At 43.4% G+C, this 71,894-nt stretch overlaps 3 protein-coding genes across 14 annotated transcripts; all 3 read left to right on the top strand.

The window, feature by feature from the left end:
- The first annotated feature begins 12,837 nt into the window (after positions 1 to 12,837).
- Positions 12,838 to 19,727, top strand: LOC133920298 (tryptophan--tRNA ligase, chloroplastic/mitochondrial-like). Its single transcript, XM_062364918.1, has 15 exons — positions 12,838 to 12,998; positions 13,101 to 13,232; positions 14,048 to 14,135; positions 14,412 to 14,453; positions 14,879 to 14,968; positions 15,065 to 15,187; positions 16,167 to 16,238; positions 16,365 to 16,477; positions 16,575 to 16,596; positions 16,685 to 16,750; positions 16,887 to 16,943; positions 18,739 to 18,785; positions 18,872 to 18,953; positions 19,083 to 19,172; positions 19,348 to 19,727. The coding sequence occupies exons 1-15, from the start codon at positions 12,949 to 12,951 to the stop codon at positions 19,480 to 19,482; spliced, it is 1,209 nt and encodes a 402-aa protein (XP_062220902.1). The 5' UTR covers positions 12,838 to 12,948; the 3' UTR covers positions 19,483 to 19,727.
- A 3,693-nt stretch (positions 19,728 to 23,420) lies between these two features.
- On the top strand, positions 23,421 to 27,311 carry LOC133920272 (probable pectinesterase 53). 2 transcript variants are annotated; one of them, XM_062364917.1, is made up of 5 exons: positions 23,421 to 23,882; positions 23,993 to 24,185; positions 24,309 to 24,515; positions 26,152 to 26,387; positions 27,023 to 27,311. In XM_062364917.1, the coding sequence occupies exons 1-5, from the start codon at positions 23,497 to 23,499 to the stop codon at positions 27,168 to 27,170; spliced, it is 1,170 nt and encodes a 389-aa protein (XP_062220901.1). In that variant the 5' UTR covers positions 23,421 to 23,496; the 3' UTR covers positions 27,171 to 27,311. The 2 variants fall into 2 exon arrangements, with proteins under 2 accessions (XP_062220901.1, XP_062220900.1); XM_062364916.1 differs by lacking the exon at positions 27,023 to 27,311 and having other exon boundaries at positions 26,152 to 26,978.
- An 18,759-nt stretch (positions 27,312 to 46,070) lies between these two features.
- Positions 46,071 to 59,642, top strand: LOC133920180 (uncharacterized). 11 transcript variants are annotated; one of them, XM_062364907.1, is made up of 21 exons: positions 46,071 to 47,172; positions 47,505 to 47,579; positions 49,182 to 49,258; positions 49,453 to 49,527; positions 50,658 to 50,709; positions 50,825 to 50,878; positions 50,960 to 51,067; positions 51,168 to 51,239; positions 56,301 to 56,444; positions 56,617 to 56,890; positions 56,978 to 57,080; positions 57,185 to 57,315; positions 57,395 to 57,476; positions 57,591 to 57,723; positions 57,873 to 58,024; positions 58,112 to 58,598; positions 58,716 to 58,771; positions 58,861 to 58,933; positions 59,045 to 59,127; positions 59,224 to 59,332; positions 59,420 to 59,642. In XM_062364907.1, the coding sequence occupies exons 9-20, from the start codon at positions 56,301 to 56,303 to the stop codon at positions 59,297 to 59,299; spliced, it is 1,794 nt and encodes a 597-aa protein (XP_062220891.1). In that variant the 5' UTR covers positions 46,071 to 47,172; positions 47,505 to 47,579; positions 49,182 to 49,258; positions 49,453 to 49,527; positions 50,658 to 50,709; positions 50,825 to 50,878; positions 50,960 to 51,067; positions 51,168 to 51,239; the 3' UTR covers positions 59,300 to 59,332; positions 59,420 to 59,642. The 11 variants fall into 11 exon arrangements, 9 of the variants coding, with proteins under 9 accessions (XP_062220891.1, XP_062220897.1, XP_062220896.1 ...); XM_062364915.1 differs by lacking the exons at positions 50,658 to 50,709; positions 50,825 to 50,878; positions 50,960 to 51,067; positions 51,168 to 51,239 and having other exon boundaries at positions 46,074 to 47,172; positions 58,112 to 58,337; XM_062364898.1 differs by lacking the exons at positions 50,658 to 50,709; positions 50,825 to 50,878; positions 50,960 to 51,067; positions 51,168 to 51,239 and having other exon boundaries at positions 46,074 to 47,172; positions 59,224 to 59,301.
- The last annotated feature ends 12,252 nt before the right edge of the window (positions 59,643 to 71,894 follow it).

The raw sequence follows: 71,894 nt of genomic DNA, 5'->3' as shown, positions 1-71,894 counted from the left end.
CGAAGCCAGTGGTCGTTGGCTCATCTGTCGTCGACCAGTCCCATCACCTCTTCTCCTCAAAGACCACAAAGTGGGAGACGTGAATGCCTCGCGGATCAAACAGCTTGTACGCCTTGGTCTCCAGCTCATACTCGAGGAACACCATTGGAACGCTGTGATCATCAAGCTTCTGCACGTTCGGCTTCGTCATCTTGACATGCACCATGTAGCCAAACATGCACAGGAACGAGACATCCGGCTTCCTCCCATGTCAAGCCTCAAATAGGGTCATGCTGCTCAGACTCTTGGTCGACGACTAGTTGATGAGGAAAATTGTTGTGGTCATTGTCTCTCCCCAAAACGTCGCTAGCATCTATTTCGCCTTGAGCAGACAGCATACCATTCCAACGATGGTCTGATTGCACTGTTCCACAACACCATTATATTGTGGGGAGTATGATGTTGTAAGGTGGCGCTCGACTCCCTGCTTGGTGCAGTATTGCCCGAACTCAACCGAGGTGAATTCACCACCCCGATCAGTCCACAACACATGCAGCTGCCGCTCGGTCTTCGTCTCGATATGCATTTGGAACTCCTTGATCGTCGTGGCCTCCTCATCCTTGTTGGTCGCAGCCACATGTAGCGGCTGTGATCATCCACCAGCAATAGGAAGTAGTGTCGCCCGCCATTTGTCAACAGAGTGATGGGTCTGAACAGATCACCGTGCATGAGGTCCAAGAGACCCTCAATGTGGTAGTTGGCCTCCAGCGGAAGCGCATCACGTTGTTGCTTTTCGGTGAGACAGCTGTCACAGACCTCGCCAACATGGTCGATTTCTGGCAGACCGCGCACCATCTCATGGTGTGCCAACTTCTTCAATGCGTCGAAGTGCAAATGACCGAAATGGGCATGCCAGACAACACCTTGTCATCTTGCTATGCGGCCAGGCACACCGGTTGCGTGATATTTAATTTCATTGTATACAGCCAGTTCTTGGAGTGCGTTATACTATGGAGTTAGGCAACACTCCCCCTAATCAGCACTTGGCAACCTCGCTCGTCCAACTGGCCAACACTGATGATCTTGCTCTTCAACTTGGGGATGAAGTATACGTCCGTGACGACATGGTATTAATCATTCTTGCACTTGAACAACACCATTCCGCGGCCTCGGATGTCGACAATAGAGCTATCACCAAACTTGACCGAGCCGATGATGCCGGTGTCGAGCTTCGCGAACGTGTCGCCATTGCTGATCATGTGATTGCTGGCGCCAGTGTCCAGATACCACACATCGCTCCGGCCCTTTCCTTCACAGCCAAGGTTCACATGCGCGTAGGTCTCGTCGAGCTCAACGCATCCTGGGTGTGTTAGCTCATCTGAGTCGGTGAGGGCGCACACCTACACCATCAGCAGGCCTGACTCATCGCCGTCACCCTGCGCGAGGTGAGCTCACTCGTTGCGTTTTGGCTGAAAGCGGTCCTTGGCCCAATGACCAAGTTTGCCACAGTTTCGGTACTTGTCATTGCTGACATCGCGCCTGAACTCTTGCTTGCCATCCCGACCATTGGAATCACCCTTCTTGCGACTCGGCTTTCTGCGGCGGCTTCCGCGTCCACCACCCTTGCCTGAGTTGGAGGAGCCCTCCCCCGGCTGCTGGTCCTTTAACCGCGCCATCCACTTTGACTCGGTAAACATGAGTTGCCTACTCACATTTTTCGAAGCGGCTTGCATGCAACAATCCTCGACAGCCTTCAGGCGACTGGTCACCTCCTCAATGGACAGAGTGGACACATCAATTAGGTTCTCAATAGACAGGGCGATCTATGCAAACCTGGGAGTCGCCACGTGCAGGTACTTTTCAACAATAGTTGTGTCATCGATGACCTCACTGACGATCGCCATCTGGTTCACCAGATGCTCAGCTGTAGTGCGAAATCCTCCACCGTCTCGCCATCACGGAACTCGATCACTTCATACTCCTTGTGGAGCTATTGAGCTTTCGCTTTCTGCATGCGATCGGTACCAACACGCATGGCGTTGAGGCTATCCCAAGCCTCCTTAGAGGTGGGCTTGCTCGCCAGCGTGGAGATCATCTCCGGCAGAACCGCCTGGAGAATGGACTCTAGCGCCATCTGATGCTCTTGTTCTTTGGTGGCGCCAATGTTGATTGTGTCCCAGAGTCTGCGAGCTTGGAGCATCACCTTCATCATCAGTGACCAATTGACATAGTTCGTCTGAGTGAGTGTTAGATATGTCGTCGAGCCTCCTACCTCTCATATCGTCCGCTACACCATGAGAGCACGACCACCATCATCACGGTTCCATCCTCAGCGTGGAGGGGAAGAGGGAGACCCACGACGTCCTCATCATAGCGGAGTCACAGAAAGCTTCGAGCCTCCTAGAGCCCATGATTCAAACATGGTGCAGGAGCGAAGAACCAGACTCTGATACCACTTGTTGGCCTAAGATCCTTTCTGGTCACTCACGAGCGCACGGAAGAACACAAATGACCACTCCTCGACCACTCGCAAGTACTTACGACCACTCAGTGAGCATTCACATGATCTGGTCACGGGAACACATAAGCACACCGAGGCGAGAGAGATATTTGTGCCGCTTAGCCACCGTGACTTTTTAGATTTTCTTCTTCTCTTATTTATATATTCGAACTCCTGCACCTGGACTCTTACATGCACCCATGCTCCACAACTTGCGTTGCATGCACATCACATCCAACGTGGGGCACGAAAGTCGTACTAACACGACACACGTCTTGTCCCACGTCTTAGTCCTAAACCTATTGCGTACGTCCCATACATGCATGGGAAAATGCGATTTGATTCAAACACAAAACGAAAAGATAAGAAATTGGCAACGACAAGTTACTTTCCGATAGCCCCTGCGGTAGGCGGGAGCTAGAAAGTCTCTACCGTGCCGTGCTAGGCCGTGCTGGATCTGCAGCTGTCGTGCGGCCTAGCTCGCCTCTCCTGACTGAGTTAATTATTTTTTACCACTCTAGCAGATAGCATGTTCCCAAAAATACTCACTCGAGATGTTATGTCAAAAATGCTACTAGGCCCCACAAAAATTTGCTCGTTTGCCACTTTGAAACTTTTTTCTGGTCTCGTGGCATTTTTAATTTTTTTTTGTCCTTGAAGACGTGGAATGTCACATGAAATGACCCTTTTTACCCTCAGGCTGAGCTCCAAGGCCACGAGCAACTTCATGAGCTTCTTGGCCCACCGCATGTGCTACTCAAAGTCCTCCACCCACCGCATGGTGCGCTCCAGCACGTCCACACGCTCCACCAATGCACCAATCATCGCACACTATTGCATGCTCCGTTTGCATAGTGTTGCCACCATCTCCATCACCTTCCTCGTGTCTAGGGTGTTGGTGGCACCGGCCTCTACCGTCCTCCAAATCTCCTCCCCTGCCGGTTCTTAGGATTGTGGCGCTGCTTCGGAGGATGCCAGCGGCCTAGGTTCCTCCACCACCATCGCCCACTCGCCCTCTGTGTCTGCATCCACCAGCTTGTCGACCCCAAGATTCACGCCGTCCTACATAGGGGTGGCAATGGATCGGGTCAAGTTGGGGCTCCGCAGGTTTCAGACCCGACGGGGCGAGTTCAAGTGTAAAAACCACCCCACGAGGCTATCAGGTCAGGTTCGGGTTTGGGTTCAGTTTTTCACCTGTGGGTGCCCCCATGAGCCCCGAAATCCTAAGGCCCATCCCACACGTACGACCCATCGCGGGCCCAACGCAAGCCTTATCTCTAGCTCTGACCAAGAACTTATGTTATCCTCCAGAGTCATCTCCTCGGCTCATCCCGCTTGCGCACGAGGCTAACGCTGTAGTGGCTTGGGCGGCGCCCCCACACCTACACTCGCAGCGGTGGAAACACCCCCGCACCCATGCCCATAGATCTGGTTTCCCCTGTGCTCGGCGACGCGTGCGTGTATGCTCTGCAGCAGGAGGGCGTCAGCGCAGGCGCTCGACAGTGCGTGTGGCGGCACGGTGAGGGAGGGCACCGATGAAAGTGTGCGCGTCGCTGCGTGGGTGGGCACCAGAGCAGGAGCTGCGCTATCATTGCGTGGAAGACAACCACCGTTAGGGGAAGATAATGCATCTCCTCCTGATTCTCGGGTCCCTCATCGGGTCTCGAGTCCCTACAGGTAAGGATTTTTTGGTCGGGTCAGGTTTGCTTTACCTCCATCTGCCTCCATCTTGTCCCGCAGTCTCGGCCTCTATTTTCAGTTCCGTCTCACCGCCATGCTCTGCGACATTTGGAAGTGAAAGTGCATCTAGCCCTTAAGTGTGGTTTTGGTAACTAATGACAATACCTATGGACTAACAATATTATTAAGAATTATTAGTAAGTTTTTCCATAGGTGATGCATGGAGATATATGCATGAAGATGAATGAGCTATAATTGATAATTAGGTAAGTGGTGATAATACCTATGGACTAACAATTATGTTAAGAATTATTATTAGGATTATTCTATAGGAGATGCATAAGAAATGAAACATGGATTCGTTGAAGAATACCATGAGATCAAAAGAAATACATCATTGTCATTAAGCTCTTAGTGATGTTAATGAGATGAATGAGAAGCTCGAGAAGATTGACAATAAGCAAAAGGATTAAGTTACTTGTGAAGATCAAGTAACTAAATGTATGCCATTGTCAATTAGGTTTTATGGACTAACCCATGTGTTTTGTGCTTGAGGGTGCATTTTGGGTTATGAACTAACCCATGTACTATTCATCAGACTGTCCGATATCCTCAAAGCCTTAGGTTCTTAGTTGCGATTGTTGCTAATCGAAAGTTCCGATGTGTGCTAGGAAAAGGCTATAACGGTTAGTTTCCGACCGTTAGGATTCTTGGGATCGGAAGTTTCGACCAGTACAGAATTTGCCCAATAGATAGTTTTTCAGAGTGGGGTAAATACCCCTTAGCCTCATTTCATGGGGCTAGTTGCTAACAGGGCTTTGTGATGTTCATTGCGTGAGGTGTTTTGAACTTGGTGTTCCATCTTGAGTGCTCCCCTTCCCTCTCTAACAATATTTGGTGAAAATCAAACCTTGGTGGCTTAGTGAGTAAAGAGAGGTGTGTAAAGGGTGTGGTGCTTTGGTATCCCACGGATTGCCGCATAGGTTGCGTGTGTTTGAGCATTCGGTGTTGATCGTGCGCGAGTTCGAGAGTTTGTTACTCTTGGAGACCACTGTCTCCTAGATGGCTCGATGGTGGATTGCTGGCGATCTCCTCAAGTGAAGATTGTGAGGAGGCCCAGAAGTGGTTGCGGAACTCACCATCTCCGGAGTGGAGGAAGAGTTGGCCATAGTGGAGGTGAGGAGTGCATGTGTGCAACCTCGTGAGGAAAAGAGTTGAAAAAGACCTGGCTCAAGTGTGACCGAGCTTTCTCAACGGAGATGTAGGATATCGGTGGATATCCGAACTTCAGTAACAAATCATTTGCTTCCGTATTTCCTTACTCTTGTGCATTACTTTGATATCCATGCTTGTATGCTCGTTTGTATGTGCATAGAGTTAATTTCGTGATTCTAAAATCTACTGTTTTGAACTGATCGGAACTTCTGATTTGAAAATTTGGAACTTCTGATGAACAATAAAATCAAAATATCCAATGAATCGTACCGGAACTTCCGATGAACAATAATTTTAGAATTTTAGATAAGAATTGTCTTGCTTGATTTGAATAATCTTTGTCTCACCCTAGGATTGTAAGCTTCATATTGGTTTATGATGTTTGTGCACTAATTGAGTCTAGCATGTTTAAGTTTTTCACTTGTGAAAGATTCATTAGTTTATTTTCGCTGTAAGTTTAGACCAAATAGTAAAAGGGATAAATTTTTGTTTAAACACCTATTCACCCCCTCTAGACGACATCTTTGTCCTTTCAGGAAGCTCTAGCGCCATCTCACTCTCCTCCGCCATCTCGACGGCTAGCAAGATGTCTGTAGATGGCTTCTTCCTGTGGCCCTAGAGCGGCCAAGCTCGCTCAACCGTGGCTTTCTTCTCAGCAATGAGCACCTTCTCAGGATCCACCTCACACACCTCAATGTAGGTGGTGTCACGCTCAGAAAACCTTGCACAGCGGTAGACCATGAATAATGTGGCCATCTCGATCCCCAAGATAGTACACACAGCCTCCTCTGTGGTGTCCCGCTGCATCATGGTGGCGTTCAGCAGGTAGTCTAGCGCCTTCTACGGGACGAACCAGTCCTGCACGGTAGCGATCTGGTCAGGGTGGTAATCGACATCAGAGTTGAATCCGGGCATGTCTACCTAGAGGAACCTGGAGTTGTAAGGGTGAGGGCAGAAGGTGTCGGGATTCCGGCATGGGTAGAGTAGTGTGAGCGTGCTCTGATGGGCGACCTCATCTACGGTCTCCACGGTAGTGGCAGCAAAGTTGTTGTGGATGCTACTATTGCATATACTCCAGCGCCTCACCGTTATTTTCCGTTGTCACCGCTCCTTTGTTTCTGTTAGTTTCTGTTAGAGGTTGAGCTCGGCTCAGTTAGTCAGTTGTGGCCGTGCGCGTGTGTAGGAGCACTCAGTGCATGCCCGTTCATGCAGGAGAGCTTGAAGTCATGCATGACAAGGAAGCAGTCATGGGATGGCAGTGCATGCAGGGTTGTTTAGCTCAAGATTTCCCTTCAAATAGATGAGTAATATACAAGGAAAAGGTGCCAGTTCTTGCAGCACCAATCACTGGGTTCATTGTGATCTTGAGTGCGTATTTCGGAGCTCACCAGCGGTGAGAAATTGCCGTTGATCCACGACATTTGGTACCATAGCCTCTAACGCTTGTGGGGCCTTAATGTCTACTCAGTCAGATCCAACCGGTAGCGGCAATCGATCGCCATCTCCTCCTCACCGACGTCGGGTATCGCATTCGCTAGCGCTGCGTCGTGGGGCCCAGCGCGGCGACGAAGTCATCATCGAGCGCGTCAAGGAGACAGGCGGCTCAGTGCAGTATCCGACACTCACGCGCACCAATTACCAAGAATGGTCATTGTTGATGCGCGTGAATCTGCAAGCCCAAGGATTGTGGCACGCAGTCGAGCCGGAGGAGGGCGAGGTCGTCGAGTACAGAGAGGACCACCTCGTGCTAGCGGCGATTTTACGTGTCGTGCCGCCTGAGATGCTCGGGTCGTTGGCACGTAAGCGCACGGCGCGTTCCACTTGGGAGGCGGTGAAGACTGTGCGCGTCGACGTGCAGCGCGTCCGGGAGGCCAACACGCAACAGCTGCTCAAGCAGTTTGGTGAAATTTCGTTCAGGGAGGGGGAATCTGTTGATGACTTCTCGCTCCGAATCGTTGGCCTTGCCAACAACATTCGCATCCTCGGGCGTGACATCACGGATGCGAAGATCGTGAAGAAGTTGCTCCAAGTCGTCCCCGATCACCTAGAGCAGATCGCGATTTCCATTGAAACACTCCTCGATGTGAATGAACTTTCGGTCGAAGAGGTCACTAGGCATCTGCGTGCCATCGAGCAGAGGAAGAAGAAGCCGGGGCAGTCACCACCCACCGCCGACAAGCAGGGTCGTCTTCTTCTCACTGAAGAGGAGTGGATCGAGCGGCTAAAGCTACGCGACGGTGGCGAGGGGATCGGGTCCGGCAGTGGCAAGACGCGGCGAGGTCGTGGCGACTCTAGAGGCGGCGCGCGCCACACAAGGACCGGGATGTCATCAGGGCCGACCCAGGAGCGAACGGGGGATAAGTGCTGGAACTGTGGCAAGACTGGCCACTGGGCTCGGGACTGCCACAGTAGGTCCATGAAGACCGAGCAGGCCCATGTCTCCCATGATGAAGAGGATGAGCCCACACTGCTGGTGGCATCCGCATCACTTGGCTCCTCTTCCCTTCCAACAGCGGCACCTGCCCAGGTCCCCTTCTCTGCTCCATCGCGCTCTACTGTCCAGATCCACGAGGAGCGCGTCTACGTGCAACTCGGACCACGCGAGGACCGCAACCACCGTCGATGGGTGCTGGACATAGGCACCACAAACCATATGACTGGCGCATGGTCCGCCATATCCGAGCTTGATGGGGGGGGGGGGTCTGCAGCTCGGTCCGATTCGGTGATGGATCTGTGGTGGAGATCGAGGGGCGCGACACTATCATCCTCACATGCAAGAATGGCGAGCACCGTGCATTGATAGGAGTCTACTTCATTCCCCGACTGACGGCAAACATCATAAGCCTCGGTCAACTGGACGAGGTGGGCAGCTGGGTGGAGATCGACGCCGGCATCCTCTGCAACTTCGACCACAAGCACAGGCTCCTCACGCGCATACGTCACTCCCTGTCTCGGCTCTATATCTCCGAGTTGGACGTTGGGCGGCCGGTGTGCTTGTCTGCGCGCAGCACAGAGGAGGCCTGGCGCTGGCATGGAAGATACGGTCACATGAGCTTCAAGTCACTGCGCGCGCTCGCCTAGCAGGGGATGGTGCATGGGCTGCCACCGCTTGGTCAGGTGGATCAAGTGTGTGATAGCTGCCTCACCGGCAAGCATAGGTCGGCGACGTTTCCAAACAAGGCACTGCGGCGAGCTGAAAACATCCTTGATCTCGTCCATGGCGACTTATGCGAACCGATCGTGCCCACAACACCCAACGGTAACAAATACTTCTTATTACTGGTTGATGATTTGAGTCGGTATATGTGGTTGTGCCTGCTGTCAAGCAAGGATCAAGCACCAGCGGCAATCCAAAACTTCCAAGCGGTGCTGGAGGTAGAATATGGGAAGAAATTGAAGGTTCTCTGCACCGATCGTGGGAGGGAGTTCACCTCGGTGGAATTCGGCGAGTATTACGCCAAGCACAACGTCCAGCAGCAGCTCACCGCCCCCTACTCACCGTAGCAGAACAGGGTGGTGGAGTGCCGCAACCAGAGCATCGTTGCCATGGCATGGTGCATGCTCAAGGCCAAGAAGCTTCCTGGCTACTTCTGGGGCGAAGCGGTGAACACTGCTGTGCACATTCTAAACTAATCCCCGACACGAGCGCTCGACGGCAAGACTCCCTTCGAGGCTTGGCACGGCGAGCGCCCCGCCGTTCACTACTTTTGGACATTCGGGTGTGTGGCATATGTGAAGAACATGTGGCCGGTCCTCAAGAAACTTGACGATCCCAGCTCGTCGACTATCCTTGTCGGCTATGAGCATGGCTCCAAAGCGTACTGTTGTTACGACCCCTCAAGCAGGCGCAACATCGTGTCACGCGACGTCGTGTTCAACAAGGTGGTGATATGGAACTGGGGAGATGAGAACATCGATGATCCGGTCGGCGGGGAGCCCTTTATCATCGAGTACACCTCAGAGAGCTTCCCTGGCACACCGCGGATCGATGCGGTGACACCAGAGCACACGACTTCTGCCCCTGGGCCTGCGCCGTCATCGGGACTCATGTCGCCAGCATCCTTGGCCGCGACGTTGCCAACACCGGAGCCGATCGGCTTTGTCTCTCCACCTGTCGAGCATGAGGAGGACTTGGACGCGGACCACGATGATGCCCCACTTCGGTTCCGCGCCATCGACACCATCATCGAGCCAACTTCTCCTCCTGGACTCATGCCTCGAGTCCTCAACGAGGAGCTCCAGTTCACCATGGCGGATGAGCCTACTTCCTTTAGCGAGGCAGAGCGGGAGGTGAGCTGGCGACAAGCGATGCACGAAGAAATGAAGTTCATTGAGAATAATGGCACCTGGGAATTCACCGCGCTCCCCATTGGGCACCGAGCAATCGGACTGAAATGGATTTTCAAGGTGAAGCGTGACGAAAGCGGCAAGATTGTTTGACACAAGGCACATCTGGTGGCTAAAGGCTACGTCCAATGCGCGGGGATTGACTTCGATGAAGTTTTTGCTCCGGTGGCGCGGATGGAGTCAGTGCGCACGCTACTCGCTCTGGCGGCGCACGATCACTGGGAAGTCCACCATATGGACATAAAAAGCGCGTTCCTCAACGACGAGCTCAAGGAGGAGGTGCACGTATCGCAACCACTAGGCTTCGTCATCGACGAAAGCGAGCACAAGGTACTATGGTTGCGCAAAGCGTTGTACCGCCTATGTCAAGCACCAAGGGCCTGGAATGCCAAGCTTGATGCCTCCATGGCATTGCTCGGTTTCCAGAGGAGCAGCTCCGAGCACGACATCTACATGTGCAGCAGAGGGATGTCACGGTTGGTTGTCGGCATTTATGTCGATGACCTAGTCATCACCGGCATCAGCGGCGCTAAGATTGTTGTCTTCAAGTCGGAGATGAAGAAGGAGTTCTTGATGAGCGACCTCGGAGTGCTAACATATTATCTCGGAATCGAGGTGAGCCAAGGGTCGGGGGCATCACACTCTGGCAATCTGCATATGCAGGCAAACTGTTGGAGCAGAGCAGTATGACCTCCTGCAATCCCAACCTGGCACCGATGGAGTCAAGGCTCAAGCTGAGTAGAGAAAGCACCGCGCCACTGATGAATGCCATAGAGTACAGGCAAGTCATCAGTGGACTGCACTACCTAGTGCATACATGGCCAGACCTTGCCTATGCGGTGGGCTATCTGAGCCGGTTTATGGAGAAACCTCACGAAGATCATCTTAACGCTGTGAAGCGCATGCTAAGGTACGTGGCTAGGACGCATGACTATGGCCTTCACTTCACCAGGAAGGAGGAAGGGCGGGCTCAGCTTGTCAGATACAGCGACGCCGACATGGCAGGCGACATCGACACACAGAAGAGCACGAGCGGCATCATCTTCTTCCTCAGCGGCAATCCCATCACGTGACAATCCTCCAAGCAGAAGGTGGTAGCTTTGTCCTCGTGTGAGGTAGAGTATATTGCAGCAGCTACGGCTGCCTGCCAAGGTGTCTGGCTAGCTCGGCTCATGACTGATATGGTCGGCATCGGGTCTGGAGCGCCGGAGCTCATGGTGGATAATTAGTCTGCCATCGCCCTCAGTAAAAACCCCGTCTTCCACGACCGAAGCAAACACATCGATACTCGATTCCACTACATTCGGGAGTGCATCGACGGGAACAAGATCGTCCTCAAGCACACTTCAACAGAAAATCAATTGGCAGACGTACTGACGAAGGCACTTGGGCGTGTTCATTTCCAGGAGCTGCGCAAGTAATCGGTGTCCAGAAAATTGCTGAGTGCAGCAAGGACTAGGGGGGAGAAATGTTGCATATACTCCAGCGCCTCACCGTTATTTTCCGTTGTCACCGCTCCTTTGTTTCTGTTAGAGGTTGAGCTCGGCTCAGTTAGTCAGCTGTGGTTGTGCGCGTGTGTAGGAGCACTCGGTGCATGCCCGTTCATGTAGGAGAGCTTGGAGTCATGCACAGCAAGGAAGCAGTCGTGGGATGGCACGATCAAACATGCGAACATGCCGTGCATGCAGGGTTGTTTAGCACAAGATTTCCCTTAAAATAGATGAGTAATATACAAGGAAAATGTGACAGTTCTTGCAGCACCAATCACTGGGTTCATTGTGATCTTGAGTGCGTATTTCGGAGCTCACCGGCGGTGAGAAATTACCGTTGATCCACAACAGCTACCGCCCTGTGCGGCCTTCTCAGCAAAATGGTCCTCGAATGGGACAAGCTCGTGGGGCTCAAACCAGCTATAGCTTGAGTCATCGAAGAAGGTGACGAGGATGAGCCCGTCGCGGTGGCCGCAATGAATCTCCTCTTCGTCGATGAGGGCGATAGAGCGAGCAAGCCCAAGGGCAGAGTGGTCGTTTCTTCTGACATTTCACGTCGATAAGGACCAACAAAAAAGAAAACCTAAAGACTAAATTCCGAGCGTGCATGCTCTTGTCGTGCGGCATGCACACTCGTATCAGCCGTTCATTGAGCACCAGATGTTATTAGCTCATGTCCTGTTGCATATATGGAGAAGAGAAAGATGACAAAATTGGTGACATCATTCACATGCAACTCCATTTCAAAACTTTAAAAAACCATATTTTCCAAACCGAGCATTTAAATTAAAATCCGATTGCATCATTGTGTTTCGTGCGATAAGAGCTTCAAAACTAGACCCCAGTTCAGTATATTTTGATGATATTTTTTTTAACATCAACTTTATATAAAAAAAGTGCTTCTGTGTGTATTATAATTTGCTTACAATTTTTTGAAAACTTGCTCATGACTTTAAAAAATTGCTTATTCGTCGAAATGTGTTTCTCAAATCTGTACCCAATTATGCTAATTTTGCTTTTCAAATTCACATAATATGCTTTTCTAGGTTCATATGAATTGCTTGTAATTTAGAATCAATATGTTTTTTATGAGTTTACACAGATTTGAGTTTTGCAAATTGAAACAATTTGCTTTTTGGATTTTTTGGACTATTTGGGTGCGCCTCTCTTCCTTGCTGCATTGTCATGCTAGTCTTTGTTAGGATTAGGAAAAGATGGTTAGATGAAATGCTTTTTCACAGCATATAAAATGCTTTTTCATAGTATATAAAATGTTTTTTTCAATGCATAGAATTTTTGCCTATGGATATAGAAATTCTCTTGTTTCGAGGTGTTATCGCAGGCACGCTCTACGTGCGGATGCCAATTTACCTGATTAGAAAAAATAATTAATTAAATATTTTTCTAATTAAGGGTGTGCATGCTATCCGCTTATAGCATGCACGACCAGTATTTAGTCATGTCCAAAAGAAAAATGCTAAGTGGCAAGAAAAAAGGTCTTAAAATGGTAAACAATCAAGTTTTTATAGGATACAGATAGCATTTTAGCAAAGCATTTTGAGGGAATGTCTTTTAGAAATGTATCCGCTGGAGTGATTTTTTTTTTTAATTAATCTCTCCTCACCCCGCTTCGCAATCGCCATCCCAAAACACGTTCACGCACGCCGTCCGCTTGCGGCTTCTCCACCCAAAGCCGCTCAGCCAAATCCGGAGGGGAGCAGGGCACGCGACGACGCCATGAGCCGCGCGCTGCTCGCCCACGTCCTTCACCACCCGCCGCTCCTCGCGTACGCGCGTGCTACGCTCTCTCCAAACCCCAACCGCTTCGCTTCTCATCGCTGACGCTGAAACATTTTTTTCCTGCTGTTTTTGCCGCTTGGCTTCCGCAGCGCGAGGAGTGGCGCTGGCGCTCGAGTAGGAGCGCTCGCTTCCCGCATCCGCCCTCTCCTTCGTCTTAGCTGCAGCGCGGCGGAAGCCGCGGCGAGCTCCAGCGAGGAGGCGCCCGCTCCTCCGGCAAGGAAGTAAGCCCCGCTCCTCCCTGGCTACCTGCCCGGGTGGTGTTCGACGTAATGCTTCCTATTCTGGGCTTGTGTGCTTGTTGGTTTGCAGCGCGTCGTCTCTGGTAGTTACTAGTTGACGTGCATTTAATTGTGGATTACGATGCATGCGCGAATTGAAATCGTGAATGCAATGGTGTAAGGCTGAGAGTTTGCTCAGGTTGTGCAATGCCAGTGTATGTCAATGTTCTGCCTTAGGATGTAGCAATGCCTGCAGTTGGCATAGGATTGCAGAGGTCTTGGAGGGTTGGGAATGTCCTGTGCTGGAATTGAGTCGCTGTTGAAGAATGCATTTTACTTGCTGCTTGCCTGCCTGTAGTCGTAGTGCTTTGAAGACTTTGCTGGTTTTGGTTAGAGCAAGCAGTCCATACCTTTTGGCCTGTACTCCAATTCTTTTCTCCATATTCGCTGTACTAATCATCATTTGGTCTTCTCGTGCTTGGAATTCATGGTTAAGTAGATAGTAAGTTCCACAGAAATATCAAGCATGTTCAATGAGCCAAAGTCGATTATGAACATAATTTCGCTCAACAAGAAATAAAATATAGGATTAATTCCTTATATGGCACTGAAAAATTCCTTAGGGCTTGTTTGGAAAGGGAGGATTGCTCTAGGAATTTTTGGTTATTCATAAGGATGTTATCTGTTTCTGTGTGGTTATTCCTCGTAGTTATGAAATAAATTCTTATTAAGGTTGTGATTTGGTCCTGAATCCTGATAAATCTATTTATTCTCTTCACTCTAAATTTAACAGATATCTATCTGTTTACCTGCTGCAGGAAAAGGGTAGTTTCGGGTGTACAGCCAACAGGATTGGTTCACCTTGGAAATTATCTTGGTGCTATTAAGAATTGGGTTGCACTTCAGGTACTACATATGGTGTTTTGAAACTACATGTTCATTTGAATTCAGTGGGCATGCTTTGGTGTAGCGAGCTATAAAAATTAAAAGGAATGAAAACAAGCCGTACTAATCAAGAAATAATTTGTTCAATTGCAAGGCTTTTTCAATTATGATGTTATTTAATCTAATTGAGATATGTTCAACAACTAACATTAAGTAGTGAACTTATCCAGTGTTAATTCATTCCTTGTTCATGGTACTTTGCATCGTCATATCTTGTTGTATGGTACTACCTTGCAGGATTTATACGAGACATTCTTTTTCATCGTGGACCTGCACGCAGTAAGCTCTTTCTTATCTTATGTCCATCTTACAACAAAAACACAATAATTTTGTATAGTTTGTACAGCTTGGTAGGGTATTTGCATAATTGTTATCAATATTAATTTTCCACCGTTTTCTGACGTCCTTGGCCAAATTAGGACGCTTCCTTTTTACCTTGCCTTCCTAAATGCTTATTTCACACAGGCTGCAATAATTTTGTGTAATGCATGAGATTCTTTTCTCAAACCTTATGATGTCAACCAAGCAATGTTCATGTTGTATATTCAAACTATATTGTTACCTTGCAGGAATAGGCAGCTGTTTAATGTTCATGTTCTATAATTTCATAAATGATTTTGTAAATATATTGCTATATATGCTTCATTTTGCTGGACTTAAAATTTTTTAGCTTATGTTTACCACGTTGTTTACAATTTTTGCAGATTACTTTACCTTATGATGCACCACAGCTATCTAAAGCAACAAGAAGCACTGCTGCAATATATCTGGCATGTGGCATTGACAGCTCCAAGGTCTGCTTTGCATACTTATTCCGCGCTATGTTTTGATGACTTTGTTTGTGTATACTTCTGCCGTTTAATGTTTTGTGATGCCTTGTGTGCTTTCAGGCCTCTATTTTTGTACAGTCTCATGTTCGTGCTCATGTTGAGTTGATGTGGCTATTGAGTTCTTCTACTCCTATTGGCTGGCTCAACAGAATGATCCAGTTCAAAGAGAAGTCACGCAAGGCGGTGCGTCATTCGCTGTATGACAGCTTTCACCATCATCTTTTGTTTGGGCAGAATCATTTGTCATATTACAAAAGGGACTAAAAATTTCAACAGCTCAATTTTCAAATATAAACGTCTCATGCGTTGTCAACATGCGATATTTGCTGATCAAATAGTTTCACCTTCTCAAATAATTTATGATATGGAACCACACTTGCGGTTCAAAATGCTCTGCATCAATAAATGTACATTTATCTAACTCCTACTGAGAACTGGGATAAAATAAAAAGTTACATAAACATGTCCCTTTTCTGAGTGTACTGATGTCTTGAGCTTGTGTGGACCACTACTGTATGAATGATCATATTCGCTTCTAATGACAGCATTCTTGAGAGTAGTCATATTTGATGAAGATCCATCAGTTCCATCCTAGGTTATGGCGTTCACATTTGATGCTTTATTGAATCACAGATAAATATTCTTCTTGCATTATGTTTCTTTCCTTGGTATTTTACATATTTTTTGTCTGATGATTCTCCATTGTGAATCTCTGTTTGATCCTCAAGAGTCTTAGGAACTGAGCCTATCTTAGTTGGTTGAAGGTATAGATGTATGCCTAGACCATCCAGTTTCGAGTCCTCTTCGACCTGAATTCGGGTGCCTATTTTTTCTTATTTATAATGCCACCTAGTTCCTCCTAGGTTGGTCGAGTTTTCTTAGATTCACAACACATGATGTCCGTGCATCTTACCTGAGTTCCGAAGTTCTAATTTATCATCGGACCACAGTTGTGATGCCTTACTATATACGATTATGGCACTGCTTTAAAACTGTTAGTTCTAGCAGTACTAGTTTACTGAAGCATTAATTTCATATTTAGTGATCAGGTGAACTCATATTCCACTCATGCAAAATACCTCCAGTTCTTTATCATGGTGTTAAACTTTTTAGATATCAGTAAAGGTTGATTCTATTGTTGATGCATTTTTTATGTTATCAGGGTGATGAAAATGTTGGGGTGGCACTTTTGACTTATCCTGTTCTAATGGCTTCTGACATCCTTTTGTACCAGGTATTTTTTGTTACTCGCTATCATTACGCTCTTATTGGTAGCATATATGCAACATTTCAATTCTGTTGTGTTTATTCTGTGCTTTCCTTGCCTGGATATCAACAATAGCTTACTGAATGATTGCAGTCCGATTTGGTACCTGTTGGTGAAGATCAGACGCAACATTTGGAATTAACTCGTGAAATTGCTGAGCGTATAAATAATCTATATGGTGGAAGAAAGTGGAAGAAATTGGGAGGGCGAGTCATTTTTTATTTTATTTTTTTGCCCCGTCTTTTGCAGTTCCAGTAATAGTTTCTCTCCTTATGAAAATTTCATGCCTATTTTTGCTTGCAGGAGAGGCGGTTTGCTGTTTAAGGTGTGCACAATGTCATGCACATACATGATTTAGCATCCTTTAAGTGAATTGTGTTATGCTTAGAGTACCGTTTGGTTTGATTATTTAGGTTCCTGAAGCTCTTATTCCTCCGGCAGGGGCTCGTGTTATGTCCCTAACCGATGGTCTCTCCAAGGTAATTTACAGTATTGCTAGTCTAGATGTGCATTCAATTATTTGCAGAGCTGACACCCGTATATATCTTGTACTTACCTGCTTAACATGTTGTACACGTGTACTATACTGACTTTTCTTCTGTTTATTGGTGATAGATGTCCAAGTCTGCTCCTTCAGACCAGTCTCGTATTAACCTTCTTGACCCAAAAGATGTAAGAAAGTAGTAATCTGAATTGAATTCTTTCGTATTTCTCTCGGTTTTGTATAATTATTGTATGTGCTCTGCAATATCTCCAACTTAGATATAAGGTGCTTTGTGTTAAGGGTATAATAGTTAAGGGTATTATAATAATCTTTCAATTTAGTATTTTCCTCATGAACTCTATATATTATTCTTCTGGGCTACTTCCCTCCCCCGCAGTCTCTCTCTCTCTCTCATCAATCTCAGGTTGTCTCCCCACCTCCATCCCGCACGCCGCCTGGTCTCCCGCCGGCCTACCCGCACCGCTGTCGGCCCAGCTCCCCATCCCGACGCACCGCACAGCCGTCTACGGCTGGATCTTCTTGCCCCCTGGCTGGATTCAACCGCCCGCGGCTGGATCCACCCGCCCAGGCCGGCTCCACCCCGCCCGATTCGGCGCACCCCCGGGCCGCCGCCGTCCAGGAACCTGCGGATCTCCCGCGCCAGCCTGCCTCCTGCATCGGAGTGCTTCCTGCGTCGGGCCGCCCCTGTCGGATATGCCCCGCGCCGGTGATGCTCTTTTTCGTGGCCATCCATCCAAGTCTCAGTCTCTCTTTGAGTTCGTTTATGTTGTGCGAGTTCACATATTCCTTCGTCAAATAATCGATTTCTTTCTAGTCGTTATTGATGCAACTTAGCTATCTAAATCTTTCCGTAGCTTTAGTGACAACTTCATTTGTCTCACTACTCGTTATTGCTGTGTTTGTAATTCTTGATCTAGGGTATTGTTGTGTCATTTTGGTCTTTCCATAGCTCTAGTGACAATTTTGTTTGTCGTCCTGCTACTCATTGTCGTTTTGTTGCTATTCTTGGTCAAGGACATTCTTGGTTGTCATCAACACAACTCTACTATTGTGTTTCGCTTTGCACTTCTTCAACTTGATTCGACAGGATTACCAAGGCTCCACTCTACGACGGTTTTGAAGAGATAGTTTTTGGATGTATAGTTTTATTTTAGCTAAGTTTATTACTTAATGTTACCTTTTTCAAATACAAAGCTATTGCATACGCCTTGCATTTGAGGGGGGTGTTAAGGGTATAATAGTCAAGGATATTATGGTAATCTCCTAGTCTAAGGTCTTCCTCATGTACTCTATATATTTCCCCCATGGCCTACCATTGAATACAAGCTGTTATTCCTAACACTTTGGAGACTGATTTCAAAGTACCATTTTAACTATCGCTTTTGATGATAATATATTGTTTATGAGAAGTTATCTCTTATGAAAGTATATTTCACGATGAATCCAGTAATGTCATTCCGTGCTGACTTTCATTTGCAAAGAGGGGAGTACTAATCTAAAACTAGAGCATAGTAGCAGAAGCTTTTTGTGGATAGCTCGCGGTCGATATGAAACCAAAAGTAACATGGACTAAGTTAATCGATCCCAGAAGTTTTTAGTGTATGACTAGCTTCTGCTGAGCCTGGTAGAATGCCTTATATTCCCAGTTTCCCGCCATCTGTGATACTATGCATCCATCTTATATCTTTCAGCTGAAGAGTGTTCCCGAAATTTTGAATATGATGAACGTGCATTGTGTAGGTTAAGTAGAACTTTAGAAGCAGAAAAGTTGATGGTAGGTTTTAGATTGCTTCAGTGTCCACTTAATGGATAACTTGGAAATATATACATGGTGTGACATTTAACAATTTACAGTAACCTGGGGTTAGCTTTCGTTAGGTACTCTTATAACAGCGGACCCATGTTTATGTTCATATGTTTCTGCAATTGGATTTATGCTGATAATTGTCTGCTTTTTGGCAGGTGATCACGAACAAGATCAAACGCTGCAAAACCGACTCATTCCCAGGGTCTCTCTACCGCCTCACCTCTTCTTTCTCTCTACCTTTTCCTACATTGGCAAGAAAACTCATGCCACTGAACTTGTATATTCCAGCTTGGAGTTTGACAACCCAGAGAGGCCGGAATGCAGCAATCTTCTCTCAATCTACCAAATTATTACTGGGAAGACTAAAGAGGTATCTAACTTTTGCATGCTCGCGTAGTACACCTACCCAGCCAGAACATGAAGCAGGGTTACTTTTCATCCATGTCCGTTGATTGGTAAGATAATTTGATTGATCCCTTTATTAATTTTGTTTTCACAGGAAGTTGTTAGCGAATGCCAAGATATGAACTGGGGGACATTTAAGACTACCCTTACAGATGCTTTAATTGACCATTTGCAGCCTATTCAGGTTGGACAACCTAAGGATTCGTAATCTGATCATGTGCAGCCCTTGTGCTTACCACATCCGGTTAAACTGAATAGTTGTATTTGATGTCACAGTTTACTACCAAATCCTTTTCATTTGCGCACTCAGTTTCATATTACCTTCAACATTTTTATCTACATTTTTTGCTCCTATGTAGGCCCGTTACGAGGAGATAATGTCTGATCCGAGTTACTTGGATAATGTTCTTCTGGAAGGAGCAGGAAAAGCTTCTGAGATTGCCGACACCACCCTCAACAACGTATACCAAGCCATGGGTTTCTTGCGCAGATAGCATATACTTCAGTTAAATCATCTGGAACCTTTTACCGGTTCTACCGAAACTTAAATTTTTTGGGTTCGAGCTATGCCTCACGTTTGGCACTACTTGTATTTTTGCCCATGTTGGTCCTCTTACTTGTACTGCAGGTTCTTCGTTTGTCCAACGCAACGCCATTCCTTTTCGTTTCTAGTTGTCTCAGAGTCTTGAACTATGGATAAGCAATAAGAAGAAATATATACCTTCAATTCAGACTCCAATTTTAGGACTGCCCTTTTGAACTCTTTGATTGACTTGTTCAGGGGAGATAAGCTGACAGGCATTCCCAGTTCTCTCTCATTTATACCCATTGCTCCATTCTGCTAATCAAGAGCAACTGTCATGATCCTCCTGCAAATTTGGACTTCTCATTACAAATAGAAGATGCGCAGTTCTGAAACAAGTTGATCCATAATTTGTCTTAGAGCTCTGAAGGACAAGTTACCTCAAGCTCTGCGGCATAATAGCTGTAGTTGAAGGGTAGGATCTCCTCATCTGAAAGCCTCAGAGCAACAAGCCCCCATATGCTCGCCACTACAAGGAAACATAAAGTTAACTTGAGATGTTGACGGTAGACTCAAGCAAATGTTTTACAAATGCAACAAAATTTAACTCCCTCACCCCCTCCCTCAAACACAAAAAAAATACACACATATTAACTCGAAAAGAATGCAACTAATTTTTGGGTCATCCATTTTCAGTGATCAACTCAATCACAAGTACGGATGACGGATCACAAAGGAAATTTCACCTCACACTTTTACATGTATACTTCATTCTATAAAGACGATGGAGCATTTCAACAATGTGCACTACAGCAGTACCACAGAGCTCTAATAAGTAAACAGGCTAAAAGTAAGAGCCTAATTACAATCTGACCTAAGAGTAATTAAGGTCTAATGAAAAACTGAATGCAGAAGTAAAGAGTCACTGACACCGTAGGGCTCGCGGGCGTTTACGACTCTTCGTTACCTTTCACGATCGTTCGTGGGGGCGAATGCGCCGCCGTATCGGATGCTTTTTGCGCCCGGACGCGGAAGTTTTTGCGTTTTTAAATGGGTGGGTACTGGGCCGTTTTTTATTTCCACTTTTTGAAGTGAGTCTGAGTGACGTGGACCGTGGCCAGCATCTTGGGTAGGCTGGAATAGTGGTTTTCCCTTTTGGCTGGGCCTTCCAGGTTCTATTCGATCTGGGCCCTGAAATGGTATATATGGGCTGATATTCATGGAGATGGTACATTCGGCCTTCTACTAGCCACACAGCGGAAGCAAAAATTCCATGAGCTTATGTGGACGCATAGGTTATCAAAATATTTGAGATTCATGTTAAATAAGTAGGTGAAAACTAAATTATAAAATCAACGGATATATAGATATCATACGAGATAGATAAATGAAGAGATGAGATAACCGGTGTATGCATGCCCTATACGGATGCGGAGTTGCCTCTACCAACCGGGCAGCCCCTCTCAGCAAAACGGAAAGCAAAACGTTTTCTTTCCCGCGTCATAGACGATGGATCAGCATGTGATCTCTCTGCCTGGAAAACGTAAGCAAATGGAAACGGAAGGAGAAAAGATTAAAACGGCATTCATCACCTCTCTGTGTACGATTCGCTGGCGCCATCGGTTTCAACACTTTTCTTGCCACGCAACGCTATTTCAAAGCAGCTGACGCTGCACTGAATTGCTTGCAAACTTCACCTCCCATGGTGCTCATCTCTCGCTTTGCAGTACTGGCACCACTTAGCGCATGAACCTAGCTAGCGCCATCATCTTCGCAAACTGACAAGAGGTCGGCACACAGGGGCGGCTTTGATTACGCGCGCTAGCTAATCACTTAATCAGCTTGCTGGCCGATGACGCGAGAAAGCAACGACCGATCGGAGCCACCAAATCCACTGATCGCTTCTAGGCTCGTACCGAAACGGGAGTGATTACGTGCAAGCCGGTGATCTAACATCCCTTTGCCATAGTGGATCTGCGATCGTGCGATTCTGATGTACGAGCAGCCATCGCCATCGCCACATAAACTCGTGGTTGCGAAGGTCCACAAGTTCACGTATGGACGGAGATTGTCCTGGCCGTTCCTAAAGTAACGCGAGTACACATGTAAGGCTTAAAAAAGTGGAGATAAGACAGCTCCTTCACAACTGCTGAAGGAAAAAGCTGAGGTTCTACTCCATTCCGAGCTCCCCCAGCACTGACCAGCGCAAAGAAGTACGGAAACACAGAAAATGTTGGTGGTGGCAAATCCAACCTCGCAATAACTTATGCAATAATAATCGGAGCAATCAGGTACGTTTGGTGAACGAAGAACCAAAGCAATAATAATCGGAGCTCAAATTCGAGCTAGAACACAATCAAGGTGCGTGAAGTGTTGCTTGACACGGTTGCAGTGTCCGCAGAGAATTGGAACGCGACTGAATGAGCACCGAGCCTAGCTAGATGTAGTAGCACAAGCAGAAAGAAACACACACGCGGCGTGTGGGCACAGACACGTCGCCGCTGCCCTTTCGTCCCAAGTCTCGGACACAACCTGTGAAGCGGCCAGCCGCGCTTGGCCGGTACCGCGGCCGTGATCGCAAAAGCGAGCGGCAGCGGCAGCGCCGGCGCTGCCGAAAGGCCTGGCCGCCTGGGCGCCCTGCGCCTGCTCTACTTCGGAGACCGAGACGTTTTGGTCTTTGGCCAGAGAGGGCTCACGGAGTCGCGGTCACGGGTAGCGGCAGCAAAACGAACAGAACGACAGATCGCCGCAGTGGACGCATTACCGGGGTGGAGGAAATGACGGATTAGATGGAGACAGGGAAGAAAACACTGTCTTGAAGGAAGCTGCATATGCAGTTTTGCATGTGCACATTTTTTCGTGAAGGAAATGTTCATGAAGGACTTGGAAGAACGTACTGCTCAGGGACGACGGCGCATGGTTCGAGTTGGTATCTACTAGAGTTTTTGAAGTTCTAGCGGTGCAGCATAGCCTAAGGATGTTGACAACGCATATTGTATTATGTAAAGTAATTTTCATGTGTAAATTATACGTATGAACACCATTCTTTTTAATTTTCACATTTCAGTCAGCTGTTTTTTTACTTCGGTCTAAGCCACTTTTGTGACGGTTGTATTTATATGGAGATCAATGGGTTATGTGCTTGGATGTAGATATAATGTACAAAAAACGTGAATAATGTTCGTTGCAAACAGACAATTCCCAGCATATTTTGAATTATTGATGGTCTGTCAAATAAATGTGCTCGTAATTTTCCTACAAATATTAGTAGTGAATGATGGGATTGTCCGCTCACAGTAAGAAAGATACATGTGACATGCGAAATTTCCGGGGGGGAAATCCGTGTCTTCCAAATAGGCACTTATTATTTGTTTGGAGCAACCAAAATGTAGACGACTGCATTCTGCATTTCTCCTTTTTCCACTTATGTAGTACAAAGTAGAACCCCAACGTCATGATAAAAGAAGGAAATAAGGTAGTAGTCCAACTAAAGCACACCAGATTTAGGTGCCAGGAAAATGACGCAAAAAAAAATGAAACACGAACATGCACCAAATCCCAAAGAGAATCTTATCTGCTCTCTCCAAGAAAATCCCTGGCAGGCTAAAAATTCTCGTGCGCTGTGCGCGCAGAAGTCGCCATCACCGGGCAGGGCGAGGCTCTAGACGCCAAGCGCACGAGAACTGCGACGAACACATGCATATGCGTACGTCCTGCACTCGTAGCCTGGGCGGTCCGGCGCCACAAGCCACCAACGTACCAACTGCACTTCGGCAGCTCGTGAACCGTGATGACTCGCTCGACTTGTGTCACTCTCTCGATTCCCTTTCTGTTCTCTTCTTACCCGTGATCGCGGCTCCTTCCTTAAATTCCGCCCCTCACCTTTCGCCTGCCCCCGGCACCAAACCTGTCACGCCCCTCCAGCTACCCGCTCGCGAAGCCCGGCGGGCAATAGTAACCGTGGCGTTGCCGTCGCGCCACTGCAATGGCCGTGGCCGTGGCCGTGTCACGCACGCGGCAGTTCTTGGCCTGCATTGCCGTGGCGGCCCTGGTGCTCGCCGTGCCGCCGTGCAACGTGGCCGGTCACTCGCGGGGGCTGCAGCCGGGGCGCGGCGAGGCGGAGCCGTTCCCGGGGAACTCCACGCGGGCGGAGATGATCGAGCGGCGGTTCATGGAGTGGGTGCGGTACATGGGCGGCCTCCGGCACAGCACGTTCCAGCACGCGCTCGCCCGCGCCTTCCCCTCTTACTCGCTCATCGTCGACAAGAACCCGGCGTTCGGCGACTTCACGTCCATCCAGGCCGCCGTCGACTCGCTCCCGGTCATCAACCTCATCCGCGTCGTCATCAAGGTCAACGCCGGCACCTACACGTACGTTCACCCGCGCGCACCCGCTGGTTGCATTGCATTGCATCGATTGACCCCTTACGCTTAGGAGCGACCCGGTGATGATCGTAGCACCTGCGTGTGGCGTGTCGCAGGGAGAAGGTGACCATATCGCCGATGCGCGCGTTCATCACCCTCGAGGGGGCCGGCGCCGGCAAGACGATCGTGCAGTGGGGCGACACCGCGGACACGCCGTCCGGGCCGTCGGGGCGCCCGCTCGGCACGTTCAACTCCGCGTCGTTCGCCGTGAACGCTCAGTACTTCCTCGCCAGGAACATCACTTTCAAGGTAACTAGCGCCCGTTGCGCTACCTGCTCGGCTTGCAGTTCGCACGCTGTGTGCAGTAGTTGCTGTTGCTGTTGCTGTTGCCACACCATGGTGAGCTGAATCCGCGGGCACGGAATGGCACAGAACACGTCACCGGTGCCGAAGCCGGGTGCGTCGGGGAAGCAGGCGGTGGCGCTGCGGGTGTCGGCGGACAACGCGGCGTTCGTGGGGTGCAACTTCCTGGGCGCGCAGGACACGCTGTATGATCACTCGGGCCGCCACTACTACAAGGATTGCTACATCGAAGGGTCCGTGGATTTCATCTTTGGCAATGCGCTCTCTCTGTACGAGGTACGTCTCTGTTCTCTTCTGCAACAACAATCTGTGCAAACTGCCACATTGCGCAGGGCGTGTCCTTTTCTCTGGTATCTACTGGGGTGCAGTTCAGGGTTTCAAATGTCAGCAAGGCTCCTTCCACAGGATACCCTCGGTCTTTAAAGTTTAGACTGAACCAAAAAGGGCGATAGAATTGGCATTGCACCAGTTCAACACAAAACAGAGCCCCCAAAACAGAGCATATTGATATCAAGCTTCCAAGCGACCCGCTTAGTTTTTAGATAAAGGGATTCTTGTTTCATTAAGCTAATGAAAATATCCCGATCTCTTTATGACAACATGAATTTGCGCCGATCGTTATTACAGAAAACAAACAAAAGTTTATTCTCACATTCTAACTAAGCGGCTTCCAAGTGACCTGCTCAGTTTGAAAGATGAATCCTAACAAAAGTTAAAAGCTGAGGTTCAGAAATAAGAGGAGTGCCAGCCACAACGGACTTAGGCCCTGCTTGTTTTTTTATTTTGATTAATGGATTCTACTCGCAAAAATAAATAATTATAATATAAAAATTGATTCTCATAATCCATAAAATAAATTATACTATAAAATCCTATAATCTATAATTTAATGAAAAAACTTTCACAAATTCTACAGAGTATATTAGATTTTCACAACTTAAAACTAAAACAAACAGATCTTAAACACCAAGTAGAATAAAAGGCACACCTACTTAGTGTCTGTTTGGTTGGACGGAGGATTTTGGCTTTATAGCTTTTGATTAATGATTTTTTGCTATTAATTTTTATAATAAATTTTAGTTTCTCAGCATATTAAAAATTAGAAAAGCTTATTTCAACCAATTTTTTAGCTTTTAGTTCATTTCCTTATAAAAACATCTTTTCAATTTTCCAAAACCAGCTCGCAACTAGCTATTTAGTTCAACTTCCAACTTCTAAGAAACATAAGCTAGAAAAATTGAACTAAACAGATCCTTAATTGCGTTCTTCCCGTACGCCTCGACACTTGGGTTTATAGCAGTACATCGACACAATGAAATGACACGAGACAAGAGAAATACCAAAGGCTCGTTATCTACTGTGAACGGATTAGAACGTCGGAGCTGTGGATCTCCATCTTAAACCCAAGATGCGGCTTGGGCTTTGCACGCTCGTAGCAACCCGTCGAGACTCGAGACGGTGAGTATTTCGCCCCAAGTGCGCGAAATTGATCAGGCAGCAATTCTATCACGCAAAAGTAGGCTTTTCCCTGTTTTGTCCCGTGGCGGCAGATGGAAGTCGCCATCGTCAATCGGCCATGGAGCACCTCTCCTGCCCGCGGCCTCATGTCAATGTCAGCTTGTGCACGACCTCGCACCCGTCTCGGCGGCCCTACGCCCACGGGCGGCCAGGACGTGCGCGGCAGCGACGTGCCCCGGCCTCTGGTGGCTGCGCCGCACAGCGAAACCCATGCATTCTGCTAAACTGTTTGTCTGCGCAAAAATGCCTTCTTGGGCTAGCAACGGCGTACTCACACAATCATGTTGTAACGTTATACTAACAATGTACTCATCAATCCTTCTTCGACGCCTTTGAGATGCCTGGTTTAAGTATGTGGATTTGACCTGTCTGTGACGTGTCAAACGTGTTGCAGGGTTGCCACGTGCACGCGATCGCTCGTGACTACGGGGCGCTGACGGCGCAGAACCGGCAGAGCATGCTGGAGGACACGGGGTTCTCGTTCGTCAACTGCCGGGTGACGGGGTCCGGCGCGCTCTACTTGGGCCGCGCCTGGGGCACCTTCTCCCGCGTCGTCTTCGCCTACACCAACATGGACAACATCATCATCCCGCGCGGCTGGTACAACTGGGGCGACCCCAACCGCGAGATGTACGTCCCGTCCTCCCTCTCCTCCAGCTTCCTTCGAATCCTCTTACGAAATCGTCACAAAACCGCCATGCATGCCACCTGGCTGGCAGGCGTCGGGCGTGTTCTGTTCGCCGGTAGTCACCTGACTCGACAACGCCATGCATGTTACGCTTGCATTTGCCCATCTCATCTTACGGACATCTCCCTAGCTCTCTCTGGTGATCGGATGTCCCAGTTGACCAAATGCTAGCTATCGCGTCGCCGCTTGCGGTATGGAAAGCAAACGAAGAGCTCAGCTAGTTTGCACGCATGTAGAAGAGCTGCTAAAGATTCGTGAACGATAATAATGCTGTGTTGTGGAGACGAAGGGAGCACTTACCTGCTCCCATTCTGGTGAATCATCCGACTGCACGGGTGGCTGGCCTTCCCTGATCTCGTTGGGATTGTAGCCGCTTTTCAGATTCGATGCCCACTGCCCGGCACAGGTACGCGGGCAAAAAAGCAGAGCCCTAGGCTAGCATGATCGCAAAAGGCAATGCTAAGACAGATCAAAACTTTCCGTGGCCGATAAAATCCGACTCGGATCGAAAACCTGCGCAATCGTCGTACGGTGAAGTTTGAAACTAACATCTGCGCGTTTGCTGATGCTCATGCAGGACGGTGTTCTACGGGCAGTACAAGTGCACGGGCCCCGGCGCGAGCTTCGCCGGCCGGGTGGCGTGGTCGCGCGAGCTCACCGACGAGGAGGCCAAGCCCTTCATCTCACTGAGCTTCATTGACGGCACCGAGTGGGTCAGGCTGTAATTGCAGTCTCGCTGTAGCTCACGGCACGCACATCATGTAAAGAAAACAGAGGAAAATATACAGCTGTATTTGGCATTCATCATCTCGGCATGAGTCTGCAACTGTTCTACATGCGGCGTCAGCATAGAACGAGCACGGCATGAGTCCATCTTTATAATGGGGGGGGGGGGGATCAAAATGACTTCTCTGCAATCAACACCTCTTCAATGCATTTATGCATTCAAATTGTATGAAGTACAAAAGAATTAACAGTAACAAGTCCTGGTATTCTAAGAGAAAACAGTTGTACATAACTTTAAGTTGTTAGAATGGGGAACTTACATGTGAGAACCTGAGTAGAGTAAAATCTATAACCGCTCGATAAGAGAATGGGGGACTTCACCTCTTTGCACTGGCTGGCATTGGCAGCACATTGTGCTGTTCCAGGAATTGGCATAGCTTGTCAGGTGATATGCGTGGATCCACGATATTGAAGAATACCTTACAAAGCATATATATGTTGAGCTTTTACAGGTACGTAGTTGAAAACAAATAAGATCTAATAAGTGATCTAGTAGACTAACCATATTGGTCTCTACTGAAGCTGAATCCACGGTAAACTGTTTGATTTTGTTCAGTCCCTCTGAGCAAATGGACAGAGGTACAAATTCAGGATTACATGTTGGTAAGGAGTTAAGGACCTTTCTTCCCCAGTATACAGAAAAGAATTGTATTTTGCATTAAGTAGGAATAAAAGCCGGGATGCAGAGGTTCAAGTTCAACACAACTTAATTCTTCTTTTTATTCGTTTCAGAAAACAAAGGGGTATTCAGGACTTGTGCATATTGAAATGAAGTGAAGTTAGATTTCATACGAAATATATATCAAACCTGCCAAAACTTTTGCCTTTCTGTGGTCATCTGCAAGCTTTCCGACAGTGTCGCGAACTGCAACATATACAGCAGCAAAAAGAATTCTGACCTGCCTCATTCCACCACCTAGGGTCTTCCTAAGAATTTTGGGCTGAATGTATTGTTCAGATTTTTCATTACTACATTATCTCTGCAGTTTAAACTCGCAAACACAATTGACCAGACCTTTGCTTCCCTAACCACTCGGTGCAGGCCATAAATGAAAACAAAATGGCTGATTTAAGAAGCTACACTGATATTTAACTCTCAGCTGAAGCACATGAAATGCACTGAAATCAAACTCTGTACAAAAAATAGTGTTGCTTAACCTTCAGCTAAGAAAGTATCTTCCATGGATCCATTTGCATCATGTTCTTTAGTCTCTCATATGTCTGCACCAAAAATTGGATTATTACGGAGCAATCCATCAGCATGGAACCTGATGGAAGACGTTTTTAGTCTGGCTGGGATTCGAAATGGCAACTCAGTTAGAGCAATATTCTATTGTGCAACGCCAATAGTTCAGAACTAACATACAAATCTAAGCTGTGCTCAAGCCTATATGCTCACCTTGCAGTGCACTTTTTGGCTGTTCATTTTTGAAGTTCTGGGCACAGTACAACTACTGAATTTCAAGTATCAAATTGATTTCTATTTATGCAAATATATATATTCACCTTCCACGCTTGCTTCAATTGCAGAGGTGTGCTAACTCCTGGTGATCCGTGCACGCCATTGCCAAATGAGGATATTATTAGTAAGGTTCAAAAGCAGGTAGGTTTGTAAATAACATCTGTTTTGGTCAAATTACTGCTATGGTCAATGCAGATTGTTCCCTTTACATATAACTAAGCAAGACCTCATTTTAAAGGACTAGAAGAAAAAAAGAGATTTATTCTACTTCTATTATTTCTATATTCTTCCAAAGATCGCCTCAATACGAACACATTTATAATTTCCTGCAGGTCTTAGAATTGTTCCCATCTTCCCGAGGCTTGGAAGTTGCATGGTCCAGTTTGGTCAAAAATTGGAGAATCTTTGTATCGTGAGACTCCTGGAAATGACCCATTGAGACCTGATCAGAAGACGCCCATTAAAAACTTCAGTTTGACTGCGTAATGGTTCAATCTAAGCTGTGCTCATACAACATACCTACTTCAAAATCACCATGGCAACATATATCTGCATAGGTAGTACAGGAAGAAAAAGGTCAGATCAAAACATGAAAATAGTTACGTGGCTTAATAGTATGTACTTCTATGGCTTAGTTGGAAGATAAAACAGCAGGCTTCTACATACATGAAAGAGCACGATTCATCACATACATAATGAATTAGATATCCACGGAAGCAGAAGCAACCCAAAGGCCATTCCACTTAGAGGTCAGCCATATCCAATACAAACAGAATTATTTTAGCTAGCTATATCCTTCTGGAACACTTGCAGCCAAGCACACAAATAAATTCATATTAGGTAGCATGAGCATCTAGCACAAAAAAGGGAATCCTTTTAGCAAGCTAAATCCTTCTGGGATGATTGCAGGTAAGCGCAAAAACAAATCCATAACAGGAAAGCATGACCAATCGAGCTTGGGAGACTTAAAAGTTCAGAATGGCAATGGGCTAGTGCTCTTGTCACCATTGACACGTAAGCTACTGCAAAATGTACGAAGGAAAAAGGCCTCAGGATAGTTAAATCTGATGAATGGAACAATGCACACGAATGATCATATACCAGGTTATACATTCTTTTTTTGAAAAAGATTCCAGGCCTTCATCTTCCAGTACATTGCCAATATCAAATTATCTCACACATAGCTATGTTTTGTGTTTTTGGACAAAATGATGGCTAACTCAAACAGTGATAATTGCAGGTTCAAAGAAGGACCACAAATTGAATATTAAATTAACCTCAAGTTTAAGAGCGATCAACAGAGAAGATATAATGCAGAGATCAAATATTTCTCAGCCATGAAAGATGGATGCAATAAGGGGTAAAAGGCAAAGGAAAAACCGGAGAGGGGGGCAAACAAATAGCTGAATTAAAAATAGGGACAAACAAAAAAAACTGCATACATATATCCGTACATGTTTATCTGTCGGGTAGTAATTTTTACCCACGAACATACCCGTATGTATCATTTGCTACTCATACCCTACTCTTCGGGTATTTACCCTCAGGTAAATAGGTAATCAGGATAAATTACCATTCCTAACCGTGACAAGCGGGAAAAGTTTTAGGCTTACTATTATACTGCAATCACACTGTGGCATGCGTTTCTCGTGCTCTTCTATCTCCAACCCCAACTCCCTCTTCTTCTGCTCTTGGTCTTCATTTCTATTTCCCTCTTCATCCTCACGTTTGCATTTGTTAAGGATGTCGCATCATAGCTTATAAGGGCCCATCTTACCCTTACCCTTGTCGGACCTAGAGCCGGACCCAGAAGCCATGGAAGGGATTATGTTGAACTATGTTGGAGAAGAAGTAGTCATAGATGGGTTATCCTTACATACATAAGAGGGGTATACTGCCAGAAACCGTTGAATGTGTTGGAGGGATTCCTTTCGCGCGGATATCAAAAGCGTCCGCCGACAGAGGGAGAAAGATGTGCGATACTATAGAAGAATGGATAAGGTCACGGGCGAGTGTTTCCTCATCATTTTACCGCGTGTTATCAGAATGTGTCTAAGCTATAGGATATGATGCTTAAAGCTCTGTCATTTGGTCACTTCGTGTGTAAAGCCTGAGTCATGATAGAGGCGTTGTCATTTCATGGTTAAAGATAAGTCGTGTGGTCGCTTCATGTCTAAAGTGTGAGTCACAATAGAGATGTTGTGCTACAGCAAGGTGTTATCATTTCATGCTAAAAGCTGAGGCATGTAGTCACTTCATGTCTAAAGCACCATGTTCTTGTTCGGAGCTTGTGACGACGATGCATTTTTACTTAATGATAAATGATATTTACAGAAAGTTGAGTATACATCTGATTGCATCTATTTTGCAAAATAATGTAAAGAAAGAACATGTGTTGCCTGTGCATAGAACCATACATTCAAGAATATATCTGTCACCTTCACGTCGTCATCGAGGAACTACAGAACAATTGCGCCAAGAGAGAGCCAGAAACATCAAAAGAAGCTATATCCCACCTCGCATGGCGGGTCGGAGAAACAACTAGGAGTAATATCGATGTGAACCTGTGGTAGGCGGACGATTTAATTTCGTATTTGATGTGTATTGTTTTTCATTCCCTAAGACATGTAAGGTGAAGCACCAGTACACCACAAGGGGTATCGTATATACCATCATGCGTTTGGTCGACATGTTTTTTATGCCACTGTAATGAAATGTTCGTTGTATGAGTAGTTTGAAGAAAGATATTATGACAGTAACAATAATCAGAGCTGCTTGAAGAAAGACAATTACATGACACCATGAAAGTAGCAATGACATAGTTGCCTACAAGTTACGTCCCCTCTTAGAGACGAGGCCCCTGGTCGCATTGAAATGTCGTCTAGAGGGGGGTGAATAGGTGAAATTTGAAAATTTAACAAACTGAATGAAGCGGATTAAACAAATGCAGACTCTCCGCAGATTTGTCTGGAACCTCCACAAATATGTGGAGGTTCCGCAGAATATGCGAATACTCCAGACTTTTTGGAGAAAACTTAAATTGATTCCTATGCAAAGACAACGAGTATAAAATCCACAAATTACCAAGCACCATATGTTGTTTTCAACCTGTATATCCAAGTACCTGCAGCTCAAACCTTACAAAGAGATAGATCAGGTTGAAACCCTAAAAATTTGTGAAAACTAGGAACTAGAACAAATCACAATAAGTTGACAAATGAGACACAAGAATTTGTTCATCGAAGTTCGGCCACTCCACTAAGAAGTGTCTACGTTTCCGTCGAGAAGCTCACAAAAAGTCGGATCTCTTTCAACCCTTTCCTCACCCAAGCGACCACAAAGATCAAGTTAGGGTTACTTACTCAATTGCAGGGGTAATACAAACTTCCCGGGGCTCACCACAAGATTGGGAGCTCGACGGGTGATGCCTAGCCTTCTAAATGGATGAACTACCAAGAGTAACAAACACGAAATCACCGGCTTGATGAAGAAAATGAGTGCTCAAAGGATAGATTTGTATCTCACTAGCACTACTCCTTTCTCTTACTCAATCCTACCAAAGATTTCACCAAGAATTACAAAGGGGATTGGAGAGGGGAGCTTTGAATGAACTAGAGCTTCTTGCCTTAGGTTAGGTAAAAAATGAATGCCTGGTTGCTGTTGGATTGAAAAGGTGTGAAGTATAAATACTTCACTCTAAAAAACTAACCGTTACTCCTGGAAAGTGCAGATCCTCCGCAAAAGTGCGGACCCCTCGCGAAAGTATGGACCCTCTGTAGTTAACCCAAAGTAGCTAAAGTGCGGACCCTCCGCACAGATATGCGGAGCCTCTGCATATTCTCGGTTCAAAAGAATTAGGGCTAACAATGGTGCAAGACTTGTGTTCGATGTCTCTCATGGGTTTGTTAGTTCTCTTGAGCACTGTTTCTACGATAAGTAATTTCGTATCTCCCTTAATAGTACGACATCCTAAACTTAATTTCAAAATGATAAAAGAATTTAAAACTATAAGATCCATGTGCTGCTTTCCCTTTTCCTTTAGGGGTCACCATGTGTCGAATTTCACTTGATGGAATTACACTTGTTCATACTTCATAACCCTCATTAGTTCTTTAATTGTTTGTCATTATCACCAAAACCCACTTAGGGCCTAGATGCACTTTCGATCTCTCCCTTTTTGGTGATTGATGATAACCCAATTAAAAGTTACAAAAGATGTATATAATAAAAGATTTGAATACTTATGATACAGAGAGCTCCCCTAAAGATGTGCATTTGAATGAACTTCAAAAAGTGGCCTAAAATGCCAATTGCACAATTTTTAGTATAGTGTGGAGACTCCCCTTATATTATAGCATCCGTATGGTGCAACAACAGTATGTGCATAAGATCATGAATATACGTGATGCACATGACATGATATTCACAGTAATATCCTAAAAATTTGTAAATGTGTGGAGTATCCACAGAATTATACGGAGGCTCTGCAAAAGTGTGGATTCTCCGGTCATTTATGCAGACCCTTCGGACTCTGTAAATGTTCTCTTCTCAGCACAAGAACATTTAATCTCACACTAGCATAATAAAACTTAGTCCCAACATTAAGTAGCAATTATAGCACACCACAAAGACACAAGGTCTCATGTCCACCACCACACACAAGATAGATAGAATTATTACAAGACGAAACGAGAACACGAATGGATAGATAAGCTTTTCATTCCCCCTTTGACATCAAGTGCCAAAAAGGGAGAAAAAGAAAGACTATGAAGAGCAGCAACTACTCGTCATCATCTTCTTCTTCGTCCTCGCCCTCGTCCTCCTCCTCATCACCTTCTTCTTCATACTCACCCTCTTCTTCACTTTCTTCTTCTATCTCACCATGAGTAGAGCGAGAACAGCGAGAGCGGGGAGCCGAAGGTGCCTCTTCTTCTTCTTACTCTTGATCTGCGGCTTCCCACTCGGCAAACGGATCACCGAAATCAAGCAATTCTCGATGAGGGGAAGTGGGTAGTGCTAAATGCCCTTTGATTTCCTTTACTTCTCTTCTCATCTCATTCACTTCTGTTGCATTGTATTTGGACATATTGAAGATAGAACGAAGAACACTCTTGATGTACTTGCCACGGCCACGAGAGCCACCACCATGGGATTGCGAAGAGGATGCACGAGAGGGAGGTGGAGCTGCACAGGATGAACATGTATCACGAGATGGCCTAGAGGAAGTCTTCTTCTTCATCACACGGTAGGGCTCGTGAATACAATCCTTTGGGAATGAGATCTTGGTGACCTCCTCGATGATGTACATGATATACGGAACATATGGGAGGCTCTTCCTTGCATCATTCATGGCATCACATAGCTCAAGCCATATGAAGTCACCAACATTGAAAGGTCTTCCACCGGTATCCATCCTAAGGAGAATGTTCCTTGATATGCATGAATCTTTGTCACATCTCCTTTCTTTGGATAAAGGGTTTGACGAAAAAGAAAATTGAGATAGGAGTAGAATGGCTTCAAGCCATGAGTGGTACCATCGGCCATCCTTGGGTCCTCATACATTTCACCCATGTCATACTCCTTGATCTTCTCCACGTGTATGGTCCCATATTCATGATCCTTTGTTCCAAGAGCAAGAAGGCGAGAGAATGTCATATAGTCGATACAATAGTGAATCCCAAGAGTAGTCCAATGGATTTTATTCTTGCGGGGGTGGAAGAAGAAAGATACATGGAATTGGGAAATAATTTCTTCATTCCAATTGTATTGTAACCCCATGACTTCCTTCAACCCTTTCTCAGTGCAAGCATCAATCACTTCATCAAAGATGGGATCATCGGCCTCTTCCATATATTTTCAATCAATGTATTGCATTGGCGTAATTGGCTTGATCTTGCATCTGTAGATGACGGATAGATAAAAGTCAAAGTGAAACTGGCACCAAAACCTTCCATCCAAAGACTCGTCTTTAGGCCACAAGAAAGGATCATTCTTTCTTTCTTTCTTGACAACTAGACTTTGATTCTTGTAGCTCTTAGGAAGACGAGGATCATAGGGAAGATTAACCTAAGGAGACTGCAGCTTTGGAACCTCATTGTATTGTACTTGATCCCTTCCAAAGTTGAGTTCAATGTAAGGAGGAGTGTGGGGGCATGTCCTTGGATCTATCTTCTTTCCCAACCGTTCTTTATCGCTCTCAGCTTGGGTCTTATGACCCCTAGCTCTCTGAGCAGCAGTAGCTACAACAGTGGAGGCAGTATCATCACTATCACTACCACCACGAGGTTCCTCAATGCGAATGCCCTGACTGTCGATCCTCCCACCTCGCCTGGATATTTGCTTCTTTGCGGCAAATTTGACACGACCACTACTAGCCATGGTGGTTTGAGAAGCTTGAACTTGAGGGTCAAGGCGGAGTTTGGTGCGAGCTTCTACTGCCGGGTTCCTTGGATCTGGATGTTCCATCACAGCTGAAAGATAACAGGGGCGTATAAGCTATGAAAGAAGATGGAACAAGATTGAAGAAAGAAGTCATGATTTAGACAATGTTCTGCAGACTGCGGAGTCTCCGTAGAAATTTGCGGACCCTCCGCAGTTTGCAGATCAAACCCTAAATCGCAATTTCAAAGGATTTCACCAAGGGATCCAAATTCCACTAGAGGTATGTGATCAAGGACACCTAAGGAGAATATCTATCAAAGGAATATCACTCTAGGGCATTAAAATAGAGAGATCGGATAAAAACTTGATTTATACCTTGAATAAGAGAGAGAAGATGAACTTGAGGTGAATCTTGGAGAACTTCATGGAGAATCCGTATTAGAAGAGTTGGTCTTGATGCAGATGTCGATTCCTCGAAGAATTGCTCTCCAAAACACCGAAGATTGGGATTTGAGAGAAGGTGATGAGGGCTCAAAGAGAGAGAAGAACATGGTGGTGAAAAAGAATGACTGCTGGGAGATAGAGGTTTTAACTCGAAGGGAGGATTAAAATGTGAAAAACTTTCATAGAGCGGACCCTCCGCAAAATTATGCGGAGTCTCCGCAAATATGTGGATCCTCCGCATAAATAAGTGGATGCTCTGCACTTTGACCAGCAACACAGAAAAGATAGATTTTGAGAAGGAAAAGAGAGAGATGTGTGTTTCGATGGACATGAGAGATCATGTTACTTGTGATTAGCCAGCAATCAGCCAATCAAAAACTATAACCACAAGTGACATGGCATGATCAAAGATCAAAGATCCATTTTTTTTTAATTAATAAACACACAATTCTAAGCCTATCTTTTAGAAAACACCTATGTAAAAGCTAAAAATCTACAACAATCAATTGTATGCAATAAGTCAAGCCACGTTGCGAGAACCAAGGATATTTAGCTCACTTCTCAACTCACAAAACCTTTTCTCATCTAGTGGCTTGGTGAGGATATCGGCTAGTTATTTTTTGGTTCTCACATGGTGAATATCGATATCCCCTTTGGTTGAGTGGTCTCTCAAGAAGTGGTGTCGGATGTCTATGTGTTTTTGTTCTTGAGTGTTGTATGGGATTGTTGGCTATTTTGATGGCACTCTCATTGTCACACAAGAGTGGATCTTTAGTCATGTTATAGCTATAGTCTCTCAATGTTTGTCTCAGTCCGAAGTAGTTGAGCACAACAAGCGCTTGCGGTAACATATTCGGCTTCAGCGGTGGATAGAGCTACGGAATTTTATTTTTTTAAGGACCAAGACACCAAGGGTCTACCCAAGAATTGGCAAGTCCTGGATGTAATCTTCCTATCCACTTTGCAATTGGCATAATCGGAATCCGAATAGCCGATAAGTTCAAAGGTTGAACCTTTAGGATACCATAAGCCAAGGTAAGGGGTATGAAGCAAATATCTAAAAATTCTATTAATGGCCACTAAATTACACTCTTTAGGAACAGCTTGAAATTTTGCACACATACACATACTAAGCACAATATCAGATCTAGATGTACAAAGGTAAAGTAAAGAACCAATCATGGAGCGATATACCTTTTGATACATGGCCTTGCCTTCTTCATTTAGGATACATGGCCTTGCCTTCTTCATTTAGGTCGAGATGTCCATTTGCTTGCATGGGAGTCTTGATAGTCTTGACATTCTCTATGTCAAACTTCTTGAGCATGTCTTTAATGTATTTTGTTTGTCAAATGAATGTTCCTTACTTGAGTTGTTTGATTTGAAATTCAAGAAAGAACTTCGACTCCCCCATCATTGACATCTCAAACCTTTTGGTCATGATCCTACTAAACTCTTCATAAAATGATTGATTAGTAGAATCAAATATAATATCATCGACATATATTTGGCAAATAAATAAATCATTATCAACATTTTTAGTGAAGAGAGTAGAGTCTGCTTTGTCTATTTCAAAGCCCTTTTTAACAAGAAAATCCCTAAAACATTCATACCATGCTCTAGATGCTTGCTTAAGCTCGTAGAGCTTCTTATGGAGTTTATAAACATGTTGAGGATACTTGGGATCTTCAAATCTGGATGGTTGCTCTACATACACCAATTCAGAGATTGGTCCATTTAGAAAGGCACTTAAAATCCAAACCTTCTATTTGCGTAAAGCCTTGAGCAACCAACCTTGCTTTATTTCTTATCACAATCCCATTCTCATCTTGTTTATTGCGGAAGACCCATTTGGTGTCGATCACATTTTGATTTGATCTTTCCACCAAGGACCAGACTTCATTCCTCTTGAAATTATTTAACTCATCTTGCATGGCCATCACCCTATCCGGATCTCCAAGAGCATCTTTCACCTTCAAAGGTTCGAAAGAAGAGACAAAGAGTAATATTCACAAAAATTTATAATTCTTGAATGAGTAGTTACTCCCTTTTGTATATCAGCAAGAATTTTGTCAACCAGGTGATCTCTTTGAATGATTTGGTAGACTCTTGAGTGTGGTACTTGAGATTGATCTTGAATTGGTCCTTCATCTTCTTCAATCACTTGATTTTCAGCTTGAGTTTGAGCTTCATCTTGTATAAGTACATGGCCCTTTCTTCTTTTCTGGCAATGTGCGGACCCTCCGCACTTTTCTGTGGATCCTCCGCATATTTGTCTGGAGTCTCCGAATATTGGTCCGGAGTTTCCGCACTTTGCCACAACTGATGCTGTTTCACAATTTTCTTTAGCCTCATTTCGATTTTGAGCTTTCTTGGACCTTACTTCACCAATGGCTAGCTTCTTGATTGCTTTACAAGGAGATTCTTTGTTACCTACAATATTTAGGTCAATTTGCTTCACTTGAGAGCCGTTAGATTCATCAAATATTACATCACACGCGATTTCAACACAACCGGAGGTTTTTTTGAAGACACGGTAGGTGTAGGCATTTGATCCATAACCAAGCATAAAATCTTTATCAACCTTAAGAGCAAATTTAGAACTTTTGGCTTTCTTATTTAGAATAAAACATTTACTACTAAAAACTCTAAAGTAAGACACATTTGGTTTGTTACCGGTTAGAAGCTCGTAGGCGGTCTTCTTCAAAATCTTGTGAACATATAATCGGTTGATGGCATGGCATGCGGTGTTGATTGCCTCCGCCCAAAATTGATTTGAGATCTTGTACTCATCAAGCATTGTCTTTGCTGACTCTATGAGAGTCCTATTTTTCCTCTCGACAACTCTATTTTGTTGAGGGGAGTATGGTTCTGAGAATTCGTATTTGATCCCTTCTTCATCAAGAAATTCTTCAACTTATGTATTCTTGAATTCGCTTCTGTTGTTGCTTCTTACCCTTTTGATCTTCATATCAAACTCGTTTTGAGGTCTTCTCACAAATTTCTTGAATATGACTTGTGTTTCACTCTTATCATGCAAAACGAATACCCAAGTGATACAAGAATAATCATCAATAATAGCCAAACCATATTTGTTACTGCCAATGTTTATGTAGGCAATTGGTCTAAATAAATCCATGTGAAGAAGTTCCAATTGCCTTGTGGTTGTCGTCACATTTTTGGCGGGGTGAGGAGCTCCAACTTCCTTTCCCACTTGACACGCGCTACAAATTCTATCTTTCTTAAAAGAAACATTTGTTAGTCCTAGGATATGCTCTCCTTTAGAAGTTTAGACAAATTTCTCATATCAATATGGGCTAGTCGTCGATCTCATAGCCAACTCATGCTAGACTTAGCAATCTGTCAAGTTTTAGGTCTAACTTTATCCGTTGAGAAATCAACAAAGTAAAGCTTGCCCTTCAACTAACCGGTGAAAACGCTATTGAGGCGTCTTCCCTTCTAGAGACGGTCACACTCTCATTAGTAAAAAGACAATTATAGCTCATCTCACAAAGTTTTGATACGAACAATAAATTATAATTAAGAGATTTGACTAACAAAATATTTGAGATAGAATGATCATTGGAGATAGCAATTTTACCTAAACCAATTACCTCTCTTTTCCCATCATCACCAAAGACGATATTTTCATGTGGTCCTCCATCTCCTTCAAATAATGAGAATATACTCTTCTCTCCGGTCATATAATTTATGCATCCACTATCTAGCACCCAACTAGATACACCAGAGGAGTCTGCCTACAAAGCAATTTTAAACCTTTATTTTAGGTAGCCAAATTTGTTTGGGTCCTAAATCATATGTGTTTTGAAATTCAAAATTCTTAGATAAACTTTATGCTCCATATCTTCATGTTAGTCACAAGCACTTTTGGTACCCACACATTCCTTTTCATAACTCTATCTTTTATGCGGGCACAAACATATAGAGCAACCACTTTACCACGGTGGTTCCTCTTAAGTATATAAGAAGCATAAAATATAGATTATGAACATGGCCCTTTGGTTGCTTGACTTGTGTGATTGGATCACTTTGCATACCTCCCTTGATGAACTTGAGGCACTCCTTGCCATTCGTCATCAAATGCTCACTTGGTTTTCTTGTACGTGCATCAAACTCAAGATCTCTCTTTTGCTTGTTATCCTTGATCTCAATGGTCTTGTATAGTACATCCTTAGATTTGTATATCTTGATGCACCCATACTTAACCAAATTATTTAGCCTCTTATTTTCGTTTTTAATGCTTGCGAAGATTCAACATTAGCAGCACAAGCATTTATATCAATATTGTAACAACGAGAGCAACCATTGCTAGTAAAAGCATTAGAGAGTAAGATTGCATCATTAGAAGTAGGAGTGCTATTTTTTAGGGTATCAATTTGCACTTCAAGAGTTTTATGAGTTTCATCCGAACTTAAGAGTTTCTCTTGAAGTATAGAATTACTACTCTCAATACTAGCAATTGAGATTTTGACCAAATTAAGATCTTTGGTCAATTTCTCAACTTTCTCCCTCTCTTTAGCAAAAAACTCCTCGAGTTCAAGGTTTCTCTACTTTTCAAGGATAAGCAGGTCCTCTTGCTTCTCAAGGATTTCCTCTTGACTCTCTGTTATTTTCATTAGCTCTTTCATTTTAGACATAACATTTTTACTCAAATTTTTAAGCATGCTTGCACAACCACTATCACTATCACCATGTAGGAGCTTACCTTGCGCCATTTTGGCATGAGACATTTAGGAGTGTCATAATCACTTAAGTCACCAAAAAGTGACTTTGTCGGTGTAGAGGAGCGGACGGCAATGGTAGTGACTCATTCATCATCGGACAGAGTTGGAGTCCCACTCCTTGACAATGTGAGCTTGACCTGAGTACTTTGTCTTGTGGGTCTTGTTCTTCTTCTCATCCTTATCCTTGCTCTTCTTCTTGTCCGGACAAACGACAATGAAGTGGTCAATTTCACCACACTCATAGCAAGCCCTCTTGGATGTTCTTCTCTTGGGTATGTCTCTTGTACTTGCTATAGCCACCCTTCTTCATAAATTTCTTGAATTTTCTTACAAAAAAAGCTATCTCTTGATTATCCGAGCTTTCTTCTTTACTTGAGCTTGACTCTACAACTTGTTTTCTCTTGCTTATCTTGAATGCTACTTCATTGTTCTTGGAGGTGGAGCTTTGCTTGATAAGATTTTTGACTTCATTTGCTTCCTCCTCCATAAGCTCATGAGCAAGAATCCTCCCAAGTACATCACTTGGTGTGAGCCTCTTGTAATTCCTTCTCTCTTGGATGAGTGTGACCAAGGTGGGGTTCCTTGGTGCAAAAGCTCTAAGCAATCTTCTCACTACCTTGTGATCATCAAACTCTTTACTTCCAAGCTCTCTAATTTTGTTCACTAGCACCATCATCTGGTCATACATAACTTGGGGGGTTTCATCGCCCTCCATAACAAATCTTCCCAATTTGCCTCCAAGCAACTCACTCTTTTATTCCCTCACACTAGTGGTGCCTTCATGTGTGACTTGAAGTGTGCCCCATATCATTTTGGCCTCCTCAAGCCCATCAACCTTGTTGAACTTCTCGGGGTTTAAGGCGCCAAGTAACAGACTTGCGGCTTGTGCATTGCGGTGTAGATTTTGTTCTTGATCGGGGGTGAGCTCATTGTCTTCATCCGGCAACACAAAACATGTGCAAACAATATTCTAAATACTTGGATGAAAAGATATTATATGCAATTTTATTTTGTGCCTCCAAGCAGCATAATATGTACCATCGAAATATGGTGCACGCCCGGAAGGCACCGAAATATAAGAATTGGAAGCATTTAATTTATCATAATTGAATTCAATTGCAGATCTCTTACCTTTACCATTACCTGATATTGAAACATCATCCTTCGGACTCTTCAGGCTTCCCACACCTTTCTGCTCGGACGACATCTTCAAACCCTCCAAGCGGTGAAATCTTGTAGGAGGTTAGGCTTTAATACCAATTGAAATATCCCCTAGAGGGGGGTGAATAGACGAAATCTGAAAAATTAACAAACTAAACGTAGCGGATTAAACAAATGCGGACTCTCCGTAGATTTGTCCAGAACCTCCGCAGATATGCGAGGTTCCGCAGAAATATGCGGATACTCCAGACTTTCTGGAAAAAACTTAAATTGATGCCTATGTAAAGACAACGAGTATAAAATCCACAAATTACCAAGCACCATAGGTTGTTTTTCAACATGTATATCCAAGTACCTGCAGCTCGAACATTACAAAGAGATAGATCGGGTTGAAACCCTAAAAATCAATGGAAACTAGGGACTAGAACAAATAACAATAAATTGACAAATGAGACACAATGATTTATTCACCGAAGTTCAGCTACTCCACTAATAAGTGTCTATGTCTCCGTTGAGGAGCTCACAAAGAGTCTGGTCTCTTTCAACCCTTTTCTCACTCAAGCGACCACGAAGATCAAGCTAGGGTTGCTTACTCAAATCGTTGGGGTAATACAAACTTTCTGGGGCACTCCACAAGTTTGGGTGCTCTCCGAGCGACACCTAACCGTCTAGGAGCTCAAGGCTCCAAGAGTAAAGAACGCGAATTGGCTGGTGGCGTAGAAAGGGTGACTAGCCCCAGTGAAGGACCGCCTCACCATAGTAGGGGTCGAATAGGAAGTCGGGATCGAAGACGTCCTCGACGGGTCGAGGTAGAAGCTCAGACGTATTGGTGGGTGCGGTGGCTCGGTGAAGGTGGTGGATAGGCGTGACGGGATATGAGTTGACGCTCATGGTCCTGACGTAACGTCCAAGGATGAACTGCAGCTTGTCGATCGAAAGACCTTGGCCACATTCTAAATAATGCGGCAAAATGTTGTGCTCATCTCCGCCCTTGGGACCTCACCGCCAAAGTCAAGCCGCAACTTTGATGCACGTGCCTCGGCATCAATCTAGCGCAGTATGTCCCTCTTCAAAGGAAACATTCAGTTAATTAAATAATTTTTACCATATATTGTAGTAAATACGTACCTGGATAGTTTTATTCGTACCTCAAGAGAATGCGATCGGTCCCTGTACGTTGAGTACATGTCACGCACATCTGCCACGTGGTGTGAAAGCTCAGCCGGTGTGTACGTGACCCAAATCCGTGTTCGAGGCACAAACCACGAGAGGTACGCTGCATACGTCTCCTCAGAGTGTGGCTAATCCTCGTTAGCGATGTGCTTGACAACTTGGTCCCATTCGTCAACCCACCACTGGACACGTGAGGCAAATGTGCTCATGGAATGAGCCTCCCTCGGTGTCAACCTGCAAAAACAAATATACATAAAAACAAGTATAGAAGAGTGTCGTATGAAAATGTAATTACAACGTTACGCACCTGTATATGTTGATAGACACCGACCTAGCCACCCGTAGCAGGAACGCCTGGAACTTCTCAAACTGTCGAATCATGCGATGCGGTGAGTACTCAACGTAGACATCAAAGATAAGGGCGCAAGTCATGAGCCAATACTCTCGATCACGTAAGTAGAGCACCAAAAGTTAGAGCGCGTTGATGTAACTCAGCCTTCGTGTACAAAGTCCAGCGGACACAGTCCACTATCAGCTCATCGAACTGATGAACGAGATCTGGATACATGCGGTGTGTCTGCATGCTGGACCAACTTAGTCGTGCAACGAACAACCAAACTAAGTTAGAGAAACAAAAATATATCTGTAATGAACATATACGTACACAAATAGCATAGCACTCACCCTACGTCTGCACCACAAGGACCCCATGGTCAGACTATCGATGTCGTCCGCAGCGAACTGGTACGTTCTATGGTCGACAACGGGCCTGTCGATGGCGATGCGCTCATACTACCACATCTGAAGCAGCAGGGGACACCAGATCAAGATCGCGTTGATGTCGGTCTTCATGCAGCCATCGCATAATTCGTGGTATGTCGCAGCCAGCCCAAATGAAGCCCAGCTTTATTGCGGGACCTCCAAGGGGTCGGCGTCCACAACCTCTCTGGCGTAGGGGATCATGCTCTGTGAGACCGTGTTGCCATGGGTCTCAATAAACATGACCCAACCGAACAATCATAGGAGGTACGCTCTCAATGCTTTGTTGTAGCTGATAGTGTACTTGCACATCTCCTCAATTTGCTTGATTATAGACCCTGGTTCGTAGTTCATGTTGTTCAAAATATGGTGTACATCACATTAGCGACAAAGGATGAGGTTATGTTCCTATGGCTGGGCTCAAGTTTGTTCATCATGCAAGTGTGCTCAACCACAATCGACACCTCGCAATAGTCAATCACTTTCCCTTGAACCCATGCACCCGCCATGGGCAATCCTCATTCACACACTTGATATCATAGTCCTTGCTTGACTTGACAACATAAAACTGTCTTCGAAGCGATGTCACCCATTTAGTCACAACATCCTTCATGGCCTGACTGGTAGGATACCTAGCACCTTGGGTCACCTCATTCTGCGTATATTCCCAGGTCACTTGATTCCCCCACTCACCATAAGGTTGTTAAAGTTGGGGTTGTCCTAGTCCGTGAGAACCAGAGCATCGTCCTCATCATCTGAGATGTCATACACATGAGATTCGTTAGGCTCATGATCATCCTGCTCCATCTGTTCAATTAGAAAAGAGATTTGTTTTCCTTCGTCCACCTCATCAGTAGGTTCATTCGAATAATTCAGTTAATGTGCACCATCCGGATCGACATCCTTCTCATACTCTTCCTCAGCACCCTCCTCCTCCGCGTACCCCCACCCTGCATCTCCCCAACTGTCTCCTTATTCTTTCATTTCACAAGAAACATAGGAGGTCAGCCTCTGTGCACAACATACTACAGGTACCTCTTCCACATTTTATCTTCTGAGAGTGGGAACACCTCTCAATACATGCCTTCTCTGTAACGATTACCCACAATATTAATGATCATCTCTTGAATCTCGAGGTATATTTTGAAACCTCGCATTAACGAGGTATACAAGTGTCTGACACTTTTGTGCATAGGTCTGGAGATACTATTATCCATTAACTGAAATATAGACAATACTGCCCTTTTTGGATCATATAATATTTTACTATCCCTATAAAAAAATTCTAAACTGTCACATATATGACGTACTTACAACCATTGATAAAAACACTAAAATTATTGCAACAGAACATAAATAATTATATAAAACTACATCTACAATGAAAAAATTATTACAAACATAGCCCAACATGTATCTATATTGCAACAAAATATTCTTGAGCCGTACATCAAACACCTCTAAATCCTACATCTAACACATCAGTTATGACTACACTATGTCTAAAAACTACATTTAATACCTAACATATGTCTAAATACTACATCTAATTGCTAAAATATGCATATAAATATGATCTATTACTAAACTATATCAAATCCTAATTCTGAAACTAGATCTATATTCTAACCTAAGTCTAGTGGCTATCCTACTAGATTTGTTAAAAAACTCTAGATCTAACATCTAACATATATCAAAATCTAGCACTAGTAACTATCCTACCGGATTTATAAATAAATAAAAGAAAAAAGTATACATTTTTTCTCCGACAGACTTCACCACACAATTTTCCTCTCGCCTCCACCTCCTCTCCTCTCGGCTCAGTAAAAAACAAATGAGGCATGTGATGTCCGTCGGCAAGGCTGGTCGTGCCGGTTTCAATACCCAAAACGAGACCAAGGTCTCGTCCACTGAACATGTAGGATCTTTCTCTCTCCGGTTATTTAATTCGCTAATCACTGGGGCTCATAAGATCTTGCCCGTTTAGTGGATGAAATCTTGTTCTCGCCCATTGAACGGACGATGGTAGGTTAGATCTATGATTTTTTGAAACAACAGTGTATTCTTGAAAATATGAAAGAAATAAAATATATAAAAAAAATCAATTTCTCTGCGTCTAAGTGGTGCCATGATTCGTGCCCGCGGCCACTCCCGTTCGCACGCGTGCCTCTCCGCCCGTCGTGGGCTGATTACGTTGTTATTTGTTTCAGTTCATGGGCTTTGATCTTGTTGTCAGCTCAGTTATTACTACTTATGAGAGCACGGAGCGTCGGTGGCCAGCCAGGGCGTCCACGTTGAAAAAAATGCTTTCATCGTTCGATGCCCATCGTGTGGAAGAGCTGACGCACGGATTCTCCAAGGTTCCTTCACACCTGCAAAAAATGCTTCCGTCGTTCGATGCTCATCGTCTGGCAGACCTGTTGCACGGATTCCCCGAGGTTCGCGCGACGTCGTTGGATTGGCGGGGAAGCTTCTGGTTTTTTGGCGTGTCCCGTTGTGCGGTACACGCGTTAGCCCAATACACGATGTTAGCTCTATGTTTGCTGTGCGCTTCTGTGGAGGCGGATCAGTCACATGGTAAAGAAAAAAAAGAAAGGAAAAAACGAACAGGGAAAGAAGATAAGGTAGGAAATTCTCTCGCGTCTTCTTTCTTGTCCTTCGCTTTCGACTTCCTGCGACTTCCACCGTGCGCATCCGAGCTCCGCGAGTGCCTAGAGTTGCCGCATTCGATCTGGTAATTTCCCCGTGTGACAGAAAAGAGGTTTTCACCTATACTATGGTTACTCCGTCGCTTTCTATGTGCTATTGTTTATATCTTCGGCTCTTTTTTCCCCACCCCGCTTGCCATTGCATGGAGTGATTATCGTTTTTTTACTGCTTTTGGCTCCCTCCATCTACGGATGCCCCCCCTCTTTTTTTTTTTGGGGGTTTCTGCTTCTCTCGTCGGCGATGTCGGCATCGCCTGCTTGTTCTTCCCCCTTTCTCACCCATTCACCCCGGTTCTCTACATGCAAATATTTTTTCTTTAGTCTCTCGTTTTGATTGTTTTGCTGAGTTCCTGCTCTTGTATTTCTTTGTTGGTTTCTCACTGGAGCTGCTGCGTCCATGCGGATTGCTATCGTTGTCTATTTGCTTTTTTTAGGCGGGATCCATGGTTTTGTTGTTGCTTCGGTTAGGCCTATGGATTTTTTTCCCATGATTTTCTTCATTCCTCGCGTTTGCTGTCCTGCTTTCTAATCTAGCTGGTACACCGATGGGATGTGGTTCTTGCTTTGGCCCTCCTGCAGCCGCTCGGTCATTCTTCCTGCTCATCCATGCAATTGAAGGAGGAGGAAAAAAAAACAGAATCTGAGCCTACTCCGTCATTTGTTTGTTTCCTTTCGGGTTATTTTTTACCTGATCACTTGCGCAGAGGAAGGAAAAGGGGAAAAAAGGCCAAATTTGGACTTAATCTATGATTTGTTGGTTCCCTGGTTTTTTTATTCGATTCTAATCTACGATTTGTTGGTTTCCTTGATTCGACGCATTTGGTACAGCATTTTTAGCGTTTCTGCTTTCTCTCCACCCCTCCCCTATAGGGGAAAAAACTGGGAAAAAACACATACACGGCTGCGCAGAGGATGAAAAACTGGGAAAAAAACACATACACGGCTGCACAGAGGATGGCCACCATTGTTTGTTCATTGTACCAATGTGAGACTATTGCTTTTAATTTTTTCCCCTTTTTGGTCCAGGTTAAGTTCTGCCCTGCCCTGCCTTGTGACATCGCTTGGTCAACGTTAAGAGTGCTCGGCAGGGTTCCACTGTATCATCGCGGTAAAATCTATGAGCACTCTTCTAACGATCTCCCTTTGAAATACATTGATGCTTATTATTTGTATGTGTGTTCGTATGCTGCTGATTCTAACACCCGATCTTGCTTACCATACATGCAGAAATATGTAAATGTATATATATACATATATGTGTATGCTTTAACTTCCCTCCCCCCTCCGTTTCTTTTGCTCCCGCTTACATTCTGTCCTACCTTGTGGCATTGCTTGATCAATATGAAGCGTTACCATACATGCAGAAATATGTAAATGTATATATATACATGTATGTGTATGCTTTAACTTCCCTCCCCCCCTCCTTTTCTTTTGCTCCAGGTTACGTTCTGTCCTACCTTGTGGCATTGCTTGATCAATGTGAAGCGCTCGGCAGGATCCCAGTGTGCCATCACAGTGAGATCCATGAGCCCTTTTCTAATAATCTCCCTTTGAAATACATTGATGATTATTGTTTGTATGTGTGTTCGAGTGTGCCATCACAGTAAGATCCATGAGCCCTTTTCTAATAATCTCCCTTTGAAATACATTGATGCTTATTGTTTGTATGTGTGTTCCCATGCTGCTGATTCTAATACCTGATCTTGCTTACCATACGTGACAAAATATATGAATGTATATATGTATGTACATATGTATGTGTATATATGTACATGTATATGTGTGCATGTGTGTTTAATTTCCATTTTTATACCATTCCTTAGTACATGCTGTGATTACTGACATACCTTGGGTTTCCCCCCTTTTTCACTTTTGTCCATTTTACTCCTTTATGGCCTCCCTGGAATTTCGCTTCTTTCATTTTCCTTTTCCCCTCACATTTTCCGAAAAGAAAAAAGAACTAAGAAGGATACAGTAGACTGAATGCACCATATGTTTGCCATCGGATCGTCATATGTTTCCCTCCTTTGTGGGGTAGAAATAGAGTTACCCTTTGTGAGTTTGGAAGGTGCACCGTGGCAAGTTTTTTTTTCCTGGTCATGTATTGATACTTATTGTTTGTATGTGTGTTCGAGTGTGCCATCACAATAAGATCCATGAGCCCTTTTCTAATAATCTCCCTTTGAAATACATTGATGCTTATTGTTTGTATGTGTGTTCGCATGCTGCTGATTCTAATACCCGATCTTGCTTACCATACATGAAGAAATATATGAATGTATATATATACATGTATATACATATACATATATACATGTATATATGTATGTGTATATATGTACATGTACATGCACGCATGTGTGTTTAATTTCCATTTTTCTACCATTACTTAGTACATGCTGTGATTACTGACATACTTTGGGTTTTCCCCCCTTTTTCACTTCTGTCTATTTTACTCCTTTACGACCTCCCTGGAATTTCGCTTCTTTCATTTTCCTTTTCCCCTCACGTTTTCGAAAAAGAAAAAAGAACTAAGAAGGACAGAGTAGACTAAATGCACCATATGTTTGTCATCGGAGCATCATATGTTTCCCTCCTTTGTGGGGTAGAAATAGAGTTACCCTTTGTGAGTTTGGAAGGTGCATCGTGCCAAGTTTTTCTCTGGTCATGTACTGAAGAAGGATGCACGGTTGCTTATGAACAGCCTGCTCTCCAGGCCGTCGCTTACCTTCAAGCCATATATGGTCTCATTGTCGCTGATTATAATTTCCGCGGGTTAGTTCCCAATAGAAGAATTGCCCAATCTGGACTTACTCTGGCTACTAGCGCTGTGCATCTAGCTGGTATGGCTGCCACTGTTAGAAAGAGTGGCTTGCAATGGAGTGGTAGCCTAGAGGCACAATACCACTGTTTTTAAAAAGAAATTACATCCCTAGGTTTGCTTGTTTCATTTCTCGTAGAGTGAACTGTGCAGATTCCCTTCCTGTCGTTGTACGTGTTGTTTGTTAGATGAAAAAAAAACACACACACAGCCGCGCAAAGGATGCCCATCATTGTTTATTCATTGTAGCGATGTGAGACTATTGCTTTTAATTTTTTTCCCCATTTTTGATCCAGGTTAAGTTCTGCGCTGGCTTGTGCCATCTGTTGATCAACGTTAAGAGTGCTCGGCAGGGTTCTACTGTATCATCGCGGTAAGATCTATGAGCACTTCTCTAACGATCTCCCTTTGAAATACATTGATGCTTATTCTTTGTATGTGTGTTCGCATGATGCTGATTCTGACACCCAATCTTGCTTACCATACATGCATAAATATGTAAATGTATATATATACATGTATGTCTATGCTTTAACTTCCCTCCCCCCTCCTTTTCTTTTCCTCCAGGTTACATTCTGTGCTACCTTGTGGCATCGCTTGATCAACGTGAAGTGCTCCGCAGGGTCCCAGTCTGCCATCACAGTAAGATCCATGAGCCCTTTTCCAATGATCTCCCTTTGAAGTACATTGATGCTTATTGTTTGTATGTGTGTTTGCATGTTGCTGATTCTAATACCCGATCTTGCTTACCATACGTGAAGAAATATATGAATGTATATATATACATGTATATACATATACATATATATATGTATATATGCATGTGTATATATGTACATGTATATGTGTGCATCTGTGTTTAATTTCCATTGTTATACCATTCTTTAGTACATGCTGTGATTACTAACACACTTTGGGGTTTTCCCCCTTTTTCGCTTCTCTCCATTTTACTCCTTTACGGCCTTCCTGGAATTTCCCTTCTTCCATTTTCCTTTTCCTTTCACATTTTTCAAAAACAAAAAAAGAACTAAGCAGGACAGAGTAGCCTGAATGAACCATATGTTTCTCATCGGAGCGTCGTATGTTTCCCTCCTCCAAGCTGTTGTGGCTCGGTGCCGCCTGCCATATGCTTTGTTGCTTTCTGAAGTTGCTGGTGATGGGAGTATTCTTTGTGGGGTAGAAATAGAGTTACCCTTTGTGAGTTCGCAAGGTGCCTCGTGGCAAGTTTTTTTCTGGTCATGTGCTGAACAAGGATGCACGTTTGCTTACGAACAGGCTGCTCTCCAGGCTGTCGCTTACCTTCAAGCCATATATGGTTTTGTTGTAGTTGATTATAATTTCCAGGGCTTAGTTCTGCATAGAAGAATTGCTCAATCTGCACTTAGTCTGGCTACTAGAGCTGTGCATCTAGCTGGTATGGCTGCCACTGTTAGAAAGAGTGGCTTCCAATGGAGTGATAACCTAGAGGCACAATACCGTTGTTTTTTAAAAGAAATTACATCCCTAGGTTTGCTTATTTAATTTCCCGTAGACTGAACTCTGCAGATTTCCTTCCTGTCTTTGTACATATTCTTTATTAAATGTTGCAGTGTGATTATTAATGAATGTGAATTATATTATTCACTGGTGTGGCAAAAAAAACATCGACCAATACTCCCCTTGTCCCCCCTTCTGCCCACGCGTGCTTCTCCGGATTATAAGATCATGACCGATTTCAGCTGTTGTTTAATTGCCTGCTATCATTTCATTTGCATTCCTATTTGTTCCAATAGTCAATGGAGCCACATACAACTCAGGCGTACCAGGACAGTGATCCTTCACCGTGTACGTTCACCACTTCTTCCCTTTGGTGCTACCCTTGTTTCCCACATTTAAAATATCCTTACAAAACTAAAACCTTCGTTCTTATTCTTTTTGTTGTTATTCCAATAACATACAGCACCTTCACCTACACACCAGACCCGATCTAGGCGTGGACGTCGTAGAGGTCGAAGTATGTTTGTTTCCCATACGCTTAAAGTTTACACCATGAGCTGCTACAAAGCCCAGTGTAACTATTTGTTGCTAATCCCAGGTGATGCCACAGGTGATGCTGCGCATCACTCACCTTTAGTTATGAACCCAGCTGAGTGTCGACGCAAGCGACGGAGATTATTAGATCAGCAAAGATTGGCGCTAACAGGTGCTTAGTATCATCTTCTAGGATCATTAAATTTCCTAAGTTACTTACAGTGATATATATCTTCACTGTGTAAATACTTATTGTTGCTTTGCCATTGTAGCAACACTAAATGGTAATAGAATATCGCTAGGATGCGGTCGCTTCAACCAAGATTACATTGACGCTCTAAAAGGTATGTGTAGTTGCCATATTACGCTAGTGACCTCCACAATGTGATCCTAGAATGCCCTGTTCCATGCTATTATATATATATATACACTTTAAAGCTAGATTTGCTTAGTTGCATCGTCCTTACTGACTGATTAAGCCTTGCTGTTGCTTCCTCTTGGACTGTGGCCACCTTCATTTACCACGCTACATCTGCTTCACATATTCTGATTTAAATATTTTGTTATACAGCTTCTTATCCTCATCGTTCCTATTTCGGGCCACCTGAATATGAATGTAGATATTGCCATGCCCTATTTTGGCTTGGAGAGAGAGTTAAATCTGATTCATCCATAAGAAACGATTCAATCATTTACAACTCTTGCTGCAGAGGAGGCAAGATTAGTATACCGCCTTTTAGACAGCGACCTGAGCCACTAGCCAGCTTAGCTAAATTCGACGGCAACAGTTGTTGTAAAAACTTTTTGAAAAATATACGCCAATACAATTGCTTATTTTCTTTTACATCAATGGGAGCAAACATAGACCGCTCTATAAATGATGGTCGAGGCCCACCTGTTTTTAAAATTAATGGTCAAATCCATCATCGTATTGGATCTTTGCTTCCACCTGATGGCAACCCTCCCAAATTCATACAGCTATATATATATGATACCCGCAATGAAGTGAGAAATAGATTACATGCTTTGAACCCAGATGAAAGGCCTACTGACCCTCTAGATCCATTAATAATTGAAGAGCTAATAAAAATGCTCGATATCCATAATCCATTCGTAAAAAAATTTAGGCTAGCAAGGGATAGACTAGCACATCATGACGACGAAGAATTCATTATTAGAATAATAGGGGCGAAAGAAGGTGATCCAGTACAATATAACTTGCCTACAACTGATGAACTTGCCATGCTTGTTGTTGGTGATTTTACACTTGACACATTCAAACGAGACATAGTGATACAAACCCATGATGGACAACTTCATCAAATATCTGCTTTACATCCTGCTTTCATGTCGCTTCAGTACCCTCTCCTTTTCCCATATGGTGAACGTGGCTATCAGATTGGTATACCTTATAGCAATATCGATCCACTCCATAAAAGAACACGCTCCACAATGACGATGCAAGACTATTTTCGCTATATGTTTCACTATAGAAAGAATCAGCCAAACCCATATTTATGTTATAGCGCATTGTCTAGCCAAGCTAAAGTTGATGCTCGTGCTTGCATAGATGAAATAAGGCTCTGGTTCATACTTAAAAACCAAGCTAAGCTTAGAGTGGAGAACTTACAAGGCATAGCTGATGCTGTAGGCCGTGGGTGCATAGATGGTAACCACATTGGAAAAACTGTGTTGCCAGCTTCCCACACTGGTGGGAGACGCTACATGATCCAAAATTACCATGATGGAATAGCGATATGTAGAGTATATGGACCACCGGATTTCTTTACAACGTTCACATGTAATTCCAAATGGCCAGAAATCTCTGAAGCATTAGTTTTTGAGCCTGGCCAAAAATCCACAGATAGAGCTGATATTGTTGTACGAGCATATAATATGAAGCTTGAAGAACTTCTGGAGGACACAAAAAAAGGTGTGGTTTTTGGTCCAATCGATGCAGGTATGCATCAATATTTACTATACCCTTTATTTCCCAAAGTTAGACTACCTTTATTACAAATATGCTTATACTAATTTTCTTCTCCTCTTCTCTCCACCCACGCCCCCCTCCTACCGCCCATGATTCCATCACCCATTATTAGTTTTGCATACTGTCGAATTCCAAAAACGTGGCCTCCCCCATGCACACATTATTATATGGGTCTCCCACGACACCTCACAACCAACATCTACATTCATTGATACATATATAAGTGCAGAAATTCCTGATCCAAAAATTGATCCCCTGGGCTATGTATTAGTTGCTGAACATATGACACATGGTCCATGCGGTGAAAATCAGCAGGCCAGCCCCTGCATGAAAAACGGCAAATGTTCAAAAGGATACCCTAAACCTTTCCATACTGAGACCACCATTGATGAAAACGGCTTTGCAATATACAAAAGGCCTGATAATAACATGTACATCCAAAAAGGAAACATAAAGCTAAACAACAGATGGATAGTTCCTTACAACATGTATTTACTTAAGAAATTTCAGGCACATATCAATGTAGAATGGTGCAACAAAAGCATTTTCATCAAATACCTATTCAAATATGTCACAAAGGGTCCAGATTGTGGCAAGGTTTATATCGAAAGAATAAGAAATGATCGAGATGCGCCGTATGACAATGAAACACAAACTACAAATGAGGTCAAAGAATACCTTGATTGTCGCTATATTTGTGAACAAGATGCATGCTGGCGTGTTTTCGGATTTGACATACATAGACACTTCCCACCTGTAGAAAGGCTGCCTGTACACTTACCAAATGAAAACAATATAACATACAATGCTGATGCTAATTTAGCTAATATTGTCTCTGTGCAATTCCTGCGTAGAACCATACTAACCGAATGGTTCATAGCCAACCAAATGTATCCTCAAGCAAGAGTACTAACATATTGTGAATTCCCCTCAAAGTGGCGTTGGGATGAAACATCAAGAGCATGGAAACCTAGACAAATAGGAACAAAAATAGGACGGCTATATTATATACATCCATCTGTTGGTGAACGATATTACCTTAGAATGTTATTAATGGTTGTTAAAGGTGCCCAAAACTATGATGATGTCAAAACATGCAATGGTGTCACATATCCAACATTTAAAGAAGCATGTAATGCTCGTGGCCTCCTTGGTGATGACCAAGAATGGTACAACGCTTTCGATGAAGCAGCAGCATGGGCTACTTCTGCACAACTTAGGCAACTGTTTGTTACAATGCTCCTTTTTTGTGAGGTCAACGACGAACTTGCTTTCTTTGAAAAAGTTTGGCAAGCATTAGTCGATGATATACAATATAGATTCAGAGAAGTTGTTGGCAATCCAAGCTATCAACTATCTGACGATGAATTAAAAAACTATTTAATAGAAGACCTTTCTACACTATTTGCAAAGAATGGGGGGAGAATGAGAGACTATAACTTACCACATAGGACGAATGCAGCTCATACAGCGTATGGAAATCGATTTATTGATGAAGAACTTTCATACAACATTGAAGATTTATTGCTTGAATCTGATCTCTTACTTTCAAATCTTAATGACGAACAACGTCAGGCTTTTCATACTATAACAAATGCAGTACTAAACAATGCTGCTGGCTTCTTTTTTGTTTCTGGTTATGGAGGCACCGGTAAAACCTACTTATGGAACACTATAGTTACATACCTACGAGCACGAAAGAAAATTGTTCTTACAGTCGCATCTTCTGGTGTTGCATCCTTACTATTGCCAGGTGGTAGAACAACGCATTCTAGATTCAAAATTCCTTGTGACATAGATAATGCCACTGTGTGTGATATCAAACGAGGAACTATGTTAGCTGAACTTATTGAGGCAACATCATTAATAATTTGGGATGAAGCTCTGATGACACATAGACTAGCTTTTGAAACACTAGATAGAACTTTACGTGATTTATTATCAACACAAACACCCCATCCAAAACACACTCCTTTTGGTGGCAAAGTTGTTGTTCTAGGAGGTGATTTGAGACAAATACTACCTGTTATTGAAGGTGGTACCAGAGCACAAATTGTAAATGCAGCAATAGTAAATTCGCCGCTCTGGAAAAATGTCACGATTTTAACATTAGGAAAAAACATGAGGCTTTGTACCCCAAATTTAGACACCCAGGCTCAACAAGAAATTACAGAATTTAGCCAATGGGTGTTAGATCTAGGTGAGGGAAAATTGCAAGCAACAGCAAGAGAAGGTGAACTAGAGCCTACATGGATAAAAATACCCCATGATCTACTTATTATGAACGACAAAGACAAAATTACCTGCTTAATCAATGCTATATACCCAGATTTAGAAACAAGGTTCTCTGATGTTTCATACCTTCGTGCAAGAGCTATATTAACACCGACTAATGAAGTAGCTGATCAAATTAATTCACATATAGTATCTCTTATACCTGGTGATCAAAAAGAGTATCTAAGTTACGATAAAATATCTAAGGCGCAAGGTGTCCATGATTCATATGATCTCCTATACCCTGTTGAGTTTTTGAATTCGCTAAATGGAAACAATTTCCCCCAGCATAAACTAATTCTTAAAATAGAAGTTCCAATAATGTTACTTCGCAATCTGAATCAATCTAGTGGCTTATGCAACGGAACACGGTTGACAGTCACAGCTATGGGTGATACAATAATTGAAACACAAATAATCACTGGCACACATGCAGGACAAACTGTATTCATTCCTCGTATCTGTTTAATGCTGAAAAACTCAAAGCTTCCTTTTGTTCTTGAACGCCGTCAATTCCCTGTCAAGATATGCTATTGCATGACCATCAATAAAAGCCAAGGTCAAACACTTGATAAAGTAGGCATTTATTTAAAAAACCCAGTTTTCAGCCATGGTCAACTATATGTCGCTGCCTCACGTGTAACTTCTAAACATGGCCTTAAGATACTAATTGAAGACGATGATGGCAGGTGTACTGATACTACTCAAAATATAGTTTATAAGGAAGTCCTACAGTCTATTCTTCCTACATCTACAGACATATAGAAAGCTTCTATGTAAATATAGCTTGTAATCTAAATATTTTGCAGAAAATTCAATTTTGTTGCAACATCACGTAACTCAACATGTTTCTGTCCAAAATCACACTATACCATGTTGCATTACTACACACTAAGAGATGAACACTATTTTGGATGCAATCATCCATATGGTAAGCATACACTCCAATGATTATGCCTACATTACTGAACTATGTCCATGACTGTTTCAGATATTTACTTCCTGCATACTATTTATTCCCATTCAATAATACATCTTAATTCAGATATTTGCTTGTTGCATACCATTTATTCCCATTCAATAATACATGTTAATTCTTTTAAGCTAACAACTTTCATCAATACATGTGCATAACTGCAAGATGCCATTTGATCTGCTGCCAATGCTGCATCCAAAGTCTAAACACTGGACAATATGTGTACGCGTGTCACGCAAGTGGGAGTACCGTGGTGGCACCGATGATGGACCGGTAGCCCACATTGACCTTGTTCTCGCAGACGAACAGGTATTGCCACAGCTCCTTACTCACCCTTCAGCTATATAAAACCCCATTCAATTTGCATACATACCTCTACAATACTCACTTTGCAATCTAGAATCCTTATTCAACTTTCATGCATGTCTCTAGGATACTTACTTGATAGTTTACAATTCTTATATTGAAATTTTAACTACAGGGTAATGCCATATATGCTGAAATACCAAACTCAGAAATAGAAACAAAAGACTCTTTGCTTGACGAAGGTGGTATCTATATTATGAGCCGCTTTAGAGTCTCCAATTCTAAATCCCTATACAGGCCAGTCAATGCACCTTACATGATTGAAATTACTTGCTACACCAAGATAACTCCAGCAAGAGATCCACCAAAAACATTCCCAAGATATGTCTACAGACTGACATCCTTTGTTGAACTACCTCAGTATGCTGGTGAAAACAGGAATTTCCTGGGTTTGTGCATTGCTAACCACCACCTCCTAACTTTGTATATCCATCGCTCGCTAAACTGTTCAAATAACTAGATCTTGAATATTGCAGATGTTATTGGTATCATCACTGAAGTTTCAGACACATCTTTGATACAGCTTGCCAATCAGTTAACCTCCACTGTAACCAGAGATGTCATCCTTAGGGACCTTAAGTAAGCAATGCATTCTTTGGAAACTCAAGCATTAACATTCCTAGTAGTTTGTCATATATTCAATCAATAGAATCACATGAATAAACAACTCTATTTATACACAGCAATGTTGAGATTAAACTAACACTATGGGGACAACGAGCCACGGAGTTTACAATCGATGAAATTTACAACGAAGAACAAGCTACACCGATTGTTATTCTTGTTGTTGGTAATCTCATGAAGACTTTTGCAGGTAATCACAACTGTACTTGCAAGAAATATTCGTACCTAACAACAATACATCATTAACTCTGATTCTCCCACTTTGATAGGCGAAGAATACCTCAGTGGAAACATGGCGTGCCGCTGGTATTTCAATCCTACTATTTCAGAGGCTGAACCATTTTACAACACGTATGTGAAATCAATACTGTTTTACAATATCTCATAACATTCTCATGCTTTCTCTCATAACACTAACCATTACACTCTTCCTGCCTTCTTTTTTTTTCAAATGTCTACATACAGTATTCAGAACCAACGGCTGGTAATCAAACACACTCCTGCTCCCCCACAGCAAGCAGCATCCACAAAGAAACCAATTCAACTTGAAGATAAACAACTCCAGGATTTAGAAACAATAAATCCATACGACTTTCCGGTATGGATCATATATACCACTGCTGCTATCATTCATCCCAATTATTACTCCTCACACACCTCTGATGCCTTATAATAATACATCACAATAAATTACCTCCTCTTTTCTTAATCTGCTGCCTAACAATTATTAGCAAAACTTGATTATAGGAGGACGGATGCCGCTGCACTGTGACAATCACTCGCTTGGTCCAAACGATAGCGTGGTGGTTTGCATCATGCAACAAATGCAGTCGAGCTTGCATTCCAGATGGCACCGGATATAGATGCAGCACATGCTCTTGCACAGGCTATCGCTTCAAGTATCTAACAATAACTCTTACTTCCTATATTTTTTGCGCAGTTAAATTTATGTTCATTACTAAATGACACAATTGCTATTACTACAGATACAAATTATGCTTTATAGCAAATGATGGCACCGCTGAAGCTGAAATGGTTGCTTTTGGTGAAGTTGGCCGGCGTATCGTCGGTAAACCTGTTCAACAGGTTCTAAGAGCCACAAGATTTGCAAATGACACCCCACTGGACATTGCAGCTATAGTTTCACTAAAGTTCAGTTTTGCCATCACCTTGACAAATCAAAGCTACTACAGCCCGCAGAAAACATACCAGGTGAACTCTATCATTGCTGCTTATGGGCGACAGCACACGCTCACACAACTAAGAAACAATCAACCAAAAGGGCTATTAGAGTCTGAAACAAGAATTCACTCGAACACCCAACAAGAATCATTGATCTGCCAAGCAGAAAAACATACAGACACTTATCACATCGATCCCTATGCTGCTCCACCTACTGCTACTCCTCCAAGTGCATCAAAGACTACTGGGACTTCTGCACCACCAAATACTCAAAGAACAACTACCAGAAATGTATTACTAGACATTATAAGCTTCCACTTCCCTTTATCATCCATTCAATACTTTATATAGCATACAATACTCTGTTCATACCATATATTCTAACCATATATTTCACTATTGTTCCAGACACCTCCCCCTTCACTGGGCAATGCCGGATCACTATCCAAAAAATCTGGGCTTCTGTGAGTATAAAACAGTAGTATAAATCAAACTATTATTACTCTTAGTACACCACATATTCAGCCAAATTTTTTGCTCACATGTCAAACAGGGCCGCTGCTGATGCCACTAGCCAATCTAGTGCTAGAAGGAAACTCTTTGCAGAAAACCCAGATGCAGCAAAGGCAAGTATAGCTCCTCCTCTTCAATATTTATATAAACCATCTATATATCTATTTGAATCCACCAAAACCCACACACCTACTTTTACTCTTACACTTTTCTTATTTGTATAGGAGATAAACATCAGCTACAAAAAGACCAAAACCAGCAATCCCAACCCACCAGATGACCCACTGTCACACTCAACAACCAAAAAGTACAGGCCAGAAGCTTCCCTCTACAATAATTCCCATGCTACCTCTCACAAAAAATCCCAATATTAACATTACTGCAACACTGTACATCTATGCAGAGCCCCTTTCCACCAACTCACGCCTCCTGACTCAAAGATACCTGATCCAAAGGTTGATGACCACAAATATAACTAATGGTAACCACTTCATGCCATCTACACAACATTGGTACAAACACTAGCTCTCTAACAACAGCAGGATCGCAGGGCAACAAAAAAAAGATAACCTAACCATTGCTACACCTTTCATTTGCAGGTAATCAACGTGCCTGCAGCATTTTGACTTCGAACAAGTATTTGTCTTTTGCAACAGGATGAAGCCAGTTTTTTTTTTTTTGCGAATGCTTTTGAACCTGTGTTGCCCAATCTCATAACAGATGAGATTGTAGGAAATGATGCTACATACTTCCTGTTATCACCTTTTGTGTAAAATCATATAACTGTCACTATTATCTAAACTGCTAAGTGCCATCACCCTACACCCAGGCACACATGACTGCTACAAGATATACTCTAAGCAGGTTGTGATCTTATATTTACCTATGGTCCCAATAACTGCTGCATATCAGCTTACACCCACCAAATCTGTATTGGAAACCAACTCCTCTTATCTTTTGAAATGCCCTGTAAGATAAACACATCAAACAGCAGCTACAATCCCTCATTCGCATGCAATCCCATTGACTACTGCAACGCTCTAGCAACCTGGTTACCTAAGTGATTAGCACAACTGATACAAACAACAGAATTATATTTACCACCTCATAAAACTGTACAACGCATTGAAATCAAAACACCACAACATCTGCTACTATCTATACTCAATATGGTACAAAAGTGCATGCCCCAATAATTAATTATATCATATGACATTCTCGACAACTATATTACCAATCATAAAAACACCTTTTACTAACTAAAAACTTTCGCCCGCGCGCCAAGGCGCGCGCAAGCCACTAGTTTCAATTAGTTTTGCAAAGCAGGCTATCCTGTGGAGACCCGGTTAGGGGAGGCCATGTAAGATGAGAAAAAAGAGAGAAATTTTAAGGAAGCTAAAATTTATCTTTTTTGTTTTTATTTTAAAAGTAATTGTTTAAGTTGAAATTTTGTGGAGTGCTATATTATAGCATCCTCTATACCACAAATGTTTTTCTAATTTTTTCATGAATATTTTGATAGTGTTTTAAATGTTGAGAATATTTGAACGCAACATTTTTATGATTTTTAAACTTCTCACCCGTTGGATGGGCAATAAGTTTAAAAATATTCTCAACCTTCAAATACTATTAAAATAATCATAATTTTTTTGAAAAAAATTATAGTCTAGAGGATGCTATAATCTATCGCTCTACAAAATTTTTAACTCAAACAATTACTCATATAATGAGAAAAAAAGACAAATGTCAGTATTCAAAAAATTGTATTTTGTTTCTCATTTTACAAGTCGTATTTTTATCTAAAAATTTATAGAGCGCTACATGATAGCATCCTCTCTCTCTATATATATATTTTAGAATTTTTCATGACTATTTCGATATTGTTTTGATGGTTAAAAGTATTGGAACATGATATTTTTATGATTTTTAAACCTATTGCTCATTCAATGGATGATTTTTAGATGCCTATTTTTTAAATTTCCAAAATGGCCGCATAATTTTACAATTTTTTAAATAAAAATATATAAATAAAAAAGTTTGTCAGAAGGTTGGTGCATTGTTGGGCTTTTTGTTGGGAAGCATACAAGTCGGTTTTTCCGGTTTCTCCTCAAAACCGGAGGCGAGTCAAAGGATACGTGACATTATCACGAAACTTGTGTGGAGACAAAGTAGAGTCGTGAAGGCACCAAGTCCATCCAATGGATAACAAAAGAGTTGGATTATTTTGTCCTTCGAAGATAATATCTATGCATTAGTCCTTAGGGTCATTTTGAGAATTGTTCATTTGCCTATATATATAGGAGAGGGCTAGTGCAAACTGACCTCTCTAGGACTTCTCCAGGACCTATTTTCATTTGGATATTTTTTAGGTTTAGTTAAAGTTTCAAAGAGAGAAATTGGGGTTAATAGCTTTAAACTTAATCTCATCAAAAGTGGAATGATGATGGGCTCCTTCCAAGTCATGTATCTATGAATCTTGCTATGTTCTTATTTCTATTCACTAGTTATTTAGCAAATTTTGTGATGTTGTTGATCTTCCTCCTTTTAATCTCTTGTTCTTGAAGATTTGGTTGATTTTTCATTCTTCGCTTTTGGCAACGATTTCGAGTAATTTTGTTGGGGCAAAAGATTGCTAGGACATGTGTGAAAACATCTAGAGTGATTCTAAAACGATTTCCTCACACGAGCACATTTTAGTTGTTTTTTTCTAAAAATTTCCCTCTCTGTGTGATTTTGGTCAAATCCACGAAATCAAGAGTGAATTCTTCATCTCTTTGAGAAAATCTTTTGGATAAAGATTCATCATGTACGTGAGAAAAATTGGCTAAAATTCGATGGATTTAGACCATATTTGGTTGGTTTTCTAGTTTAGATTTTAAGTTCTGAGATGTTGTTTTCCAGTTCTGCCATCAATTTGGAACTCCCGGTTCCTATGCTGACCATCTGTAAACAGTGTTTTGGGAAAAAAAACTGACTGAAATAATTAACAAAAGCAGTATTTTTTTCGTTCGCTCAGAATGACACGTCAGATTCCTATTGGCCCAAAATCTGAATGAGATTGAAAAGAAAAATAGCTAAATGTCAGGTAGGCAGTAAAAAAATATATCCCTGTTCTCTTGTACAAAATCTACAGCGATAAAGGGTTATTTGCGAGTCAAGAAAAATAACACTGCCCTTTTCTCACATCGCTGGCAAAATCTACAGCGATCACAGAAGAAGGAAGAGGAGAAACGACGAAGAACATAACAGATGAATGATTGAATGGGCGTGGTCATTTCCACGTTTCTTCTGCGCTAAGGAACCCATGACTACTTAGCTCGTGAATCTACTCGAGCTGCCCCTACTTAAAAGTTAGATCTTAGATTGGATCTGTCTCCGAGTAGAAACAAAAATCTAGAGTTCGCTTGTTTCGAAGGGCACGATCTGATCAGCTCAAACACGACGGAATTCACGGGGGGTCACATCCACACTCATTCTGGCGCGCGCAGTGCTCGTTATGTCCAGCCAATCCATGCTCAGAAGCAGACCGCTTCCATACTTACAGACTGGCTTCGTCACAATTAGATTATAATAGCTAATTGATCTCTGTTCCCAGTTCCAGTAATTTTTTTTCCCAGAGAATGCGATCGGTTAATAGTACAATTATCCTTATGTTTTAATGTTGATGAAATCAAATGCGCAAAATTTACAAAACAAACCAACCTAAATGCAGAGTAGTTAGTGGAACTATAACGGTGGTTTTGGATGGACAACATAGGCCACAGTAGCACACCAGTGATTCGAAGTAGCCACCGGTCAGCTTAGTGTTATAACCAAGTGACCAACGTCATGGATCATCAGGCAACAACATTGTCTATGTCTATTGAATAATAGACATTCGTAAGGAAGGGATGCCTCCATGCGCCCTTGGATTTTGCCCCATCCATGGCTTCACATCATTCACCTTCAACTTGATCGTGAGCACCTTCGACCTGCAGCCACCACAGGTGGATGTCCCCGTCGATGTCGCCTCGGAGCTCTCATCCCTGACTCATGCGTCGATTGCCCCGACAGGGCCAAGCCGCATCGTCGCCACGGTGGTGCACTGCTTCAGCATCAGCACCCTGACGACCACCCCAGCGGCGCACAGCTCCAACTTCAACGCCAACCTGGGTGGCACCACGGAGGCTCACCGTGGGGTTCCTTCATACTACACTGATGCAGTCGTCGGATCCGCTCATGGCGACATCGAGGCCACCCCTAGTGTGTCACCCATGACTTTGGCCCGCCACATTCTCCATTGCTTCACGACAACGGTGATGAACCATCGTCCCGGCCTCCGCCTGAGATCTTGGACCTCGGCAATCACGAGTCTCCTCATCGAGGCCCCCACCGACAACGGTAGCGGTGACCTAACCTCCTCCTCCGACAGGGAGGAGTACAAGTCATGCTAAACGACACAGCGGTAGGGCGACACGACAACACAATGACACAACATGCGAGGTGGTGCAACGGCACAAAGAACACTAGGTGTGGTAGCTGGGGTGGGGAAACCCTAACCCTCACTGTTGCCCCGCCCCCTTACATCCGTTGCATGCCCCCTACCTAGGCCAGCTGAAAGGCCGACAAGGTCCAAGCCCAGGTTGCCTCGGCCTGCCTTCCCGAGTGCCATGCCAGCATCGGCCGCATGGGCCCAAAGGTCATCTGGGCTCTAGCCTAGGTTGTCTTGCCCCCCACCCTCACGCTCGCGCCAGCGCCCTCACCCGAGCCTTAGGCCATTTTGCATAAACCCCTCGGGTTTCTAACAAATTGCAAGATGTCCAACTAAATAGTACAATGTATCTAATACTTTTCATATTTTGGACCTCGGTATTTACTGTAATTATGCACCGTGTTGTTTGCTGTTGTAACTTCACATTCCAGACCTTGTTTTTTCTGAAAATATGTAATGTTTCATGTGTTTGCTCTAATGCAATCCCTATAACATGTAGTTCTATTATTGACTTTGTTCATTTTTTGCAATAACTTTATTTATTGCAAGTTTGACATTCTGAATTCACCTTAATTAAGACTAATATGCACACATACCCAAAGCATTTAATTCAAGAAGAATTTCATGCAAAATCATTAAAAGTGATTACCTCCTTTAATATTGAGATAACACAAGGCAGTGGAACCAAAGCATCTACTGCACATTTACAGATTATACTCTACTACTGTGAGATCTACATCAATTTGGTGACTAACTTCAATGTGTTAAGTCACGAATATGAGGTCTACACTAATAGTAATTCAAGATTTGTCTTGTTTTCACAAATTTTACAACATAATTATAACATTACCATGATGATTTTAATTTAATAGCAATAAAATAATCAAATTAGTGGTCAAATCCATGTAGGACACAATGACCAGCAAATAGTTCGATAAACTCACACTTGACGGTCATAATTATCCAACATAGGCAATGGACGTCAAGGTTAGTCTTGCGTCTCGCAAAATAGTAGTGGCACTCTAACATCTCCAAGAGGGAGATCCACCACTAGAAGATCAAGTTAAATATAGAGCATTATACATAATAAGTCACTATATCCATCTGGACCTTAAATCTGAGTATCTGATGGAAGAAAATCTGAGCACTTTATGGCTAGCTCTCAAAACTAGATATGAACAGCATAGGGCAATGATTCTTCCTGAAGCATACCATAAATGGACACATCTTTGACTCCGTGACTTTAATTCCGTTGGGGAATACAATCATGATGCTCACTCTATTGTATTGGAAAATCACAAAAAGTCACCAAGGGTACAAGAGATTACCATCATCTAGATTCTGGAGAATCATGACCGAAATACTACAATTGTCGATACATATTTCTCCTCAATAATTGCGAAGAACCTCCAAAAAAATCCAGATCCCAAGACCATAGCAAAGTGTCAAAAGTGCTCGTATTGGGCTCAATGGGAGGATGCAATCCAAGCAGAGATAGTCTCGCCCTCAAAAAAGAGGTATTCATATCAGTAATACCAACACCTCCAAATACCTTCCCTGTGGGATACAAATGGTTTCCATCCGAAAATAGAAAGAGAACAACGAATTGGTGAGATACAAAGCAAGGCTAGTAGCACAAGGGTTCACGTAGAGACCCGATATTGATTTCAATGAAACCTATTCTCCAGTCATGAGTGGAATCATATTCCGATATCTTATCTCATTGGTAGTTCAAAATCATATATTTATGTAGTTGATGGATGTAGTGACCACATATTTATATGGGTCACTGTAGGGATCGGTGACGTCCTAAGAGGGGGGGGTAAATTAGGACATCTAAAACTATTTTTAGCTCCAAAAACAACACAAGATAAACCTATATCAATTTCTATCTAAATGTACTCTAGGTTTATCTAATGTGTCTACTCTATCGATCAAAGCGCTTGCAACCTATCTAAGAAGGTAAATTGCAAGTAAGTAAATGCGGAAACATAAATAAGGTAGAGAGAGCAAACTCGGCATAAGGATTTTTTTTCCCTGGTATCGATGGCATGAATGCCACCCCTAGTCCACGTTGGAGCTCCACAAAGGATATGCTCCCGGTCGGCACCCGGTCACGGCCTTTGAGCCACCAAGTCACAAAGACAAGACCTCCCCTGGATGAGCCACCAAACCACCAAGGCAAGGTCTCACCACTAGCCTCTCTTCCGGTTCCTTGCCGCCATGATCACTTTGGAGCTTGAGCCACAAAGGCAAGGGTCTCCGCGTCCCCGCACAATCGCCTTGCCGCCGCTCCACACCAAGTCGGAGGGTCAACAAGCTTGCCGGCGAGTCAACAAGACTCCAAAGTACCGGCGTACCAAGATGTACACTGTTGGATCACTCCTTGATCCACTCTCTAGGCAGCAATCACCTAGCAACTCACTCTCTAGGCCTATAAGCACTAATCACTCACTAATCTTGTGCTTGATCGCCTTGGATGATCACTTTAAGCACTTTGGTGGCTTGGATGTCTTCTCAGGTGTTTATGAACTTCTCTAGACTTCAGCACCCTTAAATGACTGAGTGGAGTGGTATTTATAGCCTCAAACTTGCGCACTAGCCGTTAACCCAACGGCTCTAAAAAGCTGTTAACACCGGATGATCTGGTGAGAACAGTAGTACTAACACCGGATCATCCGGTGAGTACACTCTCACAAACTAGCCGTTGGAACCCCCACTCAAGTCTCTGTGAACACCGGATTATCCTGTGATGACTCACTGAACACCGGACAAATGCACCGGATAATCCTATGTGTATATGTTCATTGTGACGCTCTCTGCAAATAATAGTCCGGTGTGTTCATTTTGTGAACACCGGATCATCCTGTGATAACTTATTGAACACCGGACAAATGCACCGGACTATCCTATGTGCATATCTTCATTTTGGAGCTCTCTAGAAATATTAGTCCGGTGTGTTCATTTTGTGAACACCGGATCATCCTGTGATGCAAAAGATTCCGCTTCAAATTTTCTGTGAACACCGGACTATTTTTCATTGAACTCACCGGATTATCCTATGCAGCACCGAACTGATTTTTATGTGAGCACCGGACTATCCTGTCAGGCAAATTTCAGCAAAATATCGTTATGTATTTTGGCATAACTTTTCGCTCCGAACTCCGATTTTGATGATCTTTGGCTCTATGGAAAGCTTGTGAAGATCTCTACAAGATTATATAGAAATATATTCCATTTGATCACATCAAAATTCATGAAACAAGTCTAATTCATTCCTCTCTTTGTTCCAGCTTCGGTGACTTCTCTTTTGTTGCATCCATGAGACCTACTAAAGCATATACTTGACAAACATGTTAATCCCAATGACTATGTTGTCATTAATCATTAAAATCACAATCATAACCTAATAGGGCTATTTTCGCTACAGTCACTTGATTCAAACATATACATGAAGGTTCTCAATGGAATCCAAATGCAAACTACAACATATTTTGTAAATCTTAAAAAGTCACTATATGACTTAAAGCTGTTGGAAAAATATGGTACAACTGACTCAGTGAGTTCTTTATGCAGAAGGGTTACTCCAACAATGATGATTGCCTGTGTGTATTTATCAAGAGATCTTCAATAAGATTTTGTATCATTTCAGTGTATGTTGATGACCTAAATATCATCAGCAACGCACAAGATATAAACAAAGCATGTGATCATCTAAAGACGGAATTTGAGATGAAAGATTTGGGTCAAACCAAATTTTGTTTGGGTTTACAACTCAAGCACCTTTCCTTAGGAATTCTAGTATACCAAGCTGCTTATATTCAAAAAATATTAGAGAAATTCAATATGGACAAACCATATCCACCTAAAACACCTATGGTTGCTTGATCTCTAGATATATAGAAAGATCCATTTGGACCACGGGATGATGAAGAAGAGATACTGGGACCTGAGATTCCATATCTCAGTGCTATTAGAGCGTTCATGTATCTTGCAAATTGCACTAGATCTGATATCACATTTGCAGTGAACTTACTAACTAGACACAATACTGCTCCAACTAAACGTCATTGGATGAGAGTCAAGAATATCCTTAGATATCTCCAATGCACCAAAGATCTTGGCTTATTCTTTTAGTTTTTAAGAAACCAGGATCCAAATATGATTGGATACACTGATATTGGCTACTTATCAGATCCTCATAATACCATATCACAAACAGACTTTGTGTTCCTACATGGTGGAACAACCATATCATGAAAATATTCAAAACAGACTCTAGTAGCTACCTCCACCAATCATTTTGAAATAATTGTATTATATGAAGCATCACGTGGATGCGTGTGGTTTCACAGAATGATCAACCACATACAATAGTCATGTGGTATTGGTTCCATTAAATTTCTCACCATTATCTACGAAGATAATGCTACTTGTGTTGCTCGGATGTAAACATGTTACATAAAAAGCAATATCAATAAACATATTGCTCCTAAATTATTTTATCCTCATAAATTACAACAAAGTGGGGAGATAAATATTTTGTAAACTAAATTGTGCAATAACCTCCTAGATTTATTCACAAAGTTTTTACTAAATCCTACATTCCAAAAATATGTTCATGGAATTGACATACGACGACTTCGAGATTTGCAAGGTTCAGGGGAAGTCTACTCCTAAATTTTAACATGTTCATACATCATATTATACTCTTTTTCCTATATGAGTTTTACTCATAAGGTTTCTCATAAAAAGTTTTAATGAAGCAAAATCTACACAAGAATATATGTCATATTTCTCATTTTCTCTATTGGAATTTTTAAGGAGATATTAAAGATATATTGATCCACAGATGATACATATTGTTCTCTAAACTCCCTTATGGGTTTCCCTTTTCAAGATTTTCTCATATGAGTTTATAATGAGATAATAATCAATATATGCTATATCATTTTCTCCTTATTTTTCTACTGAGTTTTAAATGAGTTTAAACGGGCGTATCACCATATTATTACTATCACTCTCCTCATATATTTTTTCCATAGGATTTTTGGAGAAATTTTTAAGATGATATATACACATAGAATGGCATTAATCAAAGGAGGAGTATTACGAACCAAGTGACCAACGCCGCCGATCGTCAGGCAACCGTTTTGCAACTTGCTTATGCTTGTTGGGCAATAAACATCCGTTTGGGAGGGATGTCTCTCGAACAAACACGAACACAACTGTTCACCATGTATAAATACTTATATCTATCAATGAAAAAACTAGCTATTGAATTTATTTCTTGTATATCTCTATTTATGTTCAATCTAGTTTAAACACTTAGATGAGGTTTCATGCTTTCAGCAGAAGAAAGCTGCACGTTGGCATTAAGGTGAGCACCGCTCCAACCTCCAAGTGCTAGTGCAAATATACGTTTCCATGCTCAAAGGGCATGTTCGGATTGTGTCATGCCTAATCCTGCTAAGAGTTGGCTTGCCAAATGATTAGTGATTGATTTTCACACTGTTGGTTGTCACGGAGGAGACCTTGCCCAAGCGCAAGGGCAAGAAGGCACAACGGAAGATAGTGTATAAGAGGCGACATGGGTTGCTGGAAGATTTGGGCCGACCAAAGAGCTGGATCTCTGGCCTTGTAATAGGATAGTGGGCTACCAGCCTGGTGGTGAGAGATGTGGGCATAAACACTTGGCTCTAGTGGCGTGGGGAATTTGACGACTGTAATGAACCCTAACCTTCCTCTAATTCCTCTCACACCCATGTCATCTCCAACTTGTTATCTAAATTACTAGTCTGTACTACACATCGATCCAAGGCCCTGACATCTGGCATTAGAGCCGTGACTAATCCGCTAAAACTTCTGCTTGATCTGCAATTCCGACGAGAGGTTAGCGTGTGCAGTAAATCCAATCAGAGGTTCAATCGCAGTGGTGCAGGTGAATCACCCTGGCGCCAAAGAAGAAGCGATCAACAAATGTTGAGAAGATGGTGGAAGAATCGATGGAGAAGCTCGAGACACAGTATGCAGGAATTGAAGGGGTGCTGAAGCAGATCATTGATGGCAACATGGAGAACAAGGCCAGGCTAAATCGGGTGGAAGCGGAAGTAGCAAGGCTAAAAGATTTGATGGCGGACACAGTGGCGAGGGTGGGCATGCTGGAGAAGATGCCTCCACTGTCGCCACCTCCACCACCACTGAAGACATGGAGCACACCAATGAGAACCCCTCCGACGACAGTGGTCCGCAACGTGGATTTGGGTGCATCTCAGGCCCATGGCTGTGGTAATCCGAATCAGAACTGGGGGCAGGATGATGGGATCTTCAGAGTCCATCAACCACCTAAGTTCACAGGTGCGTCCAGCTCCATGAACACTTGCTTGTTTGTCGATTCGAGGGGAGAAGAGCGTAGACTTGCGAGGGTGCCGTCGATTCCTAAGCTTGAGTTTCCAAAATTCAATAGGGAAAATCCTAGAATTTGGCTTAAGAAATGTGAAGTGTATTTTGAGGTCTATTCAGTTTAGGAAGAGCTCAAGATACATTTCACTACTTTGAACGTTATTGACAGAGCAGCTCTCTAGTTTGAAACCGTTGAGTCACAGGGGAAGATTGATCAGTGGAATGACTTAGTTCAGGCTGTGTTTACTAGATGGGATAAGGATCAACACCAGTTATGTATGCGTCAGATCCTCAGTCTTAGGCAGTCTGGGTTGGTGGCGGAGTACATTGAGCATTTTGATGCGTCGAGGCATCAAATTCGGATGCACGATGTTTTCACTAGCAAGGTGTTCTTTGTGTCGCATTTTGTAGAAGGGGTAAGGGAGGACATACGCTCTGCAATTATTTTACATAGGACTGCAACATGGATACTGTTGGTGCTCTTGCTATGCTGCAGGAAGAGGAGTTGGACAATTCCAAGAAGTCGAGCTCAAGACCTGACTCGAGGGATTTTACCAGAGGACCCTCTCAGGTTAGTGGGTTTTATGATAAATATAAAGGCAAGATCAAATCTAAATAAGGCAAACACGATGATGAACCAAAGTGGACAGACAAGCTGGACCAATTGCAGGCTTATCGCAGGAGTAAAGGGATCTGTTTCACATGTGGAGACAAATGGAACAAAAAGCACAAGTGTACGGCACAAATACCACTACACATCATTCAAGAGTTGCTGGAAATCTTGCCTATACAAATAGATAATTAAAGTGGCCCGGATATTTCTGATGAGGGTCTAGATGAAGAATTGATGGCAGTTTCTTTAGAACTGCTGCATGCTGAAGAGAATACCACACAGAAGAAACAGTGCAAGACCATCCGGCTGACTAGACAGATCGGCAAGCGTGAGGTGTTATTGTTAGTGGACCCTGGGAGCTCTTACTCCTTTATCAGTGACAAGTTGGTGGATGAGCTACATCTGCACACAACCGCTATTGATTGTGCTTTGTTTGTGATTGCGAATAGCAGAAAAATGAGCTGCGACCGAATGGTACTGGGTCTGTGTTGGTGGTCGCAAGGATATGAATTTCAGCATGATGTGTGTGTGTGCTTGGCCTGGGATGTTATGATATGATTTTAGGAGCTGATTGGTTGGAACAACATAGCCCAATGTGGGTTCATTGGCGCACAAAGAAGATCAAATTCACTTATAAAGGCAAGTGTGTCTGCAAGCAAATCAGTCGGCGCAGCCTTCGTGGATTGCTTCGACGTAAATCCATCCACATATGTCTCTTGCTACAAACTGTCGCTCACATTTCTGCACATCAGGACAGGGCTCTGGTGACGGTTTAGACAAAGCCCTCCTTTGTCTATCCTGAACCGGTACAAGAATTGATTGCAGAATTTGACCATCTCTTTCAGGAGCCAACTGAGTTGCCACCAAGGCACAATTTCTACCATGGTATACCACTTGTCCCAGGAGCGCAACTGGTAAATGTGCGGCCATATCACTAATTACCAATGCAAAAGACAGAGATAGAGGAGCAGATCCAGAAGATGCTGAGCACCAGAGTCATTCAACACAACACCAACCCTTTTGCCCCCCCCCCTATTCTGTTGGTCCGCAAGAAGGACGGTGAATGGAGATTTTGTGTCGATTATCAACAATTGAACAACATCACAGTAAAGAATAAACATCAGTTACCAGTGGTAGAGGAGTTTCTTGATGACCTGTCTGACGCTCAATATTTCACCAAGCTAGACCTTCGGTCGGGGTACCACCAAATCCGTGTGGCTGCAGGCGATGAATTCAAGACTTCTTTTCGCACCCATCAAGGTTTTTATGAGTTTCTTGTAATGTCGTTTGGCCTGACAAACGCTCCAACCATGTTTCAAAGTGTAATGAACCAGATTTTTGCTCCGCTCCTCCGGACATGTTTTCCGGTTTTGTCGATGATATTTTAGTTTATAATACCTCTTTAGAAGATCATATTCAACATTGTCGATGATTTTGTCTTTGAAATCTTGCAACAGCATCAATTTTTCGTCAAGAAGGCAAAGTGTGAATTTGCTACCCAACGCATTGAGTTTCTGGGCCATGTTGTCACACCGAATGGTGTCTCCACCGATCCAACTAAAGTCCATGCAGTGCAACAATGGGCTTC

Source organism: Phragmites australis, chromosome 1 (genome assembly GCF_958298935.1).
Source record: "Phragmites australis chromosome 1, lpPhrAust1.1, whole genome shotgun sequence".
Lineage (NCBI taxonomy): Eukaryota > Viridiplantae > Streptophyta > Magnoliopsida > Poales > Poaceae > Phragmites > Phragmites australis.
This window is presented reverse-complemented; position numbering and strand designations above follow the sequence as displayed.

Bases quoted from the DNA above. Each gene is read 5' to 3' on its own strand.
- LOC133920180 (XM_062364912.1), top strand. From the start codon at position 56,301: ATGCCATTTGATCTGCTGCCAATGCTGCATCCAAAGTCTAAACACTGG. The intron at 57,316-57,394 runs GTAATCACAACT...CCACTTTGATAG, and splicing joins TCTCATGAAGACTTTTGCAG to GCGAAGAATACCTCAGTGGA. The intron at 57,477-57,590 runs GTATGTGAAATC...GTCTACATACAG, and splicing joins GCTGAACCATTTTACAACAC to TATTCAGAACCAACGGCTGG.
- LOC133920272 (XM_062364916.1), top strand. From the start codon at position 23,497: ATGGCCGTGGCCGTGGCCGTGTCACGCACGCGGCAGTTCTTGGCCTGC. The intron at 23,883-23,992 runs GTACGTTCACCC...GGCGTGTCGCAG, and splicing joins GTCAACGCCGGCACCTACAC to GGAGAAGGTGACCATATCGC. The intron at 24,186-24,308 runs GTAACTAGCGCC...GGAATGGCACAG, and splicing joins CCAGGAACATCACTTTCAAG to AACACGTCACCGGTGCCGAA.
- LOC133920298 (XM_062364918.1), top strand. From the start codon at position 12,949: ATGAGCCGCGCGCTGCTCGCCCACGTCCTTCACCACCCGCCGCTCCTC. The intron at 14,454-14,878 runs GTAAGCTCTTTC...CAATTTTTGCAG, and splicing joins TCATCGTGGACCTGCACGCA to ATTACTTTACCTTATGATGC. The intron at 16,944-18,738 runs GTAAGAAAGTAG...GCTTTTTGGCAG, and splicing joins ACCTTCTTGACCCAAAAGAT to GTGATCACGAACAAGATCAA.